Source organism: Urocitellus parryii, chromosome X (assembly GCF_045843805.1).
Source record: "Urocitellus parryii isolate mUroPar1 chromosome X, mUroPar1.hap1, whole genome shotgun sequence".
NCBI lineage: Eukaryota > Metazoa > Chordata > Mammalia > Rodentia > Sciuridae > Urocitellus > Urocitellus parryii.
Window position 1 is genome coordinate 59,808,016 of NC_135547.1, and position 72,089 is coordinate 59,880,104.

Sequence of the window (72,089 nt, forward strand, 5' to 3'; positions counted from 1 at the left end):
TCTTAAAGTGGAAGTAATGGGTTATAACTCAATTGTCCATAATTTTGCAGTTAGTCTTTTCATTTAATTGTGGTCAATATTAACACTAGAAGTCAGCATTATATCCTATATGTCCTGTAGGTGATGATTTATTGTCTTAAATTAACTTAGGTTGTTTGTTAAAAGTAGTACTTCTGCAAAACACTAAATGCAACAGTTATAAAGTTTTACAAGGAAAATACAAAATGAAAACTATTGTATGTTTGGTATATATTTAGCCTCTACAAAGACCCATATATTTATCAATTCAATTACATAGAAGTTTTACTCTTTTAAAAACCTCTTTTATAAACCTAAATACCTTTTACAATCCCCTACTTAAGTTTTCTACTATATCCCCAGTTTATTTTGAGACCATAGTAATTTTTTAAAAATTTATCTTTTGAAAACAACTTTAATTATTTTTTAAAATATTTTTTCCTTTAGTTGTTGCTAGATCTTTACTTTATTTATTTATACATGGTGCTGAGAATCAAACCCAGCGCCTCACACATGCAAGGCAAGTGTGCTACCACTGAACCACAGTCCCAGCCCTTTTTTTTTAATGAACACAACTTAAATAAGTTAATTCTATCCTACTTTGGAGCCATTCTAACATTAAGAAGGACAAGAGAAAAACCTTAATCAGGTAAGGCTGGCCTCTTGGAAAATCTTAAAGTGCTTTATTTCTTTAGCTGATCTTTGCCTCTTTTTTAAAGTATCATTCTACAAAGTTCTCATATATTATTTCCTGACTCTATCTGAATATCAATTAACATAATACAACATTACATCTGAAACATGAATCAAACTGAAAGTCTGAGGGTTCTTAAACTTCCTTTTTGTGGAAGAAGTGGCAAAAGGTTTTCACATTCCACATTGGGAACATTTGAACAAACCAGGCTCTCCTAATTTTTTTGATGGGGGTACCAGGGATTGAACTCAGGGGCACTCAGCTACTGAGCCACATCCCAAGCCCCATTTTGTATTTTATTTAGAGACAGGGTCTCACTGAGTTGCTTAGCACCTCACCATTGCTGAGGTTGGCTAAGCCACTGGGACTACAGTCGTGTGCCACTGGCCAGGCTCTCCTTATTACTACCATCCAAAAATACATTTAATTTCCCATCCCAGTGTAAAGAGTAACATAAAACTTTATATATAACTCACCGATAACAGGTTATCTTTATCCACTTATAAAACATTAAATGACATAAATAAATACTAACCACATGTGTTATTTCTTTATAAATCTGAAGGAGGCTATTGGAGCATACCAACTTGGCAAAATACTGTCTTAAGCTTTATATTTTAAAAGGCTTATATACTTGAAGAACATGAATACATCTAATACAGAAAGAAGCCAGTAATGGTTAGCATCACAATTACACTGAATTCCTTATATTAACCAAGTTTAACTTAAAGTCAAATTTAGAATCCATAGTGCATGGTAACTACAATCACCTATCTCCATAGGTTAGCAGTACTAGCAAAATCAAAGGATAGCCTTAAATCTCTTATGCATTTAGGAAACACTGTTAATGATCAGAAATAGACTTAGTCAAAGCCAGGTTTTAAATGACAGTGTGGCTCTTTCATGTCAGATAAATGTATAAAAGAGAGCACTTATTGTTATCTTGCCTGTAAACCTGAATAAACTTTCATTTTATAAACTTTCATATGATATCCAGACAAGGTTTAGACAAACATAGATCTCAGATATATACATATCTCTAGCCATATATACTTGGAGTGTCAACTATATTGTAATAACCTAAAATAACAGTTGTTTATTTAACCAGTTATGCAGTAATCATATAAAAGACTTTAAAGCAGTTACAAACCTGAATTCCTTTAAGACTTACTTTCCCTGAGTAATAAAACCTAACAGACATAATATTTTAGACTTCAATTCGTATCAGCACATTAAAATCTGACTTTAAAAAAACCCTTAAATGACTGTGCTAATTATAGTCAACTTAATTAAGTCATTAAAAATACCTTTTGAAACTTACCTTCCACTCTGCAACTTACTTAGACATTCTACAACTTGTTTACATCCATTTTGTCCTCTCTTTCATTTTGGACTATAGCACAAGAATATTACTTTACCATACAAAATATTTCTCATCCAGAAACATTTCTTTTTCCTTTTAATTTTCTGTACTAAAATATATTTCCACGACTATAACTTTCTTATATCTCTTTTCTAGTTTCAGACCCTTTCTTAAATTCGCATTCTAAAACAATTTTATGAATGGTATCTGTGCATTTAATTTACACAACAAATTTTGTCCCAGGAGAAGAATCAGAAAACCTGGTATATTCAAAACTTGTGCCTTAATCTTTTCTTTTTCCAAGTTGCATTCAAGGGGTTGGAGCACAGGATATTGTTAAGCCTGACTTGTCTCTCTTATCATTATCACAATGCCATCAACTTAAAGTGAGTTCCTTACTGTCAATTGTACCAAGAGTCTCTTCTAAGGTCTTTTTCTTACAGTAAGCATATTGATATTCAACAGGCCCTTTCCCTTCTTTAGGCTCCCCTGAAGAGCCCTTTGCAGAGGCTGAAAAAAAATATGGGTTGGCTTTAGTTTCTGTTCCTTCCAGGCATTATATACCATAAAGGCACTATCAATTAGCTGTGAGGGGTTTATATCAATTTGCCCCCTCTGTCCAGTGAAGCTTTTATTTCTTATGTCTAGAGCACTCTGTCCAATGAAGGTTACATTGACCATACCGAGACTGCTAGTGACCTCTCCCTGCAGAAACCAGTTGGGCCAAGACACAGGTACCTGCATATATGGGGACTCCAAGAGACCCTTGTACTTCAACTCTGTGGTCAACAGGCAGGGCTTCACACAGAAGTGACCCCTGACAGGTGAAAGAGTTCAACAATTGTTCAGAGAACACAAGCTGGGACAGCATACACAGGAGACCTTGTCTTTCCTTGGCAGCTTTGGCCTGGGATTACAATCAGGGCCTGAAGGGCTTTTTTTCCTAATACTGAGGCTAAACATGTGGCTCTTCTTTATCTCCACCCAAGCATGACCCCTGCTGCTTGTGGTGCAACTTCAGTATAGCCCCAGCAGTCCAGGGCCTTTAGTTATTTTTAGTTGGAGCTTAGGACCCTGCAGTTGCCCAGCTATTTTCATAGCTGCTGTTTTTTTCCAGTGCCTGAGTAGTTGCAGTTTTTTATCTCCTCTAGGTATTGCTTTCAAGCCATAGCTTTTTTTTTTTTCCTTTCCGTGTACAGTTGTTAATCCTGCCATTCTCCCCATGCATTTAGGTTGATGGGAAACTGTCAAAGCAAGAACTACTCAGTCCCAGCAATAGGTATGTCCTGGCCAAATGGGACATCCTGTTAGACCTTAAAAGGGGAGATCATTCCTCTCCCCATGTCATAATATAACATTGCCACATCATTTGTGATTGGCAGCCTCCACTTCCTGAATAAGATAGGATAGTTAATGGTCAGACACTCAGAGTAATGTGCCCCTATTAAGGTTTTTTCAAAATGTAAAGGTAACTCCATGAGATTATCTTTCAGAAGTATGCCAAACACTCCAGTCAACTCCTCTGTCCTGGAGCAGGGTGGGAAAATGAAGTAGGGTGGACCTAAATGAAGGTTACAGAAAAGTTCCTATACAAAGACTAAAGGGCAAAGCCAATTAGAAGGTCACAGGCCAATAGCCCTGGTACCCTGCCAATACTTGTTCAACACAAATTTCAAACAGCAACCCCAACACTTTTCCAATAACTGTTTAGCATGAACTCTGAAGCCATACAAGTCCCCAGACTAGTACACCCAAGTGGAAAAACCCACTGCCAGGTCCCCTCTAACATCGTGGGAGCTCCATTTCCCTTCTTCTCACTCACAGAAATCCCACTTCTTTAATTCTTGCTCTCAATCTCTATCTGTGGATTTCACTCCTTGAACCCATGAGACAATAACCAGAAAGAAACTGGGGAGAATTGCAGCCCATAGAGACTCCACCAACCAGCAGAAGTGGCAAAGCAAGCCCTGTTCTCATATTCTGGATTCGTTCGAATGGACAAAAAGGAGTCGAAAGGCAGCACAGAGACCAAGTCCTCATTGCCCATTTTTTATAGCACAAGAGGATTTCCTGGGACTTATCCCCCTAACCTAGGGTTAATGTCCATGACCCAGTGCAGGATGATCTGTGACTGCCTGGGGCCAGGCAGAGAAGCAGTGCCTTTTTGCACCATCAACTCAGGTTCTAGCTGTTCAGACTCTTTATGATCAACTGCATGAATGTCTGCACATACAGAATTTCTTTCACTTATTTTCCCCCTGACAGACCAACTCCAAGATTGTATAATATTCAGAATGCCATTCAAAGGCCTGATTGTTACAGTAAAACATCATCTTTTTTAAGACAGGTTCATACCTACAGGTGACTCTTTTAGCCAATATCTTTCCCAAGAGACTATGTGTAGCATCAACAAAGCTTTGCCTATGTCTTAAAGGGCCAGTAACAGATACATACAAAAACACATACAACCAGAGGGGATAACCAAAACTATGGCTGACAGATAGGAACCTTTAAAATAGACATATCTCTACTCCCACTTATGTCCCTTCAAGGAAGGACCAGATGTTCCCACAGAGGGGAACCAGATGTGTAGAATCAAGGGTTTTAGCATGCATGCTTACCAAATGCCAAGGTGTTGAGAATTTACTGCATTCAGTTTCCTTTTTCTCAACGTAGACCAACTGATGAAGCATCCCTGATCAGGGAGAAAAGGGGGTGGTTACCCAAAGCAAGATTTGGCAGCTACTAGAATGGTCCCTCAATCCCTCCCTTTATTCACAGGAATAGCTCTTCTGGTTGGGCCCAAGGCAAACACACTCCAACTCCTAATTCTCCAGTGGGCTCTCAACATACTCACCATCCACCTTGCAGCCTCAGCATAGAAGGGTGTCAGACCTGCTGACAATCTGTAATTCCTGGTACAGCAGAGATGCTTAAGAAAGACACACGCACACACACACACACATTCAGTAGAAAATGAGCATCGTCTTTACTTTTTTCTCTCCTTCTTTTACACAGCATTGTTAATTAAAACAAGGGGAAAGAAAAAACATCCTTTCGCCAGCTTAATCCTTACAAGCATGGATAAACATTCTCAGGAAAACTTTGTTTATGGTCACAGTGCTCCGTATTTCTTATCAATTAACTTGTGGTTATTCCCAGACAAACACAGACACACACACAGACACACACACACACACACACACACACACACATAAATTTTACACTTGGCAGATCATTCTTTTCTCTTATCTTCTTAAGTCAGCAACAAGGACACAGTTCAAAGAGTTCATAATTTCTCACAGAACTCCTTGTTTTGCTAAGCACAGCAAAACTTAACTGTGTGTGTGAGCTCACAGAAGGTGGTTTGCTGGGAGTGCCAGACCTGCCCAAGAAAATGGGAGTCCTTGTCCCCATGCCAATCCCAAGCACAATGACATGTTTTGTTTTGTTTTTGTTTGTTTGTTTGTTTTTTGGTACCAGGTATTGAAAAAACTGAGCCATAACCCAAGTCCTTTTTATTTTTATTTTTTTATTTTGAGACAGTGTCTTGCTGAGTTGCTGAGCCTGGCTTTGAACTTGAGATCCTCCTGCCTCAGCCTTCCAAGTTGCTGAGATTGCAGGCATGCCCCCACATCCAGCATGAGGACACAATTTTGAAAAAAAGAAAAAAGAAGTTGTGTTGCTTTGCTAACAAAGGAGAAACATAGAAGATTCCCATCCCAGAGGCTGTGATTCTACCCATCAGAGTGAACAGAGGGATTTTAAAGAGGTGATTCAAAGGCTACATTCCAGGTGTGCCCTAAGGGAGTCAAAATTCACTTCTTAATTTGGGTAAGAGTCAATTTTTAGATCTTCTGGGGACATCCTCTAAGTCTGAATTACTTTGTTCTTGCAGTGGATGTATGCTCCAGGACGGATAACTCCAAGGGTGGGAAAGAAAGGTAATATAGTCCCCACCTCTACCAGCTCAGTGAGGGGGAGAGGGAGAATAGAAAAAAATGTATTTTAAAATAAGCCTCAGTGGCAGAGCAACAGGGATATATTCAAAGCACTAGGTGGACTGCTGTTACAGAAACATTAGCAGAGTTGTTAAAAAACATATACACAATATTTAGTTTTTATAATGGTCACCTTCAGCTGTAGTTGAGATATCTAATTCAATCTGATTTCTGTAAAACAGCTTTCTCATTAACATGACCTCTATGTTTTGTAGAGGGAGCCCTTCAACTGTATCAGTTAGGGCTTTTAGGGGCCACAATGCATCTTTCAGACCAATCTGAGGGATAAATATCAGGGCTAGATAAGCATACCAGTGAAAAACAGATCAAGTTTATCTACATAGGAGGTTTGGAAGATATGTAGGTCTATGACATCAGGCTAAACTGACTCAGGATAAACTTGTAACTCTAGAGTCCTTTGCATTATTTATCAATAGGCACTCCCACATGATAACCCTTCCTTTATAGCATCCATGTAAATGTATTATCTGCACTCCTTTGTTCATTGCAATGTTATTCACTATAGCCAAGACATGGAATAAACATAAGTATCCATCAACAGACAAAACAGAGGGGTGGGTTGTAGCTCAGTGGTAGAGCACTTGCCTAGCATGTGTGAGGCACTAGGTTCGATCTTCAGCACCACATAAAAATAAATAAAGGGATGGAGATGTGGCTCAAGCAGTAACGTGCTCACCTAGCATGTGTGGGGCACTGGGTTTGATCCTCAGCACCACATAAAAATAAAATAAAGATGTTGTGTCCACTGAAAACTGAAAAATATTTTAAAAATCTCTTTCTTCTCTGTCTAAAATCAAATAAATAGATAAAGATATTGTGTCCATCTACAACTAAAAATAGATAAAAAACAAAAGTATGGCATGAATACACAATGGAATATTACTCAGCAATAAAACAAGATGAAATCTTGCCATTTGTGGCAACCTGCATGAAACTGGAGGATATTTTGGGAAGTAAGCCAGGCACAGAAAGGCAAATATCACATGGTCTCATTTACTTGTGGAATCTAAAAAGGTGATCACATAAAATAGTAAAATATATAACACTAGAAAATAAGAAGGGTAGAAGGGAGAAAGGATAGAGAGGGGACAGAGAGTGAGTACCAAAATACAGTTCTAATATTCTGTAGCACACAGTAGGGTAACTGTAGTCTACAACAATTAATCATCATTTTAAATAAATAGAGGAGAAATAGTTGAAGGTCCCAACACATAGGAACAATCATATTTGAAGAGATGGCTAATTACACTGATATATAAAATTAGAATACTATAGCCCCAAAATAAGTATATTATATATTAGTTAAAAATAATAAGAAGCTGGGCACAGTGGCACATGACTGAAATCCCAGCAGGGGAGGCTGAGGCAGGAGGATCACAAGTTCAAAGCCAGCCTCAGCAAAAGTGAGGCACTAAGCAACCAGTGAGACCCTGTCTCTAAATAAAATACAAAGAAAAGGGCTGGGGATGTGGCTCAGTGGTGGAGTGCTCTGAGCTCAATCCCTGGTACCCAAAAGCAAACAAACAAAAATAAAAATAATAAGAAAAGAAAATGTGGTACATATAGACAATGGAATACTATTCAACCTAAAAGAGGGAAATTCTATCATTTGCCACAACTGGGATGAACTCAAAGGACAATATGTTATATGAAATAAGTTAGACACAGCAAGACAAATACTGCATGATCTCTTATATATGGAATCTAAATAAATTGAACTCATAAATGTAGAGAGTAGAATAATTATCAGTTTCTGAGAGGCACTTGGGAAATAGTCAAAGTATATAAAATTTCAATTATGTGGAATAAATTCTGGAAATCTATTGTACATCAAACTGACTACAGTTAACAACAATATGTTATATATTTAAAAATTAAGACAGTAGATTTTGGTTTTCTTACCACAAAAATTACATGTAAATCATATTATTATCTTGATTTAGTCATTCCACGATGGATGTATACATGTAAAAATATAGCATCTGACATATTAAAGTAACACTTTATAAATTCTGGTTTCATAAAATATTTTGTCAAAAATGAATGTTGATAACCATGGAAGAGTACATATTACAACCTTAAATTATTAGGAAGACCTTCTAATCAATTGCATCTTTCAAATATCCATCTGATATTTGATGATGTTGAAGGAAATCAGCATTATTTATGTAATCAGAAAAAGCATGTAAATTTATCAAAAAGATATGATAAACATCAAGTTCCTTCCTCAAACTGGAAAATGCATTGCCTTCAAAGACAGCATCTCTGAGATGGGCCACAACCCCTAATTCCAGTATACACTTGCCAATAGAATGAATTACATCTGTTTTTAAGTGATGAGATCTGAGCACCTTCTCTACTTTAGGCTATTTTGTGAATTCCACAGTTGCAGTTTTACAATACGCTTTTGTTCAGATACATGAACTTACTGGTGCCAGGCATTTCAACAATGAAAGGAAAAACTGGAGGTCCAGAGCATTGCTACCTTTAAATTTGGACTAGAGGCTTCAACAGCCATTGTGGTCCAGATCCTTAGAACCCACCTTCTTCACACACCTGATATAAGCTCAGTCACCCAATCAAGAGCTGCCCAGGAAGAAAACTAAGTCAGCAATAACTGTTATTGGAGGAACTATGTGCCTGTCATCAACATGTTAGGCACTGGCAGTGACCAATGACACTGATACAATTTAATAGAAATCATAACAACCGGGAGGTACAATGGGATTCTCACCGGAGGCTTTTTCTATTCCTTTCCTCATCTATCCCCTAACAATAAATTTGAAAATACTAAGTGGCCTATATTCACACATGTATTTGTGATCCCACAATAACCACAGGGCTATGAGTTTGCACATGGGTGGGCATGTGGGTGAGCATTCTTGCCCCCATTTTGCAGAGAGGCAGGGCTCAGAGAGAGCTGTTCCCTGTCTTATCTTCCTGCGCCCCGCCTTACAAGGAAAGTAGGTCCAGGACACCCTGCAGCAGGACATCCCTCTGCATGTGGTCAGTAACCTCCCCCATCTCTCTCCCTCTCCAGTCAAGGGAGCACCAAGACCGCAAACGAGGCAACTTGGGTCTGGGATCCCTTAGTCTTCCCACACCCCAGACAGGCTCAGCTCCCACCGCGGGCGGGGCATCCACACCCTCCGCTGAGTCCAATGTCGGTTTCCTTTGGCTGTTGTCACAGTCGCCTTAATGACATCAGGTTCCTATGGCAACCACGATGCCACACCGGAAATGCCTTCTTGGCCCTTTGTGTCCTTGCTCCTTTTTTTAGAGCTAGGGATCTAACCCAGAGCACTTCCCCTGCTAAGCAGGCACTCCAATACTGAGCTACTGTCTTCTTGCATTTGACTGAGAGAAAACATCTTCGCCATTCAGGTCACAACTTGAGAAAGCATATTAATTATAGAAATTAGGCTGGGACTTAGGCAATATTTGGAATTCCACTCCTTAAGGTGAAAGAAGTGGAAGTTCTTGTCATGAATTCTGTTTGCTCTGAAAGTGACCTTAAAGTCAGGCGCGGTGGCATGGTGTATGCCTATAATCCCAGGCAGCTGGTAGGCTGAGGCAGGAGGATCACAAGATGGATAGTAGCCATAGAACTTGAGGGGACCCTATCTCAAAATATAATATTGGAGCTGGGGCTCAGTGGAGGAGCACTTGCCTAGCATGTGTGAGGCATTGCGTTAAATCCTTAGCACCACATAAAAGTAAAATAAAGGCAAGCTGTCCATACACTAATATAAATAAATTTATATATATATATATATATATATATATATATATATATATATATAATATTAAAAAGAGGTTGGATGTAGCTCAGTACTACAGACCCTGGGTTCAATCCCCAGCACTGCAAATAAATAAATAAATAAATAAAGTGACCTTATGATAGTAATATCAGTGCACAAAGAAACAGTGAGGTATTCTAGAGTTCTTGCAGATGAGAGAGTTCTCTGAGAATGATCATATAAAATTCATGCTCTACACAAAGCAGCTAGCCAACTGTGGCTGAAAACTGTCACATAATTATGTAACAATTATCTGGGAATACAAAAATATTAAGGAATCTAATTTCAGGAAAGCATATCTAGGATAATATAATCAAGGGTAGTAAAAAATCTATTCAGTTCAACCATATAATGGTATATCTTGAGGAAATTCTTATTCTTTATTCCTGTTTACTTCAAAGGAAAGGAAATTCATGGAAAAAAAAAAAACATATAGCCTCTCTACACACTCACGGCCTCTGTATCTTAAGAATGACTTACCTGATTGGAGAGTTTGAGAGGAGAAATGTGTCTTAGTCCAAGTCCTCTCCCTTATTACCAAAGCTGGCTTTCAGAACACTTGTTCTGCTCTGCTTTCGGGGTAGGTCTTATAATAGCTCAAAGCTGTACTCCCCTTTATGTGTCTAATTGGCTCTCCAATTTTTCCTATAATCTTACTTCCCAATATTTGGATCTTTAATGGGTCCCCAAAATATGTTCCCACTCCTAGTTTGAGCTTTAAACAAATTAAGAAATATGACCAAAGAATAATAGGAGCAATACATTGACTTTATTTCGTATAAGGGCAATATTGTAGAATATTGATTTAGATTTTCTGGCAAACTGACTTCCTGAATGAACTTGATTGTGCCCTGGAATAATTTTAGAGTTTGATAATAAAACCTGATCATGGAGTTTGAATTTATATTGTATCCTGTTTAAGCTGAAATTATGCAGTTATGAAAACTCCACACATTGCTAAGAGAGGACCCATCGGAACAACTTATTTGTAGACACACTTGGAAACATTATAAGAGAGTAAAGCAAGGGCTTCTTAGCAGCTGCTTTCTTAGATCTGCACTCAGAGTCTTGGACATGTGTGCAATTGTTATAAAACACCATAACTAAATTGTGAAATTACCCAAAAGCCAACTTATTAGACAGAACTCAGAAACAGTATTTTCAGTTGAAAACACTTCAGTAATTGATAATTTATTACTTATAAGACATTTAGATTTTCTCCCATTCTGAAGAATCTCTGTTTACATTCTTTGTTTCCTTTGCTGTCAAGGAGCTTTTCAGTTTGATACTAACCTATTTATTGATTCTTGATTTTAACTTCTTGCACGTTAGGAGTCTTATTAAAAGTACTCTCATCATTGTTGGTGGGACTGCAAATTTGTATAACCACTATAGAAAGTAGTATAGAGATTCCTTAGAAAACTTGAATTGGAACCACCATTTAACCCAGTTATCCCACTCTCCAGTCTATACCCAAAGGAATTACAATCAGCATACAGCAGTAATGCCACCACATCAGTGTTTATAGCAGCTTAACTCACAATAGCCAAGCTATGGAAACAATCTTGGGTCCTTCAATGGATGAATGGATAAAGAAAATGTGGTATATATAAACAATGGAATATTATTCAGCCTTAAGGAAGAAAAAAATTATGGAATTTGCTGGTAAATGGATGGAACTGGAAAATATCATGCTAAGTGAAATAAGCCAATTTCAAAAAACCAAAGGCCAAATGTTCCCTCTGATATGTGGTTGCTAACCCAAATCAAGGGAGGGTAGGGAGGGGAAGAAGAGAATTCCATTGGATTAGACAAAGGGAATTGAAGGGAAAGGAAAGGAGAGGGGAATAGGAAGGTCAGTAGAATTAATCACATAACTTTCCTAGCCTTGTATTTTAAATACATGACCAGAGTAATTCCACATCATGTACAACCACAAAAATACAATTCTACTTAGAATGTTATACTCTTTGTATGTACAATTTCCCAAAAGACTTTCTACTATCATGTATAAATAAAAAAAGAAATAGAAAAGAAGATATAATTATAGCAATATTTATGTCCCAAATATCAATACACCTAATTACATAAAACAAATACTGTCGCATTGCTCCCAACTTAAATACTCAGGGTCACTCCAGGGGGATTGGGCTGCGTGAAATACCTTTTTCTTTGGGGATCCTGTGAGGGCTCCTCTGACCTTAAGGGTCTGCAGAGAGAGAGAGAGAGAGAGAGAGAGAGAGAGAGAGAGACAGAGAGACAGAGAGAGCGCACTGACCTCTTTTACTGAGAAGAAGCCATTCAAATGAGTCAAGGGGTCAGGTTTCAGGGGGGTTGAGTCTAGCTTCATGATGTCTTCTGTCAGCAGGTTGACTGACATCTAGGAAGGCCACACTCAAGGGCAGAGTAAGAGAAGGAGACACACAAAGGGCGTTTCCATGGAACATTTTATCCCAAACAGGGCAAGGGGTAATATCACAAAGGAACAGGTAAGTGTAGCTCAACCCATGGGGCTGCAGGAAAGCACGCCTATGCACGAAGACACATTTGGTTGCATTATTTCTATCCTCAAGATAGGGACTACAGTCTTCAGCAAGAGAAGACGTAGCCAGATCATAGGCCGGGGTGGGGTGGGAGATGACCCACAGTGTCTCAACTGATTAGGAAAGGAAAACGCTGGTCACATGACATGATGGCCTCCCACAAAATACTTCTAGACATTAAGTCTCAGATATACCTCAATACAATAATCCTGAGTATTTCAACACTCCCCTCTCACCAGTAGATCATCATCCAAACATAAAATCAACAAAGACCCTTCTGAAATAAAAATAATATAAATCAAATGGACCTAAGTGACATCTGTAGATCATTTTATCAAATAACAGCTGAATTCCCTTTTGTCTTAGCAGCTCATGGAACCTACTGCAAAATATATCATAGTTAAGTCACAAAACAAGTCTTAGCAAATTAAAAAAATGCTATCATTCCTTGCATATTATCAGATCATAACAAAATTAAATTAGAAATCAATAGCAAGAAAAATGATAGAAACCACATCAACGTATGGGGATTGAACAATTCACTTTCTTAGAGGGGGTGCACTCGACCACTGAGCCATATCCTCAGCCATATTTTGTATTTTATTTAGAGACAAGGTCTTACAGATTTTCGGCTTTGAACTCATAATCCTCCTACATTACCGTCCCTAGCTGCTCAGATTACAGGTGTGCACCACCTCACCCAGTATGAATAATTTACTTTTAAAAGATATTTTTCTTTTTTAGTTGTCAATGGACTTTATTTATTTACATGTGGTGCTGAGAATCAAACCCAGTGCCTCAAACATGCCAGGCAAATGCTCTACCACTGAGCCACACCCCCAGCCCAACAATTCACTTTTGAATGAGGAATGGATTGTAGAAGAAAAGAGGGAAGAAATTAAAAAAAAAAAACTCTCAGAATCAATCAACAATAGTGATACAGCATACCAAAATCTCTGTGACACTATGAAGGTGGTTCTAAGAGCAAAGTTTATAGCATTAAGTTATACCTATGTTAAAAAATTATCCCCCAATTTAAGGTTATATCTCATTCTAGAAAAGCAGGAACAAATTCATTCCAAAATCAGCAAAAGATCCACCAACAATTTATATTTGTTCCTTCCTCCCCACATTCTCACCAACATTTGCTGTTACTATTCTTAATGATTTGCATTCTAACTGGAGTGATATGAAATCTCTGTGTAGTTTTGATTTTCATTTCCATTATTGCTAATGATGTTTAATATTTTTTCATATCTTTGTTGGCCATTTGCATTTCTTCTTTTGAGAAATGTATGTTTCATTTGCCCATTTATTGATTCAGTTATTTCATTTTTGGTGCCAAGTTTTAAAAAATATGCTGAATATTAATCCCCTGCTGGAAGAGTAGTGGTTCTGTAGGCTCCTCCCCCCATTCCCGCTTTTGGTACTGGAGATTGAAGCCAGGGGCACTTAACCACTGAGCCACATCCCCAGCACTTTTTAATTTTTTTTAAAATTTGTTTTAATTAGCTATACATGACAGTAGAATGCATTTATGCATTTTGATGTGTCATACATAGATGGGATATAATTTCTCATTTTTCTGAGTGTACATGTTGTAGAATCATATTGGTCATGTAGTCACATATATACATACAGTAATAATGTCTTTTTCGTTCAACTATCCTTCCTATCCCCACATCCTCTCCCATCCCCTCCCTTCACTTCCCTTTACCTAATCTAAGGTAATGCTATTCTCCTATAGTGCCTCCAGCCTTATTGTGAATTAGCTCCACATATTAGAGAAAACATTTGACCTTTGGTTTTTTTGGGATCAGCTTTTTTTCCGCTTAGCATGATATTCTCCAACTCCATCCATTTACTGGCAAATGCCATAATTTCATTCTTCTTTAAAGCTGAGTAATATTTCATTGAATATAAATACCACATTTTCTTTATCCATTCATCTATTGAAGGAAACCTAGTTTGGTTCCATAGTTTAGCTATTATAAGTTGAACTGCTACAAACATTGATGTGGCTACATGTTGAGAGCCACAGCCGAAGGGGCCCCAGCAAACTTTCAGACTGCCAGCTGATGATTGGCTCACAGCGGCCCCAGCAACATCTAGCTGATTGGCTCCTCTGCAGTGATGCTCATTGGGCTGTTTCCCTGCCCTTTCAGACCACGGAGCTGCTCATTGGGGGACTTTTTTGGCTCCACCCATGCGACCCAGCCAATCGGCCTCAAGAGCAGGAGGATTGTGGGAGGGGGGAGGCTGGTGGTTTTGAGGAGAGGTTTGTGGGAAGCCGGTGGTGGCAGTTGGGCTCTGAGGGTTTTTCCTGAGGAGGTGTTTTGTTTGGCATGTGTGGTTCTAAAAGTAAAGTTCGTTTCTTTTGACAAGTGGCTCCTGATTGTGCCCAGCCAGACTGCGGCATTTGGTGGCCTGTACGGGGAACAAACCCGCGACCTTAGCCTTATCAGCAATGATAGAGGAAGGAGAAGACATATTGATTCAAATAAAAGAGAAGGTCTCTCAAGTTAGTCAGACAGAGGAAAAGATTCAAGTAAAAGAGAAGGTCTTTCGAGCTAGTCAGACAGAGGAAAAGATTCAAGTAAAAGAGAAGGTCTCTCGAGCTAGTCAGACAGAGGAAAAGATTCAAGTAAAAGAGAAGGTCTCTCGAACTAGTCAGACAGAGGAAGAAAGTTTAGAGCAGAAAATGCCATCAGGGGAAAAGTTACAACAGGAGACTGCTACTAACACCTTTCTTTCTTTCTTTTTTTTTTTTTAAAGAGAGAGTGAGAGAGAGAGGGACAGAGAGAGAATTTTAACATTTATTTATTTTTCTTAGTTCTCGGCGGACACAACATCTTCGTTTGTATGTGGTGCTGAGGATCGAACCCGGGCCGCACGCATGCCAGGCGAGCGCGCTACCACTTGAGCCACATCCCCAGCCCCCTACTAACACCTTTCTATCACCAGAGGGTGTAAGGGTCCAACCAACAGCGCCACCTCTACAGGAGACTGCTACTAACACCTTTCTATCACCAGAGGGCGTAAGTGTCCAACCAACAGCGCCACCTCCATATGCTGGGAGGCTCCCAACCCCCGCAGTTGATAGTTGGGATCCTGAGACAGGATCTCAAATATTAACATGCCCTGTATTTGAGGCAGGAGGGTAGCGAATTCACCATGCTTTAAATTTCAAAACAGTGAAGCAGCTAAAAGAGGCTGTAACAACCTATGGTCCTCAAGCACCCTTCACTGTAAGCTTGGACGAATCCATTAACAACTTGAACATGACACCAGCCGATTGGGCTAATATGTGTAAAGCTGTGCTAAATGGAGGACAATACCTGTTACGGAAGGTTGCCAATGAGGAATTTTGCAAGGAGACGGCTAGGCGAAATGCCACAGTCTGGCTGGGCACAATCAGGAGCCACTTGTCAAAAGAAACAAACTTTATTTTTAGAACCACACACGCCAAACAAAACACCTCCTCAGGAAAAACCCTCAGAGCCCAACTGCCACCACCGGCTTCCCACAAGCCTCTCCTCAAAACCACCAGCCTCCCCCCCTCCCACAATCCTCCTGCTCTTGAGGCTGATTGGCTGGGTCGCATGGGTGGAGCCAAAAAAGTCCCCCAATGAGCAGCTCCGTGGTCTGAAAGGGCAGGGAAACAGCCCAATGAGCATCACTGCAGAGGAGCCAATCAGCTAGATGTTGCTGGAGCCGCTGTGAGCCAATCATCAGCTGGCAGTCTGAAAGTTTGCTGGGGCCCCTTCAGCTGTGGCTCTCAACAGCTGCATTACTATAGTATGCTGATTTTAAGTCCTTTGGGTACTTTGAGGAGTTGGATAGCTAGGTCAAATGGTGGTTCCATTCCAAGTTTTCTGAGGTCTCTCCATACTGCTTTCCATAGTGGTTGTGCCAATTTTCAGTCCCACCAGCAATGTATGAGTGTACCTTTTCCCCCACATCCTTGCCAATATTTATTGTTCCCCAGACCTTTTTCTATTTTATTTAGAGACAGAGACTCACTCAGTTGCTGAGGCTGGCTTTGAACTCTAAATCCTCCTGCCTCAGCCTACTGAGCCACTGGGATTACAAGCGTGTGCCACCATGCCCAGCTGTAGGCTCTCTTTTCATGGTTTTGTTTTCTTTGCTGTGCAGAAGCTTTTTAATTTGATGTCATCCCATATATTTTCAGCATTGTGAAAATCGGTGTGGCTTCTTCAAAGAACTAGGAATAGAATGACCTTATGACCCAGATATTTTACTCCTCAGTATTTCTCCAAAAGAACTGAAATCAGCATACTATAGTGATATATATGCATTCCAATGTTGATAGTGGTGCAATTGAGAATATTCAAGTTATGGAATAAGTTTAATTATCCATCAACAGGCAAATGGATACAGAAAATGTGCATATACACAATAGAGTTTTATTCAGGCATACAGAAGAATGAAAGTGTGTCATTTGCTGGTAAATTGAACTAGAGAACATCATGCTCAATGATATAAGCCAGACACAGGTAAGGAGAGAATGTTTTCCCCTCATATGTGGAAACTAGAGAGAAAAAGGAAATAAAAATGTGGGGATCTCATATAAGTAGAAAGTATATCAGTAGAGGAGAGGTAGAGGATCAAGGGGTAGGGAGGGAAGGAGAAGTACTGGAGAATAAAATTGACCAAATTATTGTATATGTATTAATATACCAGAATGATTCCTACTACTATGTATAATTATAATGTACCAATAAAAATACATGTAAATAAATAAATAAAAGGAATTCCAGAGGAACAGAGAGTGGAAAATTGGGAGGGAAAGAAGAAATACTAGGGGATTAGTTGGAGTAAATTATGTTATGTGTATAAATGAATTTGTCACAATGATCCCCCACTATTATGTATAATTATAATACACTAATAAAACAAAAAAACTGGTAGAAGACATGAACCAAAATTAATTAAATAGAATAGAAAAATAACATAAATGATCAATGTTACAAGGAGTCGGTTCTTTGAAAAGATAAAACAAGATTGGGAAAACTGAGTCTTGATGAAGACACCAAGACAACTCAAGTGAAGAAAGACAACTCTTGTCAGAAAATGGTAATGGAAAAACTGGACATTGCAATGACACACAAAAAAGAATTCTGACCTATCACTTATACCACATATAAAACTTAACTCATAATGTATTACACATCCCTGGCCTTGAAACCTAGAGAAACAATAAAAATTTTAGAATAAAGGGTAAAGCATTTGTGACCTTGTTTAGACAGAGATGTCTTATAGATAACACTAAAGCCTAGCTGGTGAAAGAATTGTTATTAATCACAAATTTAAAAAACTCTGCTCTTCAAGACATCTTTAAAAGAATAGAAATACCACAGATTGGGAGAAAATATTTATAAAACATATACCTGATAATGCACTTATAACCACTTCATATTTAAAAAAAAAAGTCATGGGGGCTGGAGATACAGCTCAGTTGGTAGAGTGCTTGTCTTGCATGCACAAGGACCTGGGTTAAATCCCCAGCACCAAAATAAATAAATAAATTAACAACCTGATCTTTGAAAAATAGAAGTTTGCAGTTAGAAAGGCAATCATCAGAATACAAATAGTAATAAATGCTGGTGAGGATATGTGGGAAAATGTACACTTATACATTGTTTGTGGGACTGCAAATCAATACAAACACTTTGGAAAGCACTATGAAGATTTCTCAAAAGACTAGGAATGAAACCACCATATGACCCAGCGATTTCACTCCTAAGTATTTATAGAAAAGTACTAAAATCAGTATACTACAGCAATTCATGCATAACAATGTTTATAGTAGCACAATTCACAACATCCAAGTTATGAAACAAGTCTAGGTGTCCCTCAATTGATGATTAAAGAAAACGTGGTATATATACACAATGGGGTTTTACTCAGCTTAAAAAATGAAATTATTTCATTTTCTGGTAAATGGATGGAACTGGAGAGTATCTTGCTGAGGGACATAATCCATACTCACAAAGTCAAGGGTCAAATGTTTTCTCATGTGCAGAAGCAAGAGAGTAATAAGGAATTTATAAAGGAGTAAGATCTCATGAAAATAGAAAAGAGAATAGTAGAGAAAAGAAAGGAGAACAAGGGGAAAGAGTCAAGGGATGAGAAAGGGGAGGAACTGCAGAATGAAATCAACCAAAGGATATTAGGTGCATATATGAATATATCATGATGAATTCCACTCTTATGAATAACTATAATGCAGCAATTAAGAATAAATTTTAAAACTGGGAAAGATTTACACATATTTCATTGAAGATATATGGATGGTAAATATGCATATGGAAAGATATTCAAGCTGGCTCACACCTATAATTCCAGCTACTTTGGGAGGCTGAGGCAAGAGAATCCCAAGTTGAAGGCCAGTCTGGGCAACTTAGCAAGAACCTTACTTAAAATAAAAATTTAAAAAGGTAAATGGTGTGGGGCTGGGGATGTGGCTCAAGCGGTAGCGCGCTCGACTGGCATGCGTGCGGCCCGGGTTCGATCCTCAGCACCACATACCAACAAAGATGTTGTGTCCGCCGAGAACTAAAAAATAAATATTGGGGATTCTCTCTCTCTCTCTCCTCTCTCACTCTCTCTTATAAAGGTAAATGGTATGCATTTACCCAGCCTGTATAAGGACCTGGGTTCAATCCCCAGAATCTATCTATCTCTCTGTCTCTGACACATACACACACACACACACACACACACACACACACACGCCATTCAACATCTTCAGTCATCAGAGAAATGCTAATTACCACTACTATGAGATATGAATAACATTAAAAAGACTGACCATACCAACTACTAGCAATGATGTAGAGGAATCATAACTCCATACACTGCTGTGGGAATGTAAAATTGTACAATCACAATACCACTATGGAGTTATAAAATTACATTATCAGGGTTGGAGCTGGGGCTGAGCTATAGGGCATTTGCCTAGCACAATGCTCAGAACCACATAAAAATAAATAGGGCTGGGGTTGTGGCTCAGGGGTAGAGTGCTTGCCTAGTTTGCATGAGGCACTGGGTTTGATCCTTAGCACCACAAAAAATATATATATATATTGTGTCCACCATTAAACTAAAAAATAAATATTTAAAAAAATAAAATGATACTGTCCAACTACAAAAAAATACTTTTTAAAAAATTGCATAATCACTTTGAAAAATGTAAATATTACACATGTAACTACCATATGATCCAGCCATTCCACTCCTAGATATTTATTAATCCAGAACATATGTGCATAGAGACACAAGTACATTAATTGTCATAGCAACTTTATTTGTAATAACCAAAATCTGAGCCCAAATGTCAACCGTTGAATGGATTAAAAAAACTGAAAAAAGCCATAGACTACTACTTATAAAAAAAATTAATGAACTACTGAGATAGATGACATGAATGAAACTCATACAATTATGCTAAGTGAAAGAAGCCAGGCTCCCCCCTTCCAAAAGAGTATGTGCTATATAATGCTAGTTGTATATGATTACAGAAAATGATTCTATTTTGTTAGAAAGCAGATCAGTAGTTGCCTGGGGACAGAGGGACACAGGGTCGGAGAGATTACAAAAAGGCACAAAGAAGCTTTTGGATATTTTCACTATTTTGATTGTTGTTATGGTATATACACACACACACACAAACATATATGTGTGTGTGTATATACATATACACACACACACATACACATATATATGAACATATATATGTATATATATATCTGAAATTGTACACTTGAAATATGCAGTGTAATGTATGTCAACTATATCTCAATAAAGCTATTAAACAAAAAGCATGTGGTAGATCTGCATAGATCTGTATAATACTGAACTGGAAAAATAACTGTTAAGATAAAAGGGTGAGTTGCTGAATAATATTTTTGCAAAATAATAAATTTGTGCATATTGTATGTTAAGAGAATATACAATAAAATATCATAAAACTACATCAACTGTTAACAGGAAAATATTACATGATTCAAAAATATTCTGTAGAATCATATTTATTGACACAAAAAATACATTCACGATTTACAGTTAGTTGTGAGGATACAAGTTACAAATAATATTTAAAGTGTGGTCTTGAGTTTCTTAACTGCCCCCAAATCTCAAATCATTGGATGGTTTCACTGCATAATAACTTTCTCTACAACTTAGACCAGGGTCTGTAATCATTACCATGAGTCTTAAAGAATTCAACCATAGCCTGAAATCTTGAGATGCTTTCAAGACCATGTGGACTTCCAGGAATCACTGTCTTGTATGTTGAGACAGTAGTGCCACTCTTTGCTTTCCTATTTTGTATTATTGAAGCTGCAGCTCTGGATGTAAATTTCTCCAATTAACTTTATTCTCAGTTTCAGCCAGTACAAATTCAGAAAATGCACTTGCCAACTAGTAAAAGATACAGCATTTAGCCTTTCATGTGACACACAGGAGAATAAACCATAAATGCTAAAAAGTTAAGGTATGATTTTGCAAAGAGAAAGAAAGCAACTACCTTTTCAAATGCAGAGTGTGAAATATTCAGAATGATTCCTCTTTTTTTGAAAAGAGGACACATTAATAGAAAAAGACAGGGTGTATAAGAACTTTCAATTTCTGACAACTCCACACCCATATCTTATTCATTCAACAGTCTGAATACCTACTATTTCCCAGATGCTGCTGGGTAAAAAACATATATTCATCTCAGACCTTCCTCTTAACCTCCAGCCAGGTATAGCCAAATGCCTAGTGACAAGTGCATTTGTCTACCCATAGAAGTGACATAATCTACTGCAAAATTAAACAATTACAACCAGTCTCTGAGCTTTGAAAGCTACCACCTAAAAAAGTGAAGGACTGTAAGGTCATGTGGAAAGATGGGGTCTGGTGTAGGAAGAGCAATGCCACCTGCCTGCTGTGGGAATCTAGGAAATGTTCTCATTCATTGGAGGGTATCCAGAATAATGAGCTTTAATTATAACATAAGTATCTAGTTCATGGGATCACTGCAAAAGGAGGGAAAATTTTTGTAAAATATAGTGTCAACACAGTGTCTGACATAGTAGGCACTCAATAAGTATTTTCTCCCCACTCATACCTCCCTTTTCTTCTGTGAGGTGTATCTGACATAAATGAAATAGCCTAATGATTTAAGAGTTATAAATGTAGTAGCAAAATAAAAAAATGAATAAACATTACATTTTATCTGGAATGCAGGGCCATTTCTATATTATAGAATGAGTGTCTGATATAGCTGAATAGGGGAAAAAATAGACATTTATCTTAAACAGTTGTAAGAACACCTGCCTCCTTTATATATTGAGAAGTCACATTTGGCAATGAGCATATGTGGATGTGTGTGGGTGTGTGTGTGTGTGTGTATACACACACACACACACACACACACACATATATATATGCTATAAGTATTACTGGTTATCTTTTTGTGTATATATGCCATATTACTGTAACTAGATAATAATATTCTTTTTTGCCATTTCAAGCTACAAATGGATCTAAGAAAATACCAATGATCAAGCTAGCTTATGTATAATGAACTGATTCACTATCTTATTAAGTAAAACGTTAAAAATCTGCCAGTCTAGACAAGATAGACATCAACAAACATTTTACCTCTAGATTTAATATTCATTTGATACACCAAAACACTAGCTCTGAGCTAGAGCCTATCACAGGTATCATTATGTTAAAGATGCAATGTATATTTTGTGCACACTCTAACAACCAAAACATTATGCAAGATTCTTTGGGAATGTACAGCCTGTCAGAATTTGAAGATTGTTCAGTGTTCTCTTCTTTTTGGCTCATTTTACATGGCTTTAATAATCCCTTTAACGTCACGGAAAATGGCCGTAAGTGTATTATAACTCATATGATCAACAACTACAATTGAGCCCTTTCTGATATGCTCCTTTATGTTAATAAATATGGCCACAGCACTAACGAGGTTGGCTTTTGCCTCATTCTGGTTAAAAATGAGTTTTAATGCTGCCAATGCCTTCATACTGATCATGTCTCTGGCTGCAGTTGGATTTTCAGACATATTTAAAAGTACTTTCAAGACAAGATTTCTAGTTTTACGATTTCCCTGGGATAGCAAATGGAAAAGCTCTGAAAAGTAACTGGCAACAATGTAGTGATGAATAGTATCAGTAGTCAGTTGCCCTAGTATCTTTAATCCAGATTGCTGTCCAGGTGAGTCCAAGGGGAAAGACATGGTTTCCTTACACATATGTTTCACATGTAATTCCAACTTGCGTTGTCTTTCATCCCCAGAAGGAGGATTCAGAGTAATCACAGTCTTTTTTCTCATTTCTGTGGAAGGAAAACTGAGCAAACTTTCAATAAGTGTCACTACGCCCACTTCATTAATGAATTCTTGGGCAAATGGATGAACATTATGGATACCCATTGCAATCTGTGCTATTTTATGAATGAGAGGATCAGTAGTTGACTTAAGTATGCCAATAAGCTTTTCAAATTCCTCAGAATCCATGTAACATTCCATTTTGCAAGGGCAAGCAAATGGCTTAATCCCATTTACCTCTCTGATCTTAATTTGGCGTCTAATTTCATCTATCGTCTGAATGCAAGGGTCAGAACCAAATGGGTACTCAGGGATAGGCTGTAAGTTTGAGCGAGCACTCCTAGAAGGGCAGGCTGCTGCAGCTGAAGAATGAGCAGCTTCCTCAGATGAGGCCAGGACAATATATGAAGAAGGCTTTGGCTCAGATGGGACCTGGGATCTAAAACCTAACACTGCTGGAGTTACAGCAGGGGCTTTGGGCCAGATAGTTACCTCAGACCAGTCCTTTGGCCTATTTTTTTCATTAATTTCATCTACAGGCTGAGGCCTAACTATCCGACTTACAGGCTTAGGATTAGGGTCAAAACTAGCATCATCTCCTTCCCAAAACCAGCTCCCAATAACATTCTCTTCTTCTTCTTCCTCATCCCCTGACCTATTCTTGCTGCTGACCCCAGGTGTAGGCTCCAATTCAGGACGAGCTTGGCCACCAACATGAGCTTTATTTTCATCTTTAGCACTGGTACGATTACTAGCTTCATCTCCCTTCCAAAACCAAGAATTGATACTGGCTTCTTCCCCAGCCCAGAACCAGGTATCAACACTAGCATTATCTTTACATGTGGAGCTGGTAGCCTCATTCTCAGCCTTGGGACTGATATTTGCCATGGCTTTCACTGGAGCCTTAGGCTCTGACAGGGCTCCTTCCTTATTCTCAGCAACAACCCTGTTTTTAGATATTGCTTTTGTCTCTGCAACTGCATCTGTTTTAGGCCGTGCCTTGGCTTTTGCTTTGGACCGGGTCTTGGTTACAGGTTTGGCTGTGCCAGTAGCTTCCCTCTCTGCTCCACCTTTAGCCTGTACATTTGTTCTTTTTTCAGTTTTGGCCTGGGTTTTAGCCTTATTCTTTGTCCCAGGCATGCTTGAATACCAGTTATACAGTCTTGTCCAGTCCTAGCCTTCGTTCTCAGTGTGTCCCAGGTCAGTGTCTCTACACTCTTTTTTATTGGGTCAGAGATGAACTTGGTAGCAAGAGTCAACTGTCAGTCTAGCAGTCACACAGTCCCCTTTCTAAGCACACAACCTCTGTCGATGATACAGATAGAGTGGAGGAATACATGGGCTGGGGGAGGATGATGGTTGCTGAATGCAGACCTGTTGAATGTGAAGATCTTCTACCAATTTGAGACCACCACAGCCACAACTGGAGAGAAATCTGAGGTGAAGAAAAAAATGGGCTTTGAGTCTCCTGCAACTTTGCCTCTCTATACATAGTTACATAGAAAAACACGATAGTAGAGATGATTGTATGGCAGAAGTGGATTAGTAAAAAACTCTGCTACCTGGGCATGATGGCACACACCTGTAATCCCAGTGACTCAGAAGCTGAGGTAGGAGGACCGCAAGTTTGAGGCCAGCCTCAGCAGTCAAGCATGACCCCAAGCAACTTAGTGAGACCAGGTCACAAATTAAAAAATGAAAAGTGCTGAGGCTATAGCTCAGTGTTAAAGTACTAAAAAAAAAAAAAAAAAAAAAAAAAAGAAAACTCTGTCACCTCATTTTATTCTTTGTACATCCCACTAATGCCCAAAATATCCTGCCCAAATACTAACATTCTTTTTTTTTCCCACTGTATTAAACACAACAGTAGTGGTAGATAAACTTGCTGAATGTAGAATTGGATAAGGAGTGTCCAATCCCTTCGGTGCCATAATGATACATACTAATAAACACTATAGGTCCATTCGACAGGTTTCACACCAACCTGAACTGTTCTGATGCAATGTTGTCCTTCTTCCTTGCTTTCAGTATTGATAGGAGCAACAGTTGACCCTCAAACAGACCTATGGACAAAAATACACGTGGTATTGTAATTGTGAGTATTTGCTAGACTGACTGCACTTTGGTATCTTAATATATAGAGATTTTTACATATCACTTCTGCCCCACCCTGGTTTTCCTCATGGCTTCCCTCCCCATTTCCTGTTCCAATATCAACCAATTACCTACCTATAGGTATAACCTTGGCTTATCCTGCCCACATTATCTGTACACAAATGTGAAGGCCAAGTTGTCGGGAAAGTTGGAAGACAATGTCTCTAAGACATGATCTGGTCTCAACCACTTGCCAAAGCCATCCCTAACCCCAATCAACAGGGGTATTCATGCACTCACACCCAACCTGGATCCAAATGAATAGTTTTCCTTTTTTCTTATTTACCTTCCAAGTAAACAGCTACCTACAGATCCCTACAGGAACCTAGAAAGAAAAGACCTACAGATAGAAGAAAAAAACCCCAAAAACAGAAGAGACTGAGATGCTATAATACACTTGACGGGGTTATAACATGCTTTTGCATATTCAAGGCTATGTCAAATGTCTCCCACTAGTCTGCTCCCCCCAGAGATTCCCAAGCCAAACCCCTCGAGACCTGTAGTATATCTGATTATATTTCCTTCCAACTCTGGAGTCAGTCATTTTCCCAGCAAAGGATACACCTCTTTTCCTGAACAAAAATATGAAGTACAGGAATAGGTAGTGGAACTTAGACAACTGTTTAGAAAGCAGGCAGGGAAACTAATGTGCATTATTATTATTTCAATGCCATCTTTGCATGCTGCCAATCCCCATACATAGAACCTACCTCATTTATGCCAGCCTGGTCACAAAAGAGGGGTCCTCATGAAATGCTATCCTTGGCACCAAAGAAGAGTCCCCTGGTTACAGAAGAGTCAGTACCTATAAAAAGAAGCAGACATTCAGTAAACAATCAAGACAATATGTTAACAATGGTAGAAAAACATGTTAGATTTCCAGAATCCAAGTTTGAACACCTCCTTTTTGACCACGAGGAACAAAGTAAATGAAGTCTAGCACTCTCACCATTTCTCAGAAACATCACAAAACCTTCTGTGGGACTATTTCTGTATTAAAAAAAAATGAGAGGGAATGTGAGGCTGTGATGGGTGATGTTTGGGTTTCCAGAAAAAGAAACCAAAGAAGCAGACTGACTTCAAATGTTCTAAATATATCATTCAGAGAGACTTCCCATTTACTCTGACCTGCTATTCTCACACATCAAAATATTATTTATAGTGCACCAGGATTTTAAGAAAAATAGATTTTGAATGACAAAATAAACACCACACCATTAATTTACATGGCCTGTTGCTACGAAATTCTACCATCTTGACCATTCGGTTATACTAAATTGGGCATGGGAATCTAAATATAGAATGAAATAAGACAGTATTGTACTAAAGGCTGATGAACATTTCATTTCAATTTCCTCTTAACTCTCACTGCTCCCATTTCCTAGAACACACCAGACCTACCTCACTCATGAGAGGCTTTCACATCAACCAGGTGCCTGTGGGAAGCGACAGCACCCAGGACTCAGGGTCCAACAGGCCCCTTTCTGGAACCCGCTGTTTTGACAAAGGCGACCAACCTCCCGCTAAGCTAACTGGGCTGGACAGAGCTTGGACAACAGCCCCTACTCCTGTTCCCGCCCACTGCGGCCTCCAGGGCGCCCCCCAGGCCCCCGCCCGAGTTCCCAAGCCGCCATTTCTCCCTCACAGGCTTCCCCCAGGGCTCTCACCGGACACAGACACAGTCAAGACGGGAAGGAAGTCTGAGAAGCAGCTGCTGCAGTTGGCCTCTGGAAGCTCTGCTGGAGGCTCTCTGGACACCCCGCCCCCTGCCCCGACCCAGGCGGGTCACCGCCGCTTCCCCACCAGGGGTCCCCAGGTTCCACACACCCCTTTCAGGGACCGGCTCCCGCCAACTCACTCTCTCCTCACCGGGCTGCCAGAGTCTGGAGTGGGCAAGCTATCAGCGGGCCACAGTTGAAGACCACCCCTGAGTGCCGCACTTGCCTTCACAGGCTCAGGGCCCAGGACATAGGGATTCCTATCCTCTCCTTTTCCGTCTGGTCCTAAGGCAGCTCCACACTGGGACTCCCTCAGCTTTCCGTGCTGGCAGAATTGCCAAGAGGCGTCCCGCCCCCACGCCTCTGCACCAAACCGGGCAGGGGCTGCGCAGGATGCGGCAAGAACCGCTCGCCTCGAGGGTGTCGGGAAGGGGGGCGGAGGGATATGGCGCGAATGGGCTCGACGCCCCCTCCCAGGCCCACCGTAGTTCCGACCCAGAGGTGGGCGGGGCCAGCGCCAGCCCGGGTCTGAGGGGCGGCTTAGCACCAGCAGCCTCAGTAAGACCCCGCGCACCCTAGCGTGCAGACCACCACCCAGTCTCCCGCGCACCTACTCCTGGTGGGACTGGCGGGAGGGCAGGCGGCTGGGGGCTGCGGGGAATGGTATCAGGAGGTCGGGAAGCGCCGCGCCGGCGGGAGCTGCGGATGAATACAAAATCTTTCCACTGTGCCTGCCCCCTCCTTCCACTCCCCTTCCTTCCGAGAGGGTCAGGGGAGTGGGTGTGAGGACTGCAGACTGCGGGGCTAGGAGGGACGGACAGGTGACTTCACTACAGACTAACTAGGGGCCTCTGGGATGGCTCTTCCTCCATGTTTTTCCTTTACAGCTTCCTGGAGCCATGAAAGGGAGGAAAGCAACTCCTGTTGCTTAGGAAACTGAGGTGGGGGATGCCTTTAAAGGCCTTACCTTTGCGCCCTTTTCAAAGGAAGATTGACCTAGACCCTTTGCCCTAAGTGACCTATTACTGCTCTGTGTCAACAGTTACTCTTCTGCCACATGGGTAGTATCTCACTTCAAATGGGAATTCACTTGGCCTTTGGGTCATCCCACAGCTGTCCAAGTCAAGGCCTGCTCCGCCAGGACTCCCAGGGAGCCATACACTCCTCACCCTGGTGCCCCACTCCTGGATCCCTGTACATTGCTCTGTTAGAGAAAGAGACCCATACCCATATACATTCGCAAGACAGATTTCAGCTCCTTTCCTCAACTTCCCCTTTCTCTCAGCCCTGCTTCCTGTTTAATAAATGCATGTGCATTTTTCTTCCTAATTATATACAATTTTTGACACTCTCCAAAGGTGGAGTGTTTGACTTAAGAGTATATATTCCATGAAAGATGAGCTCCCTTTTCAGTATTTTTCACCACTGAATCCTCAGCTTCTAAGTAGACAGTGGTAAGGAGTTAGGTGCCACTGAGTCATGAAAATTCCATAGTACTCTTTATTGTTTTCAGCTCTATGTTAATATTCTATAGCTATGTCTTTATCTGTGATGCCTGTAAACCCAGCACTTGGCCCAGAGTCAGTCACCCAGGAGATTCTGCCTACGTAGCTTTTCAGTGGAGAAAGGGAGCAAGAGGCAAGTACAGACATTGTGAGTCAATTCCTGAAGCACACACATTTTAGAAATACTAAGAATACCTCCATTTTAAATTATAAGACACAAAAAGGCAGCAAAAATTAATGATTCTTTTATTTGTTAATTTGTATTCCCTTTGGGAGTCCCTCAATCTGACACACCTGTGTATGTGACTTTCAAGGTCCTGATCTTGTAAGCTGAGCATCCATTCCTTAACCAAAATGCTTGGGAGCAGAAATGTTTAAAGGTTGTGCATCTTTAATCCAAAAATCTGAAGTGCTCCAAAATCAGAAACTTAAGTTTGAAGTATCACAAGCTTAGTATTTGGAGTATGTGAGAATTCAGATTGAATATGCTCAACCTCAAAGTCTGTCTGAAATACTTCTGGTCCCAAGCATTTTGGATAAGGGATAAGGCATAAAGGATATTCAATCTGTATGTACAAGGACATTCACTAAAAGTATTTCTTATAACAATAATTGTAAATAATCTATATGTCCATCAAAAGGGAAAGTAAACTTGTTTGGTACACTTATTTGATAAAGTTCTATTCTACTTTATTGTGATATCAGAAAGAGTGAAGCAGCTCTCTATATGCCAAAATGGAAATAATTCTAGATCCAATGTTAAGTGAAAATGGAAGTTGTAGAGTAATACATATGATTCTTTTTATGGTAATCATGTTTTGTTTTAAAAAAAAGATATACACTTGCATTACATATGTGTGCATATGTATGTGTGGAATTTGTCTATACCAAATTGCTAAGTGATTAGCTCTGGGGAGGCCCTGTTTCACAATCTGCCACATCTCATGCAGTGCCAGTTGTATTCCTCAGACACAGTGGTGAGGGTTGAATGAATTTGACCATATTGGGTACCTGGTCACCAGATATATATTTAATTCTATCAAAGTGGATATCGTTGTCATCAATGACACATTCATTGACTTCAACTACATTATCTATGTGTTCTGGCATTATTCCATCCATGGAAAGTTCAATGGCACAATCAAGCCTAGAAATGTGAAGCTTGTAATCAATGGGAGATCCATCTCCATCTTCCAAGAGCAAGCTCCTGCCAACATCAAAGGGGTGGTGCTGGTGCTGAATATGCCATGGAGTGCACTATGGTGTCTTCACTACTATGGAAAAGGCCAGGGCTCATTTGAAGGGTGGTGCTAAAATGGCAATCATCTCTGCCTCTTCTTATGCCCCCATGTTTGTGATGTGTGTGAACTCCCTCAAGATCATCAGCAATGCCTCCCGCATCACCAACTGCTTAGCTCCCCTGGCCAAAGACACCCATGACAACTTTTGCATTCTGGAAGGACTAATACCCAGAGTCCATGCTATCACTGCCACTCGGACAGTGGACTGCCTCACCAGGAAACTGTGGCATGATGGCTGTGGGGCTGCCCAGGACATCATCCCTGCATCCACTGACACTGCCAATGCCGTGAGCAACATAATTTCTGAACTGAATAGGAAGCTCACTGGCATAGCCTTCATTGTGCCCACCCCCAATATGTCATTCGTGAATCTGACTTACCACCTGGAGAAAGCTGCCAAATATGACATCAAGAAGGTAGTGAATGCCAGGCATGGTGGCACATGCTTGTAATCTCAGAAGCTTGGGTGGCTGAGGCAGTAGGACCACATGTTCAAAGCCAGCCTCAACAACTTAGTGAGGCCCTAAGCAACTTAGCAAGACCCTGCCTCTAAATAAAATATAAAAAGGGATGGGGATGTGGTTCAGTTGTTAAGCATCCCTGGTTTCAATCCCTGGTACCAAAAATAAATAAATAAATAATGCGAGTTGGTGAAGCTGGCATCAGAGGGCCCCCTCAAGGGCATCCTGAGTTACACTAAGGATCAGGTTGTCTCATATGACTTAAACAGTGATATCCACTCTTCCACCTTCAATCCTGGGGCTGGTATTGCCTCAACAATCACTTTGTCAAGTTCATTTTCTGGTATTATGGTGAATTTAGATACAGCAACAGGGTGGTAGACTTTATGGTTTATGTGGCATCCAAAGAGTTAGGCCCCTGATCCACCCACCCCAAGAAGAACAAGAGAGGAAAAAGAGAGACTCTCAGCTGCTGGGGAGACCTGCCACACAACTCAATCCCTCATCACACTGAGAATCTCACCCCCCCTCCCAGTATCCATCCCAGACTCCTGAAGAAGCAGATGGCCTTAGGGAACCCTACTGTCACTTTCTCAGCAATAAAGTCCACAGCACCCCAAGAGAGGGGGAGAGAGAGAGAGAGAGAGAGAGAGAGAAAGAGAGAGAGAGAGAGAGAGAGAACTTTAAAGTGAATTCTGTTGTATTATTCAAATTCTATAGGGCTAGGAGGTGTAATTCACTTATGAGAACAGAGAAAAATTATATACTTAAAACACATTTGTAAATGAGATTCTCATGTGCTTTTTTTAGAGAGTGAGAGAGAGAATTTTTTAATATCTATTTTTTTAGTTTTTGGTGGACATAACATCTTTGTATGTGGTGCTGAGGATCAAACCCAGGCCGCACGCATGCCAGGCGATCGCGCTACCGCTTGAGCCACATCCCCAGCCATCTCATGTGCTTTTGATGAATGCATTAGTAGCATAGTGGTTTTAGAACAAGAGAGTGAAAATTTCCTCTTCCTGGTTTGGTTAAACTGTACCTGAGTATTACATGTGAGGATGGTTGTTAACACACTGAGATGAACAATGATGAGGGCACTAGCAAGCATGTCTTCATTTATTTCTACTCCAGTGCTCTACTTTTTTAATTTAGATGTAAGTTTCTAATCAATATTATTGTTTCATCTCCCTGAAGAATTTCTTTTTGTGTATGGTGGGGAGAGTTTACTGGGGACTGAACCCAGGGGTGCTTAAAGACTGAGCACATCCTCAGCCCTTTATTTTTTATACTGAGGCAGGGTCTCACTAAGTTGCATAGGTCTTCAATAAGTTGCAGAGGCTGGCTTTGAACTTGTAATGCTCCTGGCTCAGCCTCTGAGCTGCTGCCTGATAAATTTCTTAACCTTATTTGTGGAGCAGGTCTTCTGGCAATGAATATCCTCCATTCTTATTTGTCTGAGAAATTATTTTTTCTTTGTGTTTGCAGGACAATTCCAGTGGTCATAGAAATGTAGGGTTTAAAAAAAATCTAGTTGTAGATGGACACAATTCCTTTATTTTATTCATTTATTTTTATGTGGTGCTGAGGATTGAACCCATTGCCTCACCTGTGCTAGGCAAGCGCTCTACCACTGAGCTACAACCCCAACCCAAAGGTTGATGCTTTTCATTTTAAATATTTCACTGCATTTTCTTATTTTATTAGAGCTTTGTAGTTATACATGGTAGTTGGGTTCATCCTCACAAAAACAAACATACGTGGAATTTGGTATGTTTGTTCAAATCTTCCCTTCTCCCACCCTATTTCCTCTCGTACTCTCTCCCCTCCCCTGTCCTCCTTCCTCTACTAATTCTTTTCACTCATCTATTTATTTATATTTAATTGGTTCTTTTTTACTTATACATAAATGTAAAATTCCCTATTGTATATTTATATATTTACATGATTTTTTTTAAAGAGAGAGTGAGAGAGGAGAGAGAGAGAGGAGAGAGAGAGAGAGAGAGAGAGAGAGAGAGAGAGAGAGAGAGAGAGAATTTTTTTTAATATTTATTTTTTAGTTCTCGGCAGACACAACATCTCTGTTTGTATGTGGTGCTGAGGATCGAACCCGGGCCGCACGCATGCCAGGCGAGCACGCTACCGCTTGAGCCACATCCCCAGCCCCCCTTTTTTTTAAATTTAATTTTTTTTATTTGTTGTTTTTAGATATATACATTACAGTAGGGTATATTCTGACATACACTCTGCCTCTCAATCTCTTTCTTCTATACTACTGATTTCCCTATATCTTTATGATATCCTATCTTTCCCTCCTCCTTTCCTTTATTTTACCCTTAACTTCCACACATGAGAGAAAACATTTGACATTTGAGTTTGTGAGTTTGTCTTATTTCACTTAGCATGATATTCTCCATTTCCATTTGTTTACTGGCAAATGCCAAAATTTCATTTTTCTTTATGACTGAGTAGAACTCTACTGCGTATACACACCACAATTTTCAATCCATTCATCTATTGATGGGCACCTAAATTGATTCCATAATTTAGCTATTGCAAATTGTGCTGCTATAAACATTGAGGTGGCTATATCACTATAGTATGCTGATTTTCAATCTTTTGGGAAAATACCAAGGAGTGAGATACTGGGTTGTGTGGTGGTTCCATCCCTAGTTTTTTTTGAGGAATCTCCATACTGCTTTCTAGAGTGGTTGTACTTGTCTACAATCCCACCAAAAATGTACAAGTGTACCTTTTCCCCACAACCTCACCAGCATTTATTATTGTTTGTATTCTTTATTTAAATATTTATTTTTTAGCTTTAGATGTACACAGTATCTTTATTTTATATGGTGCTGGGGATCAATCCCACTGCCTCATGCATACTAGATGAGCACTCTACCACTAAGCCACAACCCCAGCCCTGTTTGTATTCTTGATCATTGCCATTCTGACTGGAGCAAAAGGAAATATTAATGTAGTTTTCATTTGTATTTTCATGATTGCTAGAGATGTTGAACATTTTTTATATATTTGGCCATTTGTGTTTCTTCCTTTGGTAAGTTTCTGTTTAGTTCTTTTGCCCATTTATTAATTGGGTTATCTGTTGTGTTGTTGTTGTTTTTTGAGTTCTTTATATATTCTGGATATCAATCCCCTGTTGGAGTAGTAGCTGTCCAAGATATTCTCCCATTCTTTAGGCTATCTCTTGATGTCCTTAATCATTTCCTTCACTGTGCAAAATGATTTTAGTTTGATGGCATCTCACTTATTGATTCTTGGTTTTATTTCGTGTGCTTTGGGGGTCTTGTTAAAGAAGTCAGTGCCAGCACAAATATGATAGTGTTGACCTTATATTTTCTTTTAGCAGTTGCAAGGTTTCTGGTCTAATCCCTAAGTCTTTGATCCATTTTGATTTGAATCTCATGCAGGGTGAGAGATAAGGACCTAGTTTCATTTTTCTACATAAAGCTATCCAATATTCCTAGCACAATTTGTTTAAGAGGCTGTCTTTTCTCCAAAATATATTTTGGCACCTTTATCAAGTACCAAAGGGCTGAAGGTATATGGATTTTTCTCTATGTCTTCTATTATGTTCCATTGGTTTTCATGTCCATTTTCATGCTAATAACATACTGTTTTGGTTACTATAGCTCTGTAGTATAATTTCAGATCAGGTATTGTAATGCCTCATGCTTCACTTTTCATGCTCAGTATTGCTTTGGGTCTCTTATTGTTCCAAATTAATTTCAGAATTTTTTTCTAACTCTGTGAGGAATGTCATTGGTATTTTGATGGGGATTGCATTGAATCTGTACATTGCTCTTGGTACTATGGCCATTTTGATAATTAATTCTGCCTATCCAAGAACATAGGAGGTCTTTCCATTTTTTAAGGTTTTCTTCAATTTCCTTCTTCAGTGTTCCATAGTTTTCATTGTAGAACTCTTATACTGCCTTGGTTAGATTGATTCCCAAATATTTAATTTTTTTAGGTTATTGTGAATGGAATGGTTTTCCTGATTTCTTCCTTGGCTGAATCAGTCTTGAAATGTAGGAAAGATATTGATTGTGGGTGTTGACCTTATATTCTGCCACTTTACTGAACTCATTTATAAGCTCTCGAAGTCTTCTGGTGCAGTTTTTTGGGTCTTCTAGATATAGAATCATGTCATTGGCAAACAGAGATGGTTTGATTTTTTCTTTTCCTACCTGTATCACATTCATTTCCTTCTCTTGCCTGATTACTCTGGCTAATATTTTAAGAACTATATTAAATAGGAGTGGTGAGAGTGGATAGCTTTGTCTTGTTCCTAATTTTAGAGGAAATGTTTTTTAGTTTTTCTCCATTTATTATGATTTTGGATTTGGGTTTGTCGTAAATAGTGTTTATGATGTTGAGATAAGTTCCTTCCATCCCTAGCTTCTCCAGCATTTTTAACATGAATGGGTGTTGGATGTTATCAGAGGTCTTTTCTGCATCTAGTGAGATGAGTGTATGGTTATTGTGCTTAATTCTGTTTAAGTGGTGAATTACATTTATTGATTCATGTATGTTGAATCAACCTTGCTTCCCTGGAATAGAATCCACTTGATCATGGTTTATTATCTTTTCAGTGTGTTTTTCAATGTGGTTTGCTAATATCTTATTAAGAATTTTTTTCTTCTATGTTCATCAGAAATATTGGTCTGTAGTTTTCTTTCCTTGACGTATCTTTGTCTGGTTTTGGTATTGGGGCTCCACTTTCTCCTTGCTTACACGGTTTCTGACAAGTCCCCTGTAGATTTTGTCCTTATTCCGCTATATGTAAGGGTTTTTCTTGTTTTGTTTTGGTATCAGGGACTGAACCCAGAGGTACTTATCCATTGAGCCACATCCCCAGCCCTTTTTAAAATTTTTGTTTTGAGGCCAGGGTTGTGGCTCAGTGGTAGAGCACTTGCCTAGCGCATGTGAGGCCCTGGGTTCCATCCTCAGTACCACATAAAAATAAATAATATAAAGGTTGTGTGTCCAACCACAACTAAAAAATAAATATTAAAAATTTGTTTTGAAATAGGGTCTCACTAAGTTGCTGAGGCTGGCATTGAACTTGTGATCTTCCTGCCTTAGCCACCAGAGTTGTACTGGGATTACAGGTGTGCAACACCATGCCTGGCTACAGGTAAGTTTTTTGTTGTTGTTGTAATATTTTCTTTTTGGTTTTCTGCAGTTTGCATATTATATGCCTAGGTCTTGACTTTTTAAATATCCTGATTGGTATTTTATGTAATTCCTGGATCTGTGGTGTCTCATTATTTTGGAAATTTCTCAGCTGTTATTACTTTAAATATTTCTTCTGTTCGAAATCCATTATTTTCTTTCTGTGTATTCCAACTATGGATATGTTATACCTTTTTAAATTGTCCTCCATTTCTTCAAAGTTTTATTCTGTTTTTTTTCTTATTTTTTTTCTTTTTGAATTTCAATGTGGGAGTTGCTGTTGCTCTATCTTCAAGCTCACCATTCTTTCCTCACTTTGTCCAGTCTATTGTTGACACCATAAGGTTATCATTCATTTCTGTTAGTGTTTTTGATTTTTAGCATTTAATTTTGCTTCTGTATTTCTGCTTACTTTACATTGCTCATCTTTTTCCTTGCATGTTGTCTGTTTTATCTATTATAGCTGTTAATGAATTAAACATAGTTATTTTAAAATCCCTCTCTGATAATCAAATATCTGCATTATATCTGAGTCTGGTTCTGATGCATGTTTTGTATATTCAGACTATTTTGTTTCTTATCTCTTAACATAACTTGTAGTTTTGTGTTGAAAGCTGAGTATTATGTATTGGATAATGAGAACTGAGGTAAATAGATCTGTGGTGGAAAGTTTTATGTTAAGCTGGTTAGGAGTTTGGCTGTGCTTAGTGTTTATGGTAGCTACAGGTGGCAGAGACATCAAATTCCTCTAGTGTCCTTGTTTCTGTCTCCCCTCTTAAATTTGGACCTCCCTAAAATTTCCTTTGAGAGCCTGCATCTTGCAGTCCTTTTAGCTGTTAGCCACTATGATTAACTAAAGACTTGTTAGCATGATGGTAAAGTGTGAAGGAGAGGAAGTATTTTATAGTAATTTGATTAAATTCAAGGCTTTTGTGGGGCCTGTGTCCTGACACTATGACTTTCACAAGATATTTTTTAGATTCTTTCTCTCCCTTTCATAAGACTGGAAGCCTTTAAGGGGCTGGTGTAGGAGGAATGCCTTTCTTCCACTGGGATAAGGCTCTCTCCATTGCAGAGTAGGCTTTTGTTTTGATAAATATACTGGGTATATATTTCACAAGCATACAATTTCCTTCTCATGGCCAGTGCCATTAGGGGATCTTTGTGGGATCTTCACTGCAAGAATATGTTAAATTTTCTGGAGGTAAATCCCATAAAACTGTGGGGATCCCTCCAAGACTGCAGGTCTCTGGAAGTTTATCATTCTCATAGTATTCCACATTCAGTCTGAAGAAATTTGTCAAAATTACCATTCAAGTGTTTTTACCTGAATAGTAAGAAATGAAATCTCCAGCAGTTTTTGTCCTATGTAAAGAGAGTTTGTGTTCTCTGAATTGGCCTTTTCTTCAAAATTTGGTATAGCCATTTTACTGCATGACTTTAGTTCTTTGGTGGGTCTAAGAAAAAACAGTTCATTCTCAGATTAATAAGATTTTTTCCTCTGGTTGTTATGCACAGGAACAATGACTTCCAAGATTGTCACATGTCAGAGAGAACACTGGAATCTGGCTGTGGACTTCACAAGGGTAGCTAAAGACCAGTGAATATAGCTGTTGCCTTCTTTTCAGTTGGATGTTGGATGTAGGAATAAAGTTGCCCTTGAAAACCCAGCTGCTCCCCAAATATTAGCTCTTTTCTCTCCCAGGTGCAGGAAATTTGTGTAGCTCCCTGAACCTGATATCCTAGTCCCAAAATTCTTAACTCAGAATGCAGATTTAGACCTAAATCAAAATTCCTGGTGGTGAGGTCTAAGAAACCTTGACTTAATTCAGGGAGAAAAAAAGTAATCTCTGTCACCACCACCACCAGGAAGCAGTGCATAATACTACTACAATTTACACATTACATTAGTTGCCTATGATTGTTAGGTGCTTGCTTAGACTTGAATGAACAGTTTCTGAGCTCTGGAAGTACTTTGTAAAGGGAAGTAGCATAATATATTAGGGAGTACCCAGACTTCAGAGTCAGGAAGTACAAAGTTTGAATATAGAGTTTGCCACAGGCTTTTGCTTAGTAATTTTTGTAACTTTGGTAAAGAATACTAATGTCTTTATAACTCAGTTCTTTCATCCTTAAAAGAGACTGGTAATACTAAATACTACTTCACAGGATTCTTATGCACACTGAGAAAAAAAGTATCTGATATACTGTACCACCTTAAAAGAAATAGTATTTCTAGATCCTTTTGGGGAGGACAAGACACAGGGACTGAACTCAGGGGCACTCGACCACTGAGCCACATCCCCTTCTCTATTTATTGTATTTTATTTAGAGACAGGATCTCACTGAGTTGCTTAGATTTTACTGTTGCTGAGGCTGGCTTTGAACTCAAGATCCTCCTGCCTCAACCTCCCAAGCCACTGGGATTAGAGTTGTGCATCACCATGCCCAGCTATTTCTAGATCCTTTAAAAATTCTGATCTATTCATATAATGGGATAGCTTGGGAAAGCAGGAAAAAAGGAATGAAAACTCCATGGTGATTTATAGGGGTCATAACAGCTAAGACATTGTCACTGTGGTCTTTGTTGTTATAACCTCAGTGTTTTGTATACTGTTTTGCTTACCATAACCCCTTACTAAATGAACATCGTTTTTGCTTAAATATACCACCCCACTTCTTGTAGCCATGTGCCAAAGAGGCTAATCCCAGTTCCAAGGGTAAACCTCTTTGTTCTAGGAGCAATCTATCCCCGGGTTACTGTCTGGTTCATGGTGGGGAAGTGATCTAACTCTGATAAATGAGACATTTGGGGAGGATTACAGAAGTATTTCTGAGGAAAGTTCTAATTCATAAGAAAAGAACATTAGAAAAGACTGTTTCCTCTTCTTCCTTAGGAAGTTGCTTGAGTTTTGGAATTTTTGCAGTCATCCAGTCATCCTACCAGCTTTAGGATGGAATTTTAACATTGTAAATGGCAGAAGAAAGAGATGGAAAAAAATCCAATTTCTTAGATGAATTAAATAACCACTAAGGCTACCCTATTTCAGTATTTCCAATTGACATTTCCTTATTAAGTTAGTTTTACTTGACTTTCTAGTTATGTGAAAATGGAACAATCCTGAGTGACACATATGTTTGGGTGCAAAATAGCTCTTAAATGAGTAATAGCTGTGGATTTCTGCATGTCAGTGAGTATATACCTCTACAGTGGCAAAACTTGCATTTAGACATAAAAGGAAAACTGTAGATTCTGAACATCATACCTAATGATTTTTAGAAGTCTGCCAACTGTGTTTTCTGCTCCAGATTGAAAACTAAAGCTTCGGGTAGAGCCCAAACTCTTAAGATCTGGAGGGTCCAGAAGTACATTAAATGCTTGAGCTCATAGATATGCATAGACTTAATTCTGAGAATCATTGTGTTAAAGTATACCCTTATATAAACATAAAAAATATAAAGGTATCAGAAACTATATGCTTTCAGCTCAGGGGACTGCACTAAAGTTGAAAAAGATAAATTCTTAGTGTCAATAGTTAGCATGTTTGATTAATTTTCTCCAGGTTCACTAAGCAACACTGATAATAGAAAGAGGTAGATACTTGATATTTTTTGAAAGTTGGTGTTTTGTCAGGACAGCGGAGCCAGGTGCCAGAGAATGAGGTAGGAACATAGTAAAAAAAAAAATGTACTGAGCTGAGCATGGTGATGCACACTTATAATCCCAGTGGCCTGGAAAGCTGAGGCAGGAGGATTACCAAGTTCAAAGGCAGCCTCAGCAACTTGGTTAAGCCCTGTTTCAAAATAAAAAATAAAATGATCTTGGGATATTGCTCAATGGTTAAGCACCCCTGGGTTCAATTGCCAGTACCAAAACAAACAAACAAACAAAACACATACATACACACACACACAAAAAATACAGCATTCTATAATGGGACATTAGGTTGGGAAGGAAGGAAAATATGGAGTGGCTAATACACAGTGAAATGGGAAAAAGGAATAGGAGGTCTAACAATATTCAGGGTTGTTTTTTTTTTTTTTTCAAAATGATGAACAAAGTACTTTGCTACAACTTGTAAGGAAAAGAAAATCTGATTAATAGTGACAATGATAATTAAAGGTTTTCATAACTAGCATTACAGGAGTATAGACATAGTACAGTGATAATGTACAACAGCTCCAGATTCAAACCTCAAATGATTGCTACCCAACTCAGTAAGCGTGGCCAAGTTAACCAGTCTTCACCTCAGTTTCTTCATATATAGAATGGGAACAACAGCATCAACCCCCATAAGTTTGTTTTGAGGATTAAATAAATTAACACATTTATAACCCTTAGAAGAGTGCCTGATACATTGAAAGTACCCAATAAGAATGAAAAAGAAAAGTATAGACTTATATACCTGATGGACACTGATGCAAAACTCCTGAACAACATATTATCAAACTGAATTCAACAACATATTATAAAGATAATTAACTATGATCAAGTGGGATTCATCCAAGGCACACAAGAATGGTTCAACCTGTAATTCAATAAACATAATATATCACTGAAACCTATAAAAACACTGATGAAGGAATTTAAGAGGACCTAAATAAATGGAAAGATAGCCTCTGTTCATGTAATGGAAGAATTAATATAAGTAAAATCTTCATACTTCCCCAAACAAAAATAATCCTAAAATTGATATGGAACCCTAAACAACTCCAAATAGCCAAAGCCACCTTGAGCTTTAAAATACACTGCACAGCTATAGTAACCAAAACAGCATGACACTGGCATAAAACCAGACACATAGGCCAATGGAACAGAGTACAGAGCCTAGAAAGAAGCCCATGCATCTATAGTCAACTGATTTTCGACAAAAGTGCCAAGAACATACATTGGTGAAAGGACAGTGTTTTCAATAAATGTTTCAGGGAAAATTAGACATTTGCATATAGAAAAATGAAACTACACCCCTATCTCTCACCATATACAAAAGTCAACTCAAAATAGAGTAATAATCTAAATGTAATATAAGAAAATACTAGAACAAAATGATTTTTAAGACACCAAAAGCAAAGGAAAGAAAGCAAAAATAGACCAATAGGAATATATCAAAACAAAAAGCTTCTATGTGACAAAGGAAACAGAGTGAAGATATACCCTACAGAATGGGAGAAAATATTTGCAAACTATACATCTGAGAATGAGTTAATATGCAAAATATAAAAGGAATATAAAAATTCACTAGCAAGAAAATAAATGACCTGATTTTAAAATGGTCAAAACACCTGAATAAACATTTCTAAAAAGAAGACTAAAAATAGCCAGAAGGTACATGAAAAATGTCCAGTATCGCTAATCTTCACTAAACTGAAATAAAAACCAAAGTAAAATATCACCTCACTCCAGTCAGAATGGCTATTAACAAATGACAAAAAAAAAAAATAATGCTGAAAAAAATATGCAGAAGAAAGGAACCCTCGAAAACTGTTGGTGGGAATGTAAATGAGTACAAGCATTATGGAAAACCATATGGTGTTTCCTCAAAAAGTTAAAAACATCAGTACCATATGATACAGCAAACCCACTACTGAGCATACATCCAAAGGAAATGAAATCAGTATGTTGAAGAGATAAATGCACTACTATATTTATTGTAGCATTATTACCGAGATAAGGAATCAATGTAAGAATCCATCAATAGAATAACATATAAAGAAATTGTCTCATATGTATACAGTGGAATACCATTCACTTATAAAAAGAAGGATATCCTATAATTTGTAACAACCTGAAATGATCCTGATGGGCATTATGGTAGTCGTGATAAAAGCCAGGCACAGAGGCTGGGCTTGTAGCTCAGTGATGGAGCACTTTCCTAGTGCATGTGAAGCACTGGGTTTGATCCTCAGCATCACATAAAAATAAATAAATAAAGGTATTGTGTCCATATACAAGTAAAAAAAAATTTAAAAAGCCAGACACAGGCGTGGCACAGTGGTGCATGCCTACTATCACAGTTGCTCAGGAGGCTGAGGCAGGAAGATCGTGAGTTCAAAGCCAGCCTCAGCAACTTAGTGAGGCCCTAAGCAACTCAGATAGACCCTGTCTCTAAATAAAATACAAAAAGGGCTGGGGATGTGGCTCAGTGGTTAAGTGCCCCTGAGTCCAATCCCTGGCACAAAAATAAATAAATAAATAAATAAATAAATAAATAAATGAATTTTTAAAAACCAGGCATAGAAAAAGAGCTATTAATGCTTTCATCCTTATGTGAAATCTAAAAAAGTTGATCTCATAAAAGTTGTGAGAGTAGAATGGTGGTTACCAGAAGTTAGGGTGACTAGCAGGGAGAGAGAGAAATATTGGTCAAAGGACACATAATTATAATTAGGAGAAATAAATTCAAGAGATCTTGTGTATAGCTGGGTAAATGTTGGTATATTGTATTCTTGTAAAATACAAAATGGAGTAAATGTTAAGTTCTCACCAAAAAATGATAGCTAAGTGAAGTAATTAATTTGTTCACTAGCTAGATTCAACCATTATGTAATGTATATATACTTATATATGTTGTACATTATAAATACATATAATTTATATATTATTTTAAAAAGAAAATGATAACCGAGATAGATAAAAAAAATCTTTAAATATATCACACTGTTGAGCTAGGTGCACACCTATAATCCCAGCAGCTCAGGAGGCTGAGGCAGGAGGATTACAAGTTCAAGGCCAGTGTCAGCAATTTGGTGAGACCCTTAGCAACTTGGTAAGACCCTGTCCCTAATAAAACATAAAAAGGGCTGGGGACATGGCTCAGTGGTTAAATGCCTCTGGGTTCAATTTGAAAGCCCCCTCCCCCCCCCCCGGCATCACACTATTAATAAAAAAGAAAGGACCAAGTAAATCTTAATATTGTTATATGAAGTAGTGAAAAGTTTAGGTTTTGTAGTCAAACAGACTATTTGAATCACAATTCCAGAGTCTGAGCTCTTTTCCTATGCTTCCTGTCTTCCAACACTAGTTCTGTATTGTTTATAAAAAAATTTCAATACATGGTATAAAAAAAAAAACAAGTGCTAAATTAAGGGGCTGGGATGCAGCTCCACAATCGAATACTTACCTGTCATGTGTGAGGCCTTGGGTGCAATTCTCAGCATCAAAAAATAATTAAGTAAATAAATAAGAAGGAAGAAAGGAAGGAAGAAGTGCTAATATAAGGGCAAATAAAATAATGAGTGAGTACATAGGATGGAGGAATTAATTCCTACGGCAAGGGACAAGGATGAGGATATCAGTAAGAACTCAAAACAGGCCATGGCATTTGAGCTGAACCTAAAAGGATAAGTCTGTTATCAATGGGCATAAAAGAATTCTAAAAATATTATGGATTGTTGGGGACAGCATGGGGAAAGGCACAAAAATAGTGAAATACACATATAGTTGGGAAACAGACTATGGCTTGAATGTGGGCAAAGTGAAGCAGGACCTAGATATTAAGGTGAGGGATTTGAGAGTGAATGGCTCTTTAAATGTTTTATCACATTATAGTTCTGCCTTGAGTTGGAAAACTGTTTTGGAAGATGGAGAAGAAAGGCAGAACTGTACAGAAGGACAAAGGATCTTGAAAACCTTGATAGGGAATCTGGAGGTATTTTATAGATGAGATCCCATTGAAGATTGCTCTTTTGAAGTTGATGGCAGGGTCAAGAATTGGTGGGTAATAACATTCCATGTATATAAAAGACACCTTTCTTTTATTCATGACTAGAAAGATGACAAATCCTCTCTAATTGTATCCTCAGGAAGCAACATTTTAGGTCAGGCAACATCTGAACTGACCCTGATATATTTGTTACATGAAATAACAGAGTATTTATCCAAAAGGGGGGAAAAACAGAAGGCTATCCAAATGTTGAAATTTTTATTCCAACCATACTCCAGGAAAAATGTGATGGATGATCCTTGCCCCCTACAAGTCTTACCCAAGGAGTTATCAGGACAGAGACAATTATCCGCATGAGTGCACACACAAACTCACCTGGTCTTTTAATTGAGAAAGAAAAATTCAACAGGTATGAACTGGTTATATACCTGTTCCTAGGTATACACAGGCCAGGCCACAATTTGAACTTCCCTGAATATAAATATAGTACCCACAACAGGATTTCCACAGTAAGGAATTGCTGGTAAAACTAGATAGGTATATAGATATATAGGTATAACTAGATAGGTAGGTAGGTTGGTAGGTAGACTTTCAAAATCTAAGTTTTAAGTATATGACACAAAAACATACACTGCTTATTCACATGTAGGACATTGATAGGCTCTGCCTCCTTCATTTTAACTTGATATAGGATATATAAGATCAGAGGGAGGCTTTACATTTATTAATTCAGGAGTGGTTGCTAAAACTATGGTCAATGACACCATTGATTTGACACAACTACCCAGATATCATCATACCATACAGCTTTAAGGGCATAGTCAACAGAAATATTTCCCACATTTAAATCAGACTCCAACAACAATTATCAATTCCCATACTTCTGACAGACAAGGTACAATTAGGGATGACCACATCTTCAAATTTCATAATTCACTAGAACAATTCACAGAACTCACTAAAAATGTTATACTTGTGTTTATAGTTTTATTATAAGGGATACATGTAGGGCAAAGTGTGCAAAGGCCCTCACTATAGCTCCCATGCTCTATGTGGAGTCAAGAAACATCACCTTCCCTGGATAATGGTATGTTTACCAAACAGGAAGCTCCACTTAGCCTTGAAATTCAGTTTTATTGGGATTCATTACACAAGCACAATTGACTAAATCATTTTCCATTTGATTGAACTAATACTCTTCCCAACTATTCTCCGTGGAGGTTTGGCTGGTCCAAATTTCCAACCCTTCAATTACAAGGGTGACCAGCTCACAATCTGAATCTATAAGCCCACCATAATTCATTTCATTAGCATAGCAATGACACTCCTATCACTCAGAAATGTTTGAGACTATGGAAACATTAATTACCCTGATTTTATCATTACACATTTCTTTTCATTATTATCACCAAAATATCTGACAATAATACTTCAGAGGAAGAAAAGTTTATCTGGGGGGTCTAATGGTGTAAAAGTTCTCAGTTTATGGTCAGTTAACTTCACTGTTCTGAGTCTGAGGTGAGACAGAACATATTAGGGAAGGATATGGTAGAGGCAAGATGCTCAACTCATGGCAGCCAAAAAGCAGAAAGAAGAAAAAGCAAGGAGCCAGGACAAAATATAGTGCCCTAAGGCATGTTCCAGTGACCTACTTCCTCCAGCCACACTCACCCATCTACAGTGATGGGTGGGTTGGGAAACAGACTATGGCTTGAATGTGGGCAAAGTGAAGCAGGACCTAGATATTAAGGTGAGGGATTTGAGAGTGAATCAGGCTCTTTAAACGTTTTAAGCATTTTATCACATTCTAATTCTGCCTTGAGTTGGAAAACTGTTTTGGAAGATGGAGAAGAAAGGCAGAACTACACCTAGTAGTCGATTCAAATTATTAATCCACAGGATAGATTAATACACTGATGAGGTCACAGTTCCAATCACTGCCCAAAAGCCCCACCTCTGAACCTTGCTATATTGGGCATCATGCTTTCAACACATGAACTTTTAGGGGGACAATTCAGATCCAAACAATAACAAATATGCAAAATTATTACATCTAAATTAAAAAATAAAAGTAACAAAGGAGGCAGGAATATTTGTACCCAGTTATGGCATAGTTCCCCAAACCCTTGTAATTTCCTTATTGGTAGATATATGCAATAGAACCATCTTTTATTATCATAATTTGTCTTAGTTCCCTAGTTTCTGACACAAGAACTTCTAAGGCCTCAGGACTCCTGGAATCTCTGGTGAGGTAAGATTAGTATACTGATGAGATAACTGTGACTGGACCCCCTAGGTAACTACAGGATATGCTTGCCACCAGAAAGCCCAAAACATGATTAGAGGGTTGGAATGTTCAGTTTCATACTCTCACCTCCAGGGACGGGAGAGGGACTGGAAACAAGAGTTAATCACCAACAGTCAATGATTTAATCAATCATGTCAATATAATGTGACTTATATAAGAACCTTAAGTGATGGATTTTCAAGCTTCCAGGTTGGTGACTTCATTCATGTGCTAGAAAAGTGGTGCACCTTAGCTTCAAAGGGACAGCAGCCCTTACGCTTGGGACCCTTCCATACCTTGTACCACCTCATCTGGCTTTTCACTTATATCATTTATATTTTTATAATGAACTGGTAATAGTAGGTAAAGTGTTTTTCTGATTTCTGTAGACTTTGTAGCAAATTATCAGTCCTAAGGATGACTGTGGGAACTCCTAATTAGTACCCAAGTCAGGCAGAATTGTGAATAACCTGAGAAGATTCACTATCTGTGTTTTCTAAAGTTGAGGGTAATCTTGTGGGACTGAGCCCTTAACCAGTGGGGTCTCCCATAACCCTGGGTAGTTAGTTATTAAGTTGTAGGGTACCTAATTAGTATCCTCAGAGAACTGGAAAACTACAGAGTGTGAAGAACCCACACATTTTATATCAGAAGTGTTATGAGCAGAGGAATAGTTTTATTTCATTTGGTACCCAGTGATGCATTGAGGTGGGGGAGATAGAAAGAGGACAAGGAAGTATTAAGTGACAGCTACCTAGGATGGATCCAAAGAAACAAGTCCTCTAAGAAATAGGCAGAGAGCAAAACAGTGAGGAGGGAACTTATAATGTTATCAATGAAACTGTTTCTGTAGGTAGTCCCAGAAAGATCATCCTCTCAGGCCCAGGACAATAGGAACAGGGAGCCTTGCATAGATCAGCAAATTTGTGTTCCTAAATGGGAGAGAGCTGCTGCATGAGACAGAGACCCAGGAATCCTCTTGGGGGTTGAGAAGTTTGGAATATTCCAATGAGATATCAGATGTGAAGAGCCCATAGCAGCTAGGTTCCTTCCTCTTAAGCCTTGTTTCCTCTCCCTTTCCAAAGATCCACACAGCTTGAGGTTCATTCCTTCCTTGCAACCCCAGTCAGCTGGAACCCTGAAGCAAAAGGAAGATGTGTTCCCCTCTCTTCCTACCACCCCTCTCCCAGTGTTAAGTTGATCTCAGCTATCTCCATGGCCTGAATACTGTCACTAAGGAAATAGACAGACAGAAGGAGTACTGACATGATGAAAGAAGGAAGAGTGGTAGCATAGCTCACAGTTCTCATTCCTAGCACTGCTTTTCCTGATCCAGAGCTACAGGTGTTCACAAATTGTCACTTCACTGTTTCCCCTATCTGGGCTCCTGAATCCAACTCTGTCCATATACTCACCTGTTCCATCCACACACAGAAACACAGTAGAGAGCCTGGGAATGGGGGAGTTCAGAAGGCAGGAGGGAGTGGGAGAGTCCAAGGTATTTCAAGTACCAGCCCTAGTCTCAGCCACTACCTCCCAAGGATGCCATTCCCTGGTCTTGCACCCACCTCCTCCAATAGCAACTGCTGCTTCTCTGCATGGATGCTTCCTGCAGGATGACTCCCCATCTCTTGAGCTCCTGGACAAAAGACAGATCCAACTGAGATGTTTGTGATTGGATGAGGGATTGTTTCCTCTACAGACAAATGATGTAATTCTGATCACCTGAGAAATTTAAGCTACTGACACATGCAGAGACACCTCCTCACCCATTTTCTACCCACCTAAATACCCCGATACTCATCCAATCTGTCTCATTTGCCAGGTGTGTGTCATTCCTGTTCTTTCTCCATGCAAATAAACACAACTCTGTCTGCCCATGCAACATTTTGGCCACACAACCCACTGTCTGCCTCACATGCCAAAGCAGCCAGGTTGACTGCAGCAGCTCTGCAGCTTTGATGGCAGAATCTTTATGCTTCTGGGGTTGAGCTATTTGCTAGAAGAACCTGAAGCTCCTGACCTTGGGGAAGACAGAGAACTGGAAGAAAGGCTGGATTAGAAAACCAAGTTTTGAGTCCTAGGCCTGACCTTGCTCTCTAGGAGCACTCAGCCAGGGAGAAATGTTCCATAAGGATTTGGGAGGTGAACTGATTTTCGGTATTTTATATAATTGGAAGTATTAAAACAGAGACGTACATGAACTGACAGAAGATCTGTTGAAAAAAATTCATAAGCAAAACAAACATTCAACCTCCAATTTCCACCACAAAGATAATCATGTTAATATTTGCAGTTTGCAAATAGAAGCTAAATTGCTACTTTGCCCTACTTCTATTCACCTTTGTATGATAGTCAGGTATAGAAAATTTTGTTGGACTGTCAGGAAAATTATACAAGATTCGGATAAAGTCAACATAGATTACTGGATATTGTTTCAGTGCAGTGCTGGGTTTCACTTTCTATTGATTGAACTATTTTTCAACTTCATAGAGGTTAATGTTAAATTGTAGATATTTTGTTCAATAGATATATAAATTATTTGTCCAGTGGTACAGATAACATTAAATGTTACAATTTATTGTCCTGTAAGATATTAATCAGTTTTATACTTAACTCAGCAATCTTATCTGATTCTAATATTTTTTAATTTCCTATGAAATATATTTTGCTTATATCTTTATATTGTGTACATTGTATACACACACATCTCCTTTAACCATTTTCTTGCTCTCAGCAGTTGTTTGTTGTGTTGAAAAAAATTTTAATTTATATGAGTCATAATTTTCTTTTTGAAAATTGACAGCATCAGACAAATAAGAATATTTTTCCATATCTAAAAATAATAAAACATTTGATATTTTCCACAAGTTTTGATTTTCTCTCTAATCCACTTTTATCTCTGATGTTTGTAATTATTCTGTCTGAATGTATGGTCTTTTTTATTGTGGCATAATACACATAACATAAAACTTACCCATTTTAACCATTTTAAAGTGTATAAGTCAGTGAAATTAAGTATATTCTCAATGTTGTTCAATCATCATCACTGTCTAGTTCCAGAACTTTGTTGTCACCTAAAAAGGAAATGTTATGATTGTTTGAATGTAATAATCATGTGCAAAAGTTGTTATCTTTGTACCATCAAGAGACTAATATAAACTTATCAGCTGTGATTTTTCTTTAAAACATTTCATATAAAAGCTAGTTTTTCCTGAAACCACATCCATTTACTTTTCTGTTATTTTACCTCTAAAAATGACTTATTCATTTATATAACTCAATTCTTGCATGTCCACCTGTAACTTGAGGCACTAGATATAAGCATATTGATGTTTTTTAATTTCCTCAATGCCTGTCTCTGAGAATTTTTCCATGATATATTTTATTCCATACTGTGGAACATATGAAGTTGCTTAATAAGTCATATTGAAGCTGCATAGAAATTGTATTTATATACATTTAAAAACTGGATCTAATCTTCCATAGATAACACCACATTGTTATCTAGTTTACTGAATATAAAATTACCAATGTCATTTAATATCAATAAATCAATCCACACATAACTATTTTAATGGCTGCATGGTATTTCCTTAATACTTTCCTTGGACTAGGATCATAAATGATAATCCTATACCTGAGCCCATTTAGTTGCATCTTTCTTTCACTCTTTATGTGACATTGAACTAACACCTGTCCTTTGAATTATATAATGCAGATTTGGTTTACTCAGGTCCTCAAAACTGACTTTATCCCATCTTCTTAACTGTATTACTCACTGAACTCCTTCACTTAATTCAGGCATATTGGGTACATTCATGCTATTTGAATGTTTTCCAATCACACTTTTCTTCACACCATCATGGCCCACTTTCTAAGAATGATTTGTCTCATCCTATCCTTCATTGACTAATTTTACTGGGTCCCTGTCTTTGAAGCATTCTTGCAGTAACATGGCCCACAACAATCTCTCCTTTCTTAAGATCCAAGAATGGGAATTTCTAATGAGCACATTTATTATACTATTAATTACCAATGCTTGTAAGTGTGAACAATGTAGCTAAACCTGGTTTTCAGAGTGAAGAAGGGTCACTTATGTCAATTTTAACATAGAACTTTATTGAAAACACAGACTCAAGTAGAGAACCACATGTTTAAACAACGAATAGCAGGGTAGCTTATACTCGGATGAATTAGCTCATCAGAAGCTCAACACGAAAAAATATCACAATCTGGACAGCAAGACAAATATCAACAAATGTGTTTTCAGTTCTAATATTCATTTTGGCATCCAAAAATTAATCTAGCTCAAAACAAGAGTTTGACAAGTTAACATAGGCATTAAAATTGTTACAACATAAAGCCAGACTGTGAACACCAAAGCACTATTCAGGGTTCTTTGGGAACATAAGGCTGATCAGCGGCAGGTGGTTAACCATACTAACTGTGTTGTCCCACCTCAGGATCATTTTGATTGTCTATTTGGACTTGTAGATCCTTAGCTAACTCCTCAAATTCATGGAATGCAGACATAAGCGGATCAAGACTGAAATCATCATCAATCAAGGACAATGCTCCACTTTTTATAATATTACTGATGTTTTGAAACATTTTAATAACAATCTGAATGTTATCATTTGTCTCTTCTATATTAAAGAGACCCACAAATATTGACAGAGCTTTGGCACTGAATAGCTTTTTTGCCACCATAGGATTTTCAGACAAATTCAGTAGCATTTTCAGAACATGAAACTTTGTTCTTGCATTGCCCGTGGTTAACAAGGAGAGAAACCCGGACATATAATTGGCAATCAGTGTGTGATAGTCAGTAGTCATAGTGAGATGTCTAAGCATCCTTATCCCAGTCATCTGTTCAAGGGAATCCACACCATGAGCAAGCGTTTCTTCACACACCTGACATATGAATGTCTCAATCATGTTTAGATTCGGATAAGGTGGAGCCATGTGAATCATGTTTTCTAGGAAACTTGTCCTAACTCGAGAGGAGGGATAATTCAGCAAGGTTTCAATAAGTGAGACAACACCTGAATCCCGAATGAAATCACGGGTAAATTGAGAAGCACTTCTCATACCCATTGCAATTTTAGATATTTCATGAATAAAAGGATCTCGAATTTTATCCATTAATAAAAGGAGTTCTTCAAACTCCCCAGAACCAATTTTAAGCTCACATTGTATGCAGCTACAGGACCAATTCTCAGGCTCTGCACTCTCCCTGGCCCTAAGATGCTCTCGAATTTCCCTCACAGACCGGTAGGAGGGATCATACTGAAATGGGAACTCAGGTTCAGCCCGATCAGATTGAAGCAAAGATTCCTGCTCTTCCCCTTCTGGGCCAAGTTCCACATTCTTGGACTTTGCCTCATTCATTTCAGAAGACCCTTCAGGAATTCTAAAGGGACTTGTGGATGGGAAGCCAACCCCATGACAAGGACCAGGTTTGAATTCAACAGTGACTTCTTCCCAAGTTTGAGGCCTAGATGATGCATTAAGCTCATCCTCAGCAGGATCTCTGTACCTGCAATTGGCCTTGTATACAGGACTGGGATTTAGGTCAAAGCAGGCCTCATCTCTATCCCAGAACCACGACCCAAATATGGCCTCTTCTTCAGACTCAGGCCTGGTCTCTTCTCTGGCCACAGCCCCCAAACTGGACTTTTCCTCAGCCCAGAACAATGATCCACCAATGGCCCCCTCCTCAGCTCCTGGCTCAGATTCACAGATTGCTGAAGCTCCAGCCTCCAAACTGGCCTCTTTTTCTGCCCAGAACCAGGACCCAATAATGACATCTTCCTCAAACCTGGGCTCCTGTTTGGCCCTATCAATGTTTTTAGCATCTTTCTGGGCCCTGGATTTCAAGATGTTATTAGGTTCTTCCTTGTCTCTGCGCCTGAATCTATTATTGGCCTCTTCTCCAGGCAAAAACCAGGACTCTTTATAGAATTCATCTTCAGACTCAGATTCAAAATAATCCTCTCTCTTTGTCCTGAGCTTGGACCTGACATTTGCCTCTTCCCTAACTCTAGGCCGGAACAAGTTATTGGTATTTTCTCCAGCCCAAAAGCAGAATGGGTTACCAGACTCATCCTCAGACCCAGACCAGGAATCAATATAGGGTTCTTGCTTGGATGTAGACTTGGACCTGGGGTTAGTCTGATGTTTAGCTCTGTGCCTGGACCTGGTATTGGCCTCTTCTCTGGGCCATGATCTGATACTGGCTTCTTCTCCAGCCCAGAAAGAAGACACGGTAGAGGTCTCATCTGCTGACCAAAATCCAGACTCATTAGAGGCTTCTTCTCTAGCTCTGGGCCTGGGGTAGCACCAAGACCCCATACTAGTCTCCTCCCCTGGTCCAAACCAGGGCTGGATTCCTGCCTGGCCCTGGTTGCCAGGAAAGGTTTCAGCATCCAAACTGACCAGTTCTCTATCTACAGGCAGGCCCTTAGATTTAGTAACTGATCCAGAATCAGTATTGACCAATGGCCAGGTGACAGCATTAGTCTGGGATGCTCCCTCTGCCTGTGACATTGCCTCAGTACCAAACTCAGTCTGGGCCCATGCCTGGGCATCATCCTTAGGCCTTGCCCCAGAGACTGTTTTGGCCTCACTTTTAGGACGGGCACCACCTACTGCCCTGGCATCAGTTTTGGGCCTTGCCCCAGCCATTGCCTGAGTCTCAGTCTTGGGCCTAGCCCCAGCCATTGTCTGTGCCTCAGTTTTGGGTCTTGCCCCAGCCACTTTCTGGGCCTCAGTTTTGGGCCTTGCCCCAGATGCAGACTTGGTTTCAGTTTTAGGCCTTGCTCCAGTTGTTACCTGGGCCTGGGCCCTAACCTTGGGTCTGACCACCAGAGGGACTTCATTCTCTCGCTCAGCCCCACTAACAACTTCTTCCCCAGCCTTCTTTTCAGACTTGGCCTGGGCACCAGTCTCAATCTCTGCCCCAGTCATGGTAACACTTACAGAGAAGGCTCAATTAATGACGTTTACCACTGTCCCAAATTTGACAACAGATCTGTCACAGATTTTTATCTTCACAGACTGATCTTTTGATGATCCAGGAAATAAAGTTGGAAATAAGAATTATAGAGTCAATTGCCAATCCAGCAGTCAATCAGGCTCCTACCCAAGCACAGTCTCAGTCAATAATATAGATACAGTGGAGAGGAGGCACAACCAAGCTGGGGGAGGATGGATGGTTCCTGGGTGGGTGCGGACCTGTTGAGGGTGGTGGTCAGCAGCAACTCCAGCACCACCAGAGCTGCCACTGGAGGTGGATCTAGGGAGAGAGAACGAAATGGGGGATTGAGTCTCATCCAACTGTGTCACCTCATGCAGAGACTTACACAGAGAGACTAGTGTTGAATGCTAAATGGGACAGCTCAGGTATAAGAAAATGTTTCTCTTGCCTGCTGCAAAATAAGTATGGGTGAGATGGGAAAGTGTGTTATCCATAGAGAGGCAGAAGAGCCTCTCACCAGATCCTAATCACTCCTGGACCCCACCAGTAGTGGCTGGTCTCCACTACCCCACCCAAAAGTGAACCCACGCCCATACCAACCTTCACTGATGTGGTGCAATTTCCCTCTCCCTTCTTTGCTCAAGTGGTGTTATGCACCACAGCCGACTGCAGGGGGTCCTACAGACAAACATACAGGAGAGAATGGAGTCTGAGTGCTCAACAGATAGGACACACCCTGGCCCAAAACAAATAGCTCTCTTTCAGTTTAAGGGTCTTATCTGTCTAAAGTTCCCTGTCTCCTGGTCCCAGCTCTTGGATCATCCATCAGGGCCCAACTTACACCTACCTCAACATTCCTAATATCTCTGGCCAGAAGAAACAAAGGATGCTGTGGCAGTGTGCAAGTCTAGCAGAGAGAAGTAAACATGGTCTTGCACCCACTTGGAACAAAGCCCAAAGCCACCTGCCATGCTCTTCCTCAGTAGCTGCCTCCCACCCCACCCTCTCACCAACCTCCAGAGATTTGAGCCAGTCTCCTCCTCCTCCTCTTTTCCTTTCTTGCAGAATTGAACAGCCTTAAAGCAGGCCTATGAACAAAGAGATGAAAAGTTAGGAGAGTCAGGAAAAAAAAAAAAACAAAACCGGCAGCAGCTGAGCTTGGTGGTCAGACCGACAACAAGGATAGGAGTCTCCAAATTAACTGTCTTTCCACATTTAGGGTCCTGCTGGTAGAATACTCTTGTTTTATTTAGGCCCTGTTGCAGGGCTCCAGAGGTAACACCACCTTCTCTTGACGTCATCCTCTTCCCAATACTCCCTTCTCCAATTCTGAGGACTCACCACTAGGTGCTCCATTTCCCCTTGCCCTGCGCAGCATAAAATGGGGGAAGGGCACCGCACATTCTAGAAAGCAGGTGATGGAGTAAGTGCTACTTATGACTCTCTCACCCCCACCCCCAGTACTCCCACCCAGGCAAAGTCCATCTTTTCAGGACCCCGATTTGGGAGAGGGAGGGAGAAGGTAGGGGAAGTGCCTGGACACCTGTTAGGAGATGACAAGATGCTACTAAATGCCTGGCCATGTCTGGTCACAGTCGTCCCACTCCCATTCAGGTGTCCACTCAGTGACAGTGCCCACCCCCCATCCGCACACACCTCCAGAAATCCAGGCCATTTTCCTGCTCCTCTTTTTCCTCAAGCCTCGCCTCTACAGATGCGCACTCTGGCCTGTCAGAACACACCAGACCTACCGCACACACGGGAGATTTTGACATCAAGCAGGAGCCTGTGGGAAGGGACAGCACCCGGGACGCGGGGTCCAAGAGGCCCCTTTCCGGAATCGGCTGGAGTGGCAAAGGCGACCCACCTCCCGCTATGCCAGCTGGGCTGGACAGAGCTTGGACACCAGTCCCTGCTCCTATTCCCACCTACTGCGGCCTCCCGGGAGCCCCTCACTTGCGCGCCGCCATTTCTCCCTCACAGCCTCCCCCCAGGGCACAAACACCCAGGAGGGCAGCGCGGGCGCAGGGAACATAGCTGGGAAGCAGCTGCTGCAGTTGGCCTCCGGAGGCTCTGCTGGAGGCTCTCTGGGCACCCCGCCCCCTGCCCCGACCCAGGTGGTTCACCACCGCTTCCTCACCAGTGGTCCCCGGCTCCACACACCCCTCTCAGGGAGCAGCTCCCGCCAGCTCGCTGTCTCCTCGCCGGGATGCCAACGTCTGGGGGGGGGGGGCAAGCTGTCAGCCGGCCACAGTGGAAGACCACCCCACGCCCCCTGTGCGCCCCACTTGCCTTCACAGGCTCAGAGCCCAAGACGTTGGGATTCCCCTCCTCTCCTCTCTCGTCCTGTCCTCTGGCAGCTTCTCACTGGGACTCCCACCGCTTTCCGTGCTAGAATTGCTAAGAGGCGTCCCGCCCCCACGCCTCTGCACCAAACCGGGCAGGGGCTGCGCAGGATGCGGCAGAACCACTCGCCTCGAGGGTGTCGGGAAGGGGGGCGGAGGGATATGGTGCGAATGGGCTCGACGCCCCCTCCCAGGCCCACCGTAGTTCCGACCCAGAGGTGGGCGGGGCCAGCGCCAGCCCGGGTCTGAGGGGCGGCTTAGCACCAGCAGCCTCAGTAAGACCCCACGCACCCTAGCGTGCAGACCACCACCCAGTCTCCTGCGCACCTACTTCTGGCGGGACTGGCGAGAGGGCGGGCGACTGGGGGCTGCGGGAAGCGGTATCTGGAGGTCGGGAAGCGCTGCGAGGGCGGGAGCAGCGGATGGATACCAAAACTCTCTTTGGTGTGCCTGCACCCCAGACTGCGCAGTGCCTGCCCCCCTCCTGCCACTCCCCCTCCTTCCTAGACGCTAATGGGAGGGGGTGTCACGACTGCAGACTGCGGTTTGGGGGGGACGGACATGTGACTTCACTACAGACCGACTAGGGGCCTCAGGGATGGCTCTTCCATGTTTTTCCTTTACAGCTTTAGGAGCCATGACGGGGAGAAGAGCACTCTTGTTGCTTATGGAACTGAGGTGGGGTCTTCCTTTAAAGGCCTTACCACTCCCCTTCCAAAGGAAGATTGACCTAGACCCTTAGCCCTAAGAGACGTACCGCTGCTCTGCACCAACAATTACTCTTTCTGCCACACTAGTAATAGCTCACTCCATATGGGAATTCACTTGGCCATTGGGTCGTCCCCACAGCTGTCCAAGGCAGGTCTCCCAGGGAACCACACACTCCTATCCCTGGTGCCCCAGCACAAAGTTTCAGGCACCAGGTAGAACCTGTCTTGGATCCTTGCACACTGTTCTGTTTTCTTCTCTTGCCAGTCACGTCCAAGCCTTTGTGATATTTGGCACTGTGGAAATTTGGTGGTGATTTGAACCAGCTTGGCCATAACCATCTCTTTCTTAGGGGAAGGAGCCAATGTGCTCCCACTTCCTTAAGACATATACTAGGCTGTTTCTGAATGCTCTCATTTTACCCCCACATCCTTCCTGTATTCTGGATCCTGTCTTTTCTCTGCTTGCTGCATGGGACAAACACAGCAATGGGGTTAAGCATACACGTGGTGCTGTTTCTGCTGACCACGTTAAAATCTATTGAAATGTCTCTTTTTCGTGTTTGACAGAATAATGGCCCTGGAAGGATGCCTGCACCTTATACTCCACAATATGTAAACATATTATGTTACCTGGGGAAGGAGAATTAAGTTTGATAACTGGTTGAATTTATAAAATATGCTGGATTATCCTGGCAAAAGTAGTCCAATGGCTTTTTACATGGGGCAGGGGGAGGCAGAAGAGTCAGTGTCCAAGGCAAGTAGCATGAGAAAGACTAGACAGGACACTGTTGGCTTGCAACATGGAAGGCGGCCAGGAGCCTAGGAATGCAGGCTCTCTCCAGAAGCTGGAAAAGAAGCAGATTCTTCTCTGGAAACTGCAGAAGGAAATCAGCTCTGCCTACAGCTTGGTTTTATTGTAATGATACTTTATTTGTATTTTCAAACATCAAGACTGTAGGATAATAAATCTGTGTTATCTGAAGTCACCACAATTGTAATAGAGTTGCCCCTCTACATGTATGGTTTCTTCATCTGTGGATTCAACCTAACCCAAATGGAAAATATTTGAAAAAAGTGCACCTGTACTGAACCCATAGTGACATTTTTCTTCTTGTCATCATACCCCAAAGAAGACAGTATAACACATTTACATAGCATTTGCATTGTATTAGGTATTCTAAATAATCTAGATGAAATTTAAATTATACAGGAGGTAGTGCATAAATTATAAGCAAATATTATGTCATTTTTTAAAATAAGGGATTTTAGCATCTGTAGAATTTTCTATCTGTAGTGGTTCTAGAACCAAACTCCTGAGGACACCAAAGTAGGACTGTCATTTGTTATAGTAGCAGTTGGAACTAAGTACTTTCATCATCAGGAAAGGATATGTCACCTTTTTTTAAATGTATTTCTGTCTCTGGGTCAATGTATTTTCGGATCATGTTTCATCACCATCACCATCCATTCCACCAATCCCCTTCTCTCCTTTTCTTGAAAGAGTTGTATAATGATCCTTGAAGTTTATCTTGTAGAATGCCCATTTTTGTTGAAAACTACTCATATTTCCATAGATGAAAAGGGAATCCTATTTTCAATATGAATCTATATACTTCCATATCAGCTTTTGTTTTCAGACGATTAGCTCTTCAATAGATAATATGAAGAAAATATCTGAGAAGTACTGTATACCATATCTGGAGATGAATGAATGTGCCTACCAAAGGAAGGCAACTTTAAATGTGCTGTTTACATGTTCTTAATTGAATTTTTTTTCTTTCTTCCACATTATAGTCTCTACCTATGTGTTACACATAAAGCAGCTTAAATAATTAAATGTCAGCTTTATAAAGTCAGAGAACAAATCAAATATTGAAACAGGATGCTGACTTTTGTCAGTCTAATTGCTAAGCACTATTTCTTCCCCGTGAAACAGATTCCAGACTAACAGATTGCACCAGCCAGTTTCACTCCCCAGTGCCTGTACTAGCACCTGCATAACCCTGACTTGCCCCTGAAATCTAATTTTTCAGAAACAAATAGCCCACAAGCATTAAGCTATGGCACAAAGACAGCTATGCTGACTCATCATACCTAACACTCTGGCCCCAACCTTACTCTGCCTCCCACATGTTTGTTTGTGAACTTCAACACTAGCATATCCATTGCCCATGTGGCTTGAGTGATCTGGTCCCTTTCAACCACCATGGATGTGGACCTGCTTTTACTATTTAGCTTAACTTGAATTTCTAGTGTTGTTTTAATTTTTCATTAATGACATATGATGTTGAACATCTATTAAATATGCTCATTTGTCATTTGTATATATATTTTTGGCCAGGTATCTGTTCAGATCATTTGCCCATTTTTATTTTTTTTAAAATTAGAGCTTTATAAATATACATGGTAATTGGTTCAACCCGACAAACTCATACATGCATGGACATTTATTAAAATTCACAATCCCACTATTTACCTATTTTTACATTGGTTTGGTTTTTTTTTATTGTTGTATTTTAAGAGTTTTTTGTATGTTTATATACCAGTCTTTTATCAGATGTCTGTTTCCTAGCTATTTTCTTGGTCTCTGGTGTTTCACTCTTTGTTAACAGAGTATTTTGCAGAAGAGATTCGTCTTTAATGAAGCCCAACTTACTGATTTTTTTCTTTCATCTGTCTTACTTTTGGTATTATATCTAAAACAGTCTTCTAAAGTTAACTAGATATTATTCTGTGTTTTATTCTTGAGTTTCATAGTTTTGCCTTTAACATTTAGTTCTATTACACATTTTGAGTTAATATATGTAAAAGGATAAAGGTCCATGTCTAAATTCTTTTCTGTTTTTGCATTGGATCAGCACCATTCGTTAAAAACAATATCCTTGAGGCTAAGGTTGTAGCTCAGTGGTTAAGAGCACTAGCTAGCACCTGTGAAGCACTGGGTTCAATCCTCAGCACCACATAAAAATAAATAAATAAAATAAAATTATTGTGTGTATACAACTAAAAAAAATTTAAAACCAATATCCTTTCTCCATCAAATTTTGTTCACTTTTGGCCAAAGATCAGTTGGCAATATTTTTGTGGGTCTATTTCTGGGTTCTTTCTCTGTTGCACTGAATATCTATACTTTACCAATACCAAACTCTCTTAATCCCTATGGCTTTATGGTAAGTTTTGAAGTTGTATATTGTCAGTCCTCTGATTGTTTTTCTTTAATATTATGTTGGCCATTATGGATCTTTTGCTTCTCCATGAAAATTTTATAATCAATTTGTCAATATCCACAAAATAACATGCAGGAACTTTGACTGGAACCTGGACATGGTGTTAAACACCTATAATCCCACAGACTTGGGAGACTGAGGGAGGAGGATTGCATATTTGACACTAGCCTTGGCAATTTAACGAGAGACTTTCAAAATTTAAAAATAATAAAAAATGGACTGAGGATGTAATTTAGTTCTTAAGTGCCCTGGGTTCATTCCCCAGTATCCACCCTGCCTCTCACCTACTCAAATGTTTGAAAGAACTGATTTCTTTACAATATAGTGTTACTATCCAAGAACATGAAATATCTATTCCTTTATTTAGTTGATTCCTTACATCATTTTTTAGTTTTCCTCAAATAGAACTTGTAGACATTTTATTAGATTTATACCTAAGTATTTCAACTTTTGGTGCTAATATAATTAAGTAGTATATTTTAAATTTCAAATTATATTTTTCTCATTGCTGATATATAAGAAAAAGACCAATTTTGCATCTTAACCTATACTGTGATATTGCTATATTTATTCATTATAAATTTTTTTTGGTATTGATTCTCTGAGATTTTTTATTTTAATGATTAAAATCAGGAAATTTATTATTTATACAAATGATACAATGTGTTATTGATATGTCACTATTATCTAACTTATAAATTACATTACTGTTAACTGCCCCCCCAATCCTTTATAGTAATTTTTTTCATGGTTTAGAGTCAAAGCCAGGTATACATGTTGGATTTAGTGTTTGTTTCTCTTTAATTTGTAAATATTTATCTGCCTTTCTTGGCTGATTTACTCACTCCCCATTCTAATATATTGCTTGTATCCTACACTCACAATCAAGAAAAAAAATCTTTGTTTTCTTCAAAGGCTTTACAGTTTAATGGTTTATCAGATTTCTCACATTTTTTAATTTGTAGTATAAGGCAGGAGTCAAAGTTCATTTTATTCCATATGTATGTCCTGTAATCCAAATTCTAAGCATCATGTGTTGAAAAGACTTTGCTCATTGGTTTCTCTGTAGAAAAATCTAACGATTTTTTTTTTTTTTTTACGTGTGGGCTGGTTTATTGATCTATTTGTTGACACTCATGCCTGTATCAAACATTCTTGATTACTGTAGCTTCTTGGTAACTATTGGATTCACATAAATATATCCTCTGACAGTGGTCTTCTTTTTCAATATTGACTTAGGAATCTCTCTTTTCCTAGTTTTCTTTCTTTCCTTCCTTCTTTCCCTGCTCCTCCCCCTTCTTTCTTTCTTGTGCTGGGGAACAAACCCAAATCCTGAAGCATCCTAGGCAAGCATGCTACCACTAAGCTATACCCCAAGCCTTTCCATAGCTTTTTCCCCTTATCATGAATGATTGTCAAAATATGTCAAAAATTTGAAACTCTTAAAATGATCATATAAGTTTTCTTTATTCTGCTAATATAATGAATTGCCTTTCAAGTATTAAGCAAATTTTGTAATCCAGAGATAAAGACCATTGTTCATGATCTTTTTTATTTTTCTTTATATATTTTAGATTCACATGTTTAATGGTTATTTGATGGCTATAGTGGCCATGGGTGCCATTCTGCACAACATAAATACAGAACATGTTTATTATCATAGAAAGCTCTATTGAATAGCACATCCCTCCAGCAATCCATTTTTTTAAAGAGAGAGTGAGAGAGGAGAGAGAGGGAGAGAGAATTTTTTTTTTTTTTTTTTTTTATTGTTGGTCATTCAAAACATTACATAGTTCCTCATACATCATATTTCACAGTTTGATTCAAATGAGTTATGAACTCCCAATTTTATCCCGTATACAGATTGCTGTATCACATCAGTTACCCTTCCATTGATTGACATATTGCCTTTCTAGTGTCTGATGTATTCTGCTGTCTGTATTATTCTCTACTATCCCCCCTCCCCTCCCCTCCCCTCCCCTTTTCTCTCTCTACCCCTTCTACTGTAAATCACTTCTTCCATTTGAATTATCTTGTCTTACCCCTCCTTTCCTCTTATATGTCATTTTGTATAACCCTGAGGATCGCCTTCCATTTCCATGCGATTCCCCTTCTCGTTTCCTTTCCCTCCCACCTCTCAAAGTTCTCGGCGGACACAACATCTTTGTTGCTATGTGGTGCTGAGGATTGAACCCGGGCCGCACGCATGCCAGGCGAGCGCGCCACCGCTTGAGCCACACCCCCAGCCCCAGCAATCCATTTTTAAAACACAAATTGACCATATTACTACCACACAGGTAAAACCCTTCATGAGTCATCTATAGCTATAAGAATACTTGCATTCTTGTCTTGCTTCAGTGTGCTTCTTAATCTCATTTTCTTAGTATGTTTCCTTATCCTCTTATTTTATCATGTGAACTTAGGGCTTTGTTCACATTATTCATGCTATCACTGAGCTACATTTCCAGCCCTGCAGTGTTTTGAATATTCATGGTTTTACTGTGCTTTTTCATGTTACTCCTTTCTAGAAATGCTATACCACTTCTCTCCACAACTCACTTGCAGTATTTTGTTCTAGTACTTTCTGGTTTTCATTCAGTCTTCTTTTCCCTTTTCCATTGGGAAAAAGTCTTCCATGAGGACTTTTAGCAAATATCTTGTCATCAAAAAATGCACACACTAGTTTTCTAAACAGAGCTTATTTAGCAAGTATAGTTTGACAATAGAGTGTTCCTGAGTTTTAGGCACAAACACATAAAAGTCTTCAGTGAACTACACTTCTGGATCTAGGAAAGGTGATTCAAGAACAATGCCAAACCCTAGAATTTGTATCTCCTCAGTAGAGTTGTGCTCAGCTGTTTGGAGATTATACTGTTGAGAGACACCTGTCATCTTCTGCATTTATAACCAGTGGGCTTCAGTTTCACAGTGAGAGGTTCAACAATCTGTGGAGGTCTTTTATCTTTTTCTTATAGGACACAACAGCTCACTGGGAGCAAATGAAGGAAATTTGGGGGAGATTTTTCTATATAGATGATAATGTGATTGGGAACAGATGGTTTTCTTTATTCCTTCTCAGTTTGCATACCTTTTACTTAATTTACTTTTCTCACTCAATCAACTAGGATATCCAGTTTGACATTGAATAGAAGTGGTGAAGGAACATCCTTGCATTATTCCTAATCTAAGCAGGGAAGCATCTAGTTTCTGACCCTTATGCCGTTGGCTGTAAGATTTTTGGAGATTTTTAAAATTTAGTTTAAAGAGTTACCTCTGTCAGGGCTGGGGTTGGGGCTCAGTGGTAGAGCACTTGCCTAGCACATGCAAGGCGCTGGGTTCTATCCTCAGCACCACATAAAAATAAATAAATAAAAATAAAGGTATTGTATTCAACTACAACTGAAGAATAAACATTTTTTTTTTTTAAAGAGTTACCTCTGTCTCAGTTTGGGCTGCTATTACAAAATGGTATAGCTAAGTGGCTGTTACGTCTTGGGTATGAAGTGTCCTCCAAAAGCTCCTGTGTGACAACGCAAAAATGTTCAGAGGGAAAATGATTAGATTGTGAAAGGTGTAACCTAATTAGTGGATTAATCTCCTGATATGAATTCACTGGGTAGTAACTATAGTCAGGTAGGGTGTGACTAGAGGAAATAGATCAAGTGGCCATGCCTTTGGGGTTTATATTTTGACCCTGGTGAGTGGAGCTCTCTGTTTCCCGGTTGCCATGTCCTGGCTGCCTTCCTCTCTCACATCCTTCTTTCATGATATTCTGTCTCATCTTGGGCCCAGAGATATGGAGTTGGGAAACCATGGACTGAACTTCTGAAACTGTAAGCCAAAATAAACTTTTCCTGCTCTTATATTGTTCTTATCAGGACTTTTGGTCCAGGTGATACAAAACTGATTAAAACAGTGGTTTAAAGAACAGACATTTATTTGCCACAGTTCTGGAGGCTGAAAAGTCCAGGATCAAGATGCTATCAGATTTCGTTGCTGGTGAGGTCCTGCTTCATGGTTTATATTCAAGCCCCTCTCACTGTGCTCTTAGGAAGCCTTTCTTCAGTATGTGCATGTAGGAAGAGGGAGAGAGATCAATCTCACTAGTATTTCTTCTTATAAAGGCATTGGTTTCATCATGGAGGGTTCCACCCACATCACAAAATTTGAAACTGTTTTCTTTTGAAAGGCCCCACTTCTAAATATCATCACATTGGGGCTTAGAGTTTCAATATGTGAATTTTTGGTGGGCTATTCACATTTAGACAGTAACATTTAGACAGTAATATTTTCTGAGAGGTTTTATTTATTTATTTATTTTCTAGATTATGAATGGGTGGTGAATTTTGCCAAAGTTTTTCTTCTGCTTTATTGATTGTTATATCATTTTTCTTCTTTAATATTTTGATGTGATGGATTATATTGATTGATTGTTAAATGTTAAACCAGTCTTGCATATCTGGAATGAATTCTACTAGGTTGTGCTGTATGATGATTTTTATAAATTTATTTGATTGGCTAAAAACAAGCTGTTAAATTTTACATCTATCTGTGTAAGGAATGTTGGTCTGCAGTATTCCTACTTGCCTGGTTTTAATATCAGGAAAATGCTGGTATCATAGGATTTCTTGGGAAGTATTGACTTGGTTTCCATTTTCTGTGAGAGATTGTATGGAATTTGTGTAGCTTTTTCCTTAAATATCTGGAAAAATTTACCAGTGAACACATCTGTGCCTGCTGCTTTCCCTTTTGGGGGTGGTGGTAAACATGGATTCAATTTCTTTTAATTCAATTTCATTAATAGTTTTAGTGAAAGAATTATGTAGATTTTGTTTTTCCTTGTGTGACTTTTGGTAGGTTGGGTCTTTCAAGGGATATTTCCATTTGACTTAATTTATCATAGTTGAGGTCAAGATTGTTAATAATATTCTTTCATTATCTTTTAATTGTTCATAGGAAAGTAACAATGGCCTATGTTTCATTTCTGATATTAGTAATTTATGTCTTTTCTTTTTCCTTAGACTATCTAGTTAGAGGCTTAAAAATTTTTTATCTTTACAAATAGCCAGCTTTTCTTTTCATTGAGTTTCTCTATTGATCTCTTGTTTTTAATATCATTAACTTCTGCCTTACTATTTTTAAAAATATTTTCCCTTAGTTGTTGATAGATCTTTTATTTATTTATACATGGTGCTGAGAATCGAACCCAGTGCCTCACACATACAAGGCAAGTGCGCTACCGCTGAGCCACAGTCCCAGCCCTCTGCCTTAATTTTTTAAAATTTCTTTTCTTCTGTTTACTTTTGATTTAAATTCCTCTTTGTCTAGTTTTTGAAGTAGAATGTTGGATTACTGATTTTCAATAACCTTTTTTATCTAATATATTCATTAAATGCTACATATTTCTTTTTAAGCACTGTTTTGCTGCATCTGACAAATTTAATAAATTATATTTTAACGTTTTCAGAATATTTAAAAATCTGTCCTGAGAAAAGTACTTTATGATAGACTATTTCTAATTTCTCCTTCCCATCCCTTAAAACACTGTTAACATTTACTTCACTTATTTATAATCATCACATATATTTTGATAATATTATTTTGGATAAATTTTTATGTGTTAAATCAATTAAGAATAAAAATACAAGATTCTATTTTACCTTCATTTATTCCTTCACTAACATTCTTCCTTTCTTTATGTAGATGTAAGTTTCCAATCTATACAATTTTTTTTTTTGCTCTCTGAAGAATGTTATTAATATCTCCTGAAGCTAGGCAGGTCTTCTGGAGACAAATTCTCTCAAATTTCACTTATCTGAGAATATATACATTTCTTCTTCACTTTGGGAGAATAATTTAATTGGATAAAGAATTCTGTGGTGGTGCTATTTTCTTCATTGCTTTAAATATTTCACTCTACTTTATTCTTGTTTCATAGTTTCCAAAGATGATTTGAAAGTAATTCTTATCCCTCCTCCTATGTAGGTAATGCAGTTGTTTTCTGTCTTTCAATTTTTTGTCTTTGAATTTTGCAATCTGAATATAATATACCTAGGTGTAGATTTTCTGGTTTTATTCCTGCTTCATGTTCTCTGCATTTCCTAGATCTGTAGTGCAGTTGTGTAATTAATTTTGGAAAATACTCAGCCAATTATTACTTTAAATATTTCCTCTGCTATGTTCTTTCTGATATTCCTATTATGTGTATGTTACATTTTTTGGAATTTCCCCCTAGTTGCATTTTCCTCCTTGTTTTACTAATTTGTAATCTGTTTTGGAACTTTCTATTGATTTTTTTGGTAAAACTTCCTGATTTTATATGCAGCACATCCAATCTATTGAGGAACCCACCAAAGGCATTCTTCATTTCTGTTGCAGTAGTTTTTTTTTTTTTAAAAAAAAAACTTCTTAGCATTTCCTTTTGATTCTTTTATTGAGTTTCCCATCTCTGCTTATATCACTACTCTGCTCTTGTATATTTTCCACCATTTCCATTAGGACCCTTAGTATGTTAATCATAGTTGTTTTAAATTCCCAGTCAGATAATTCCAAAATTTCTATCACATATGAATCTACTTCTGACCTTTGCTCTACCTCTTGATACTGTTTTAATGTCTCTTGGTTTGCCTTTGTTGTTGTTGTTGTTGTTGTTATTGCTGTTGAAAAACTACCATAATGAACTAAGTAAAAGAAACTGAGGTAAATAGGCCTTTAGTCTTAATAGTAGTTAGGATGTGTTTATTTTATGCTGTACAAAATTTTCTTCTGATGTCTTTGTCTATGCTTCTGTCTTTGGGTTTCCCCAGACTTCTCTAAAATAAAGTTTGATACTGTAGTTCTTTCAGATATTGTATCCTGAAGTTTAGAGGTTGCTAGAACTGGATATTTTCCTCAGGTCTGTGACCTCACAAGTATTTCTTACCTCCCCTGCACCACCCCCCAGCTAATCAGGAATGCTAGATGGGATTGGAATTGAAGAAATGTCATTCCCAAGTGGAGTAAGATTTTGGTAGTCTTTCTCTGAAGAGCAGGCAGATGTTATGAACGATGCTCTGGGTGTACTTGAAAATGTTTACAGTTCTCGCTCAGTCAGATCCACAAGGATTTCTTGGCTCTTCATCTCGCCAGCACCCGTGCAGACGAGATGAACTGGGTTTAAAAGAGCTGGCTGCAACATTAAGTTAAGAAAGTGGCAAAAAATCACGTAGTATAGAGAGTAGTTTTTAAACTGAGGGTAAGGATGGCTCTACAACCTTAAGGGTCAGCTTCCACGCTGGAAAGAGCGCGTGCACCCAGAATCTCTTTATTTTTATAGGGGGACTAACAAAGGAGTTTCCATAGAATGTTCTTCACCAAATAACGTAGAGGATAAGGTTTTAAGAGTGGAGTCTTGATTCCTTGATGTCTTGTGGTCAGCAGATTGATTGACATCTTGGCAAGTCACACCCATCTCAGTTGCTTTGTGGGATCTTAGGCAGAGCTTGAGGGGGAGATGCACCTACATCATGTGATCTCTCCCTAACAGGGGTCCCTATCTCCTCATATGGCTATGATATGCAATAGCTCACACACACAGTCCATGGACAGCTGGTGACATCTTCACTATGAGAACTGAGTTGGTTTCTTAAAAGTCAAAAGTCCTTGTAAGACTAAGACCTTCAAAATTTCTCTCCTACTGTTCCATACTCAGCCTTAAGTGATTCATCAAAATTTAGGGCTTCAGTAGACTCTGTTCCAGACAAGCAGATGTGAACTTTGACTCTGAATTTAACCATTTCTCCAGATTTTATGCTAGTGGTTTGTCCTATGACCTTAGTTCTCTGATGGGTCCAAGAAAAGTTATTCATTTTTGGTTTGTTTAGCTTTTACTTATTGTTAGTTTGAGAATGTTCACTTCCATGCTCTTTCTATATTACAGCTGAAACTACACTTTCTGACTTTTTAAAGCTATACTACTTGATATGTCTTGACAACTATTTTTTCTCAAGTCTCTGAAGACTCCATTAAGTATTCTATTTCAATGTTCAGGTACTTGAATTGATAACTGGATAAGTGTTAGTTGCTGTGTCACTGTAATGAAAGTGACAGAAGAGGTAATTTTTATTTTTACAACTGAGAGTTACTTAATACAGATTATTTGACAATATAAACACCCATTCCACTTTTAGTTTTCCCTAAGGAATTAGCTAAGGATGTGAAAATCAATTTAACTATAAGGATAGTAACCCTCTGCTATAGTTTCATTTAGGGGTTGATTTTAGAGAAGAAAACACCACAGAGATTATGCATTCAGAGTAAATAGAAATGAATAAACTGAGAGACATGATCCAGCAGCAGCATACACAAACACCCACACAACCCACAGATTTTCAAGGTCTGTTTTCAATATCCTGGAATGCACTCCAGGCAAAAGAGGACAAAAACTCTATTTAGGTTGTCAAAAATAAAAAGGCTTAAGTGAAATGTACCAATTAAAACTAGAAATTTCCTACATGGATGTTCTTTGCAGGGTAGTTTATGATAGGAAAAAATAGATACGACCTAAATATATGAGTATAGGGACTTTGTTAATTCATGACAAGCTAATGAGATGGAATAAATATGTTAATTAGCTGAATTTAGATATTCCACAATGTATACATATATCAAAACATAATGTTGTACACTGTAAATATATGCATTTTTAGTAAATTAAAAAAGAAATGTGGGGCTGGGGTTGTGGTTTAGTAGTGAGAGAGCACTTGCCTAGTATGTGAGGCCCTGGGTTCAATTCTCAGCACCACATATAAATAAATGAATAAAATAAAGGTCCATAACATCTAAAACATTTTTTTAAAAAGGAATGTAACATTTAAAATTTAAAGTGTTAATTTCAGAAAAATATTTTCAGCGTGGGAATTAGCCAACTAAGACTATTGTCAATGTGATGTGTAAAAATGCAATATTATTATTTTAATATGCTGTACAATTTTGAATGAACTTACAAGTCAATATATGCTACACTGCAATGCAGTTTTAAAAAAGGTCCCCAAAATCTCAGTAACTTAAAATAACAAAAATATATTTCTTGCCTGTACTACAAGACCAACACATGTCCATTGAAGGCTTTGCTCACTATAACTAAAATGATAGAACAGTTACCATCTGGAACATTGCTGGTTAACATGTATGAGAAAAGACAGATCATGAGAAATCTTAGTGTCTGTTAAATATTTCCCCCAAGAACAGACAAAATCTTTCTGCTACATTTCATTGACTGAAGCAAGTTACATGGATGTGGCTGTGTTCAAAAGGTGTGTGGAAGTGCAAGTCTACATGTCTGGAAATTGGGCAGCAGAAAATCTTGGTAAACAACACTAATAACTAACAAAAGTCCCACATTTTTTCACTGAGTTCTGCAAACCTGTGTCATTTCCTGTGAACTATTTACTAACTCAGCTTTCCAGTGAGTTATTTATACCTTTGATTTAAAGTATTTGTAAATTCAGAAAAATAGCCCATCAACTACCTTGTTATAAGAATGTTTCCAGTATTTGCCATTTTTTACTTGTTTATCATATTTTAAAACACCTTTCTTAAAATATGACTCACCATTTTGAACTGTACAATTAAGTGGCTTGTTTTATATTCACAGAGTTGTGCATTCAACACTTAAATCAATTTTGGAATTTTTTCATTACCCTAAAATTCTACACATTCCTTAGCTGTCAACTATACTGCCCCCACTTCCAAACCAGAGGCAAAAACTAATGTATTTTCTGTCTGTATGAATTGACCTTTTATTGATATTTCATATATGTGGAAACATACACTTAAAGTTATTGTGTTTTTTTTTTCTTATTTGGTCTTAGGTCTCTTTCTGGAGGCTGGCTGTAAATTCTTTCTCTGCCCTGACAAGGCTCAGGTAGTTATGGATGTTTATACTGTGCCTTTTATGGAATAATTCTTTATTCTAGCATAACACATAATGTGATCAGATATCTCTCTCACAAGAAACTATTTACACTAGCAGATGCCCTATGGCTTCTGTCTGATGTGTATATAGTTTATTCTTATCAAGATAACCACTTTTAAGGTCAGTATTGACCAGTAGGAGAGTTACATTTGGGTACATTGGTCAGGTGAGATACAAAGACTGTGGCACAACAAAAAACATGAAACAAAATAAGCATTTTCTAATTAGATCCATAAAAGAGAGGTGCCTAAGAGGGTCACTGGGAAGTACAGAGACAACAGGATGCTCAACCAAAGAGTGGGAAGTGTGAAACAGATGAACTTATGGGCTGTCATTATTGAGATCAAGGGCACAACCCAAATAGGTTTCCCTTGGAGAATTCAAACTGGTGAGTTTAAATTAAGTAAGCATGAATTTAAGGAAGTCATGCCTTGATTAAAGGTAATCACTGTGGGATATCTTCAAAGTCCTTGTGGTTATGAAAGTCAGTGGGCAAGTCGAGAAGGTTATGTCTGTTTGTCTCAGAGGGTGGTGATTACTAGAATGCAGTTATGTAATAATGATATCTGGGTCAAATATATTGAAGAAATGAACTAAGAGTACTTGGTGACAAAAACCCTGCTTCTGGTATGAGAAAGTTGACTCTCTCTCTCTCTCTCTCTCTCTCTCTCTCTCTCTATATATATATATATATATATATATATATATATATATTTTTTTTTTTTTTTTTTTTTTTTTTTTGGTACTGGGGGAACTTGACCACTGAGCCACATCCCCGGCCCTATTTTGTATTTCATTTAGAGACAGGGTCTCACTGAGTTGCTTAGCACCTCACCATTGCTGAGGCTGGCTTTGAACTCGCCATTCTCCTGCCTATACCTCCTGAGTGGCTGGGATTACAGGTGTGTGTCACAGCAGACGGCTGACCCTATATTTAAAATTGAAGCTAGGGCAAGATAAAATTATAGAAAATTACTACAGTGGTCCCTTATGACTTTCTTCTTTCACTAAACACAATATTTTCAATGTTAATCCATGTTGTAGCATTTATCAGTACTTCATTGCTTTTAATTCTGGAAAATTTGTCTACTGTATTAATATTACACATTTTATTCATCCATTTATCAATTGATGGACATTTGGATTGCTTTTCCCTATTATCTATTATGAATAATGCCCTCTGTGAATATGTGTGTACAACATTTTGTGTAGACATCATATGTCTTAATTTCTCTTGAAATGCCTAGGAGTGTAATTGCTGGGACATATGGTCACCCTTTGAAGAACTGACACTGTTTTCCAAAACAGCAGCACCATTTTACATTCCCATCAGCACTATATAAGGATTCCGATATTTCCATATCCTTGCCAACGTTTTTTTTATTACGTGCCTTCATATTATAGATAGCCCAGTAGGTGTGAAGAGGTGTCTAATTGTGGGTTTGATTTGCATTTCCTAGCTAGCTTATTATGTCAAGCATTTTTTCATGTCCTTATGTACATTTTAAAAATTTTCTTTGGAAGAGTATCTATTCATATCTTTAAATCAATTTACTATTGGGTTGTCTTTTTATTACTGAGTTATCCTTTTAAGTTGAAACAGTTTTTATACATTTTAATTCCTAAATATATGATTTGCAATTTTTTTCCATTCTCTAAGTTGACTTTTCACTTACTCGTATCCTTTGAAGCATGGAAGTTTTTAATTTTGAAGATATCCAATTTGCCTATTTTTCCCTTTGTTTCCTTGCTTTGGTGTCCAAGATTAGAAGATGCTTATAAGAGTTGTATCCTTATAAGAGTTTTATATATTAGCTCCTACATTTAGGTCCTGATCAATTCCATTTTTTGTAAAAACTGAGGAATAAGTTTTACCAAAAAAGTATAATGGGAGACATATGCTTTCATATGACAGAGAAATTTTTGCTGCTTATTCCTTGCAGATCAAACCCAGGGCTTTGCTCATGCTAGGCAAGCACTCTATCACTGAGCTACATCCCAGCCCTTTTTAAAATTTCATTTTGAGACAGAATCTAAGTTGCCCAGACTGGCCTCAAACTTGTAATCATCCTGCCTTGGCCTCCTGAGTAGCTGGGATTATAGATATGTGCCACCATGCCTGACCTGGAGTTAATTTTTATATATGGTATGAGATAGGAAGTCAAATTAATTCTTTTTCCAGGGCAGGGGCACTGGGGATTGAATTCAGGTGCACTCAACTACTAAGCCACATCCCCAGCCCCATTTTGTATTTTATTTAGAGACGGGGTCTCACTGAGTTGCTTAGTGTCTTGCTTTTTTTGCTGAGGCTGGCTTGAATTCGCAATCTTCCTGCCTTAGCCTCCAGAGCCATTGGGATTACAGGCATGTGCCACCGCACCTGGCAAATTAATTTTTTGCATGTGCCTAACCAATTGTGTCAACACTATTTTTTGGAAAGACAATTCTTACCCTACTGCATGGCTCTCGTCACCTTACCAATATTCAATATATGTAAGTATTTATTTCTGGACCCTCAACTCTATTACATTCATATTTATGTCTCCCCTAAATCAGTACCATAGAGTATGAATTACAGTGAAACTGGATAATATGATTATTCCAATTGGACTTTTTATTTTGGAGATTGTGGATCTCTTGCATTTCCATGTAAATTTTTTTACCTTTATTTTATTTATTTATTTTTATGTGGTGCTGAGGATTGAACCCAGCACCTTGCATGTGCTAGGTGAGGCTCTATCACTGAGCCACAACCCCAGCCCCTTCCATGTAAATTTTAAGAGTACCTTGTAAATTTCTACAAAAAGGCAGCAGGAATTTGTTAAGAATTGTGTATTAGATCTATAGATGAAAATAATTTTGCTGGTATTGATATCTTAATATGAACTCTTCCAATCCATGAACACAGGGTATCTTTCCATTAATTCAAATGTTCTTAAATATCTTTCAACAAAGTTTTGTAGTTTTTGGTGTACAAATATTACACTTCCTAGGTAAAACTTATTCCTCAGTTTTTAGAACTCTTTTAGTTGCTATTGTAGTTGCTTTAAATATTTCATTATTGATTTGACCATTACCACTAGAGAAATAATACTGACTTTTGTATATTAATATTTTGTAAAACTTTACTAGCTTTTTATTAATTTTAATAGCTTTTAGTGGCTATCTTAGGATTTTTATAAATAAGATTAATTCACCTGCAGATGTTTATGGCATTATAAATCATATCAACTTTAAATGTCCCATTGATTTCTATCTAACCAAAAATAACATTTTCTCTCTTCAAGAATATAAATAAAAATGAATATCTAATATATTCTCTTAGTACTTTTGATTCAAATGTGTATTTACATGAACCAAATGAAATGTATTGTGGTGAAATATATGTTAGAGTATTTTTTCTTCAAACAGGTTACCACTTGACCAATGCCATTTAAAAAATTGTGGTGAGGGCTGGGGATGTGGCTCAAGCGGTAGCGCGCTTGCCTGGCATGTGCAGGGCGCTGGGTTCGATACTCAGCACCACATAAAAAAAAAATAAAGATGTTGTGTCCACCAAAAACTAAAAAATAAATATTTAAAAAATGTGGTGATATTGTATATCAACATAATGTGTATTATTTTAACTATTTGTAAATTTAAAATTCAATAAATTTGAAAACATCACAGTGCTGTAAAACCATCACCACTATCTATATTCAAAACTTTTTAATCATTCTGAACAAAAACTCCATAACCATTAAAAAACAACTTCTTTATACCTCATCTCCCAGCC

General features: G+C 38.8%; 2 protein-coding genes and 1 pseudogene across 2 annotated transcripts; 1 reads left to right on the forward strand and 2 right to left on the reverse strand.

The window, feature by feature from the left end:
* Positions 1-20,522: 20,522 nt before the first annotated feature.
* Gprasp3 (G protein-coupled receptor associated sorting protein family member 3) lies at positions 20,523-52,702 on the reverse strand. Its single transcript, XM_077794059.1, has 8 exons — positions 52,678-52,702; positions 52,335-52,395; positions 48,073-48,172; positions 47,014-47,136; positions 46,664-46,734; positions 25,671-25,765; positions 24,791-24,869; positions 20,523-24,241 (listed from the first exon to the last, which is right to left on the reverse strand). The coding sequence occupies exon 8, from the start codon at positions 23,944-23,946 to the stop codon at positions 22,309-22,311; it is 1,638 nt and encodes a 545-aa protein (XP_077650185.1). The 5' UTR covers positions 23,947-24,241; positions 24,791-24,869; positions 25,671-25,765; positions 46,664-46,734; positions 47,014-47,136; positions 48,073-48,172; positions 52,335-52,395; positions 52,678-52,702; the 3' UTR covers positions 20,523-22,308.
* LOC113175665 (glyceraldehyde-3-phosphate dehydrogenase pseudogene) lies at positions 27,072-30,367 on the forward strand (annotated as a pseudogene).
* Positions 49,238-52,350, reverse strand: Gprasp2 (G protein-coupled receptor associated sorting protein 2). The gene has a single exon (XM_077794058.1). The coding sequence runs from the start codon at positions 52,065-52,067 to the stop codon at positions 49,539-49,541; it is 2,529 nt and encodes an 842-aa protein (XP_077650184.1). The 5' UTR covers positions 52,068-52,350; the 3' UTR covers positions 49,238-49,538.
* Positions 52,703-72,089: the final 19,387 nt, after the last annotated feature.

What these genes read in the sequence shown, in the direction of transcription:
- Gprasp3 (XM_077794059.1), bottom strand. Translation starts at nt 23,946, where the DNA reads ATGCCTGGGACAAAGAATAAGGCTAAAACCCAGGCCAAAACTGAAAAA.
- Gprasp2 (XM_077794058.1), bottom strand. Translation starts at nt 52,067, where the DNA reads ATGACTGGGGCAGAGATTGAGACTGGTGCCCAGGCCAAGTCTGAAAAG.